At 43.9% G+C, this 72,089-nt stretch overlaps 1 protein-coding gene across 2 annotated transcripts; it reads right to left on the bottom strand.

The window, feature by feature from the left end:
* Positions 1–56,627: 56,627 nt before the first annotated feature.
* LOC145878650 (RNA-binding protein Musashi homolog 2) lies at positions 56,628–71,818 on the bottom strand. 2 transcript variants are annotated; one of them, XM_082974558.1, is made up of 5 exons: positions 71,612–71,818; positions 71,231–71,271; positions 70,873–70,954; positions 70,332–70,416; positions 56,628–59,579 (listed from the first exon to the last, which is right to left on the bottom strand). In XM_082974558.1, exons 1-5 carry the CDS (start codon positions 71,671–71,673, stop codon positions 59,514–59,516), a joined length of 336 nt encoding a protein of 111 aa, XP_082830684.1. In that variant the 5' UTR covers positions 71,674–71,818; the 3' UTR covers positions 56,628–59,513. The 2 variants fall into 2 exon arrangements, with proteins under 2 accessions (XP_082830684.1, XP_082830685.1); XM_082974559.1 differs by lacking the exon at positions 56,628–59,579 and adding an exon at positions 61,625–64,915 and having other exon boundaries at positions 71,612–71,817.
* Positions 71,819–72,089: the final 271 nt, after the last annotated feature.

Here is a 72,089-nt window from a genome sequence, read left to right as displayed (position 1 = left end):
AAACTCTGCAAATGTTCCCGAGCTCATTTAACATCTGTCCCTCAGTGATATCGTCAGAAAGAAAAATAATACATGAATTGAACGCTGAAAAAAGACAAAGTCAAACAGAACGCTCAGTTTTAGCCCTTTAATTAATAAAGTGAGGGAGTCACGTGAATCACTAGGTTTACAGTGTAAACAGCGCATAGCACTGCTGTACTCCGATAACGCTTGTTCAAACCCATTTGGAGTGCGGCTGTAGAGTGAGCCTGCGCCTGCCGCACAGTCTACCACGTCCCTGTGGCATAAACCAACATGGCTAATGGCTGCCATTATAGAACAGCCAGGCTCCTCTCTCCTCTCTCTCAGTCTTGAATTACTGCTCTTTAGAATTATACCTGGGGTGAATACGTTGGAAACGGAGATTTGAAGTGGCACGGGTGCAATATTTGGTTGAATGATTTGAGAATCTTCCAACGTTGTATCCCCCAGTCAGTGGCAGAGAGAGAGCGTGCAGCACGGGCCAACTCATCACACACCCACGGACTGAGGAGAATTACCATACATGTGTACACAAACCCAGATCAGCTCAACCGTCCTGCCGACAGTCAGTCAGACAGTCAGTGTGCCTCGTTAAGGAAGCTCACACAAGGGTGCAGGAGGAAACCAGCTCAGACACGGAGTGCATTCAGTTCAACATGAAAACCAATTTTTTTTCCATGAGCAGATCCTCTTTTGTTCTGCATAAATGCCAATTACCTAATTCTCCCTAGCATGCAAATCAGATTAAATGAGGTCACGGCAGATCGCCCATACAGCCATACAGTGCTGTGCAGTGCTGCCTACCTCCCTCCAGAGCCAAAAGCGTAACTCCCTACTGCCAGCAACATACCACCCTGCATCCCACTGCTGGCTTGCCTCTGAAGCTAAGTAGGGTTGGTCCTGGATGGGAGATCAGATTCAGCTGGAGACCAGATTCTGCTGGAAGTGGTGTTGGAGGGCCAGCAGGACGCACTCTAAAATAAAATATCCCAATTCCCCCTGGGCAGTGATTGGGAACATTGACCTGTGTAAGATGTCGTCTTTCGGATGGGATGTTAAAAGGGTGTCCTGACTCTCTGTGGTCACTAAAGATCCCATGGCACTTATCGTTACAGTAGGGGTGTTAACCCCAATGTCTTGGCTAAATTCCTAATCTGGCCCCTCATACCATCATGGACACTTAATCTCCCCAGCTTCCAATTGGCTCATCCCTTCCCCTTCCTCTCCCCTGTTACTATTCCCAAGGTCGTTGCTGTAAATGAGAATGTGTTCTCAGTCAACTGACCTCGATAAATAAAAAAAACACTAAAACAATTTAATCAGGCTCTTGTTCACCAAACTGATTCCTTTTTTTCTATTCCAAAAATGACAATGATAATCACTTACACTACAAACCTTTTGCCATCCAGTTCACTGACAAGGACTATCTGACATTTATGTCAAGATAATTGTATTTTACCTAATACAATTACATTAATCATGCTTTTCTCTGAGCATGAAACATCCAAATGAGTATTTCTGTAACCCCATAGCCACCTCACATCTGCATTTCTGTAAGCATACATATATTTGCATGACATAATGTCAGAGAGTAATTGCTATTTGTGAGAGGCACTGACATTTGGGAGCCATATCAGAGAGTGAGCGAAGCGGTGACCAATCTTTACCTGAGGGGAGTGGAGACCTGGAGGGGCCAAAACCCACACACTGCACCCTGGCTTCAGTACAGTACACACACTGTACTAGCACTGCCAAAGCCCTTCAGTTAGCTCCAGTTAGGTCGCTGGTTTCCCTCTCTCCTGGAGGGGAGAGACAAGGCTGCTTGCTGATGGAGGAGATCGCTAAAAAGGGCAGGCAGTGCATAAAAGCCAGAACTGCACACATGAGCATCCCTGCCGCAACGCCTCACATCCCTGTCTGCCTCTATTTTCTTCTCTCTCTCTATCTTTCTGCCGGTCTCTCTCTTTCTCTTTCCCTCCCTCCCTCCCTCCCTCCCTCCCTCCCTCCCTCCCTCCCTCCCTCCCTCCCTCCCCATCATACTGAAGAGGGCACTCCAGAAGTTGCCTGACTAGCCCCAGACCATGTCCCAATATGAACCGAGAGAGGGATGGAAAGATACTGAAGGAGGGACGGAGAGAGGCATGGAAAGAGGGGAAAAAGGATGTTGTGACTGCAATGCGTTTCTCTGACACGTTGTCAGGCGGTGTCAGAGCCGACGTGCTCTCAGGGCCCAGGCCGGGCAGCTAACAATAAATATTATATTTTGTATTAATGCATGGGAGTCTGAACCCGCATTCCTTCAGGCTCCTTTTATGTTTAGTATAAAGAGCACACTGTGCCAATGACATTATCAAAGTCAGACTTGAAATTCACTTTCCATCTTTGTAGGCACGGTTCCCAAAATAAATATATTGGTGGAAATAAATAAATATTTCATCAGTGGCTCAGTGGTTATTTAGTATAATTCATCTGGTTTGGCCATTCCAACCAGAAAATAGGGTGGGCACTGAGAAAAATGCGAAAACTTGAGGTGGCCATTTTCATGTTAAGGTTATCTTATGACTTTCTGATGCTTTAACCCTTTCTGCAAAGAAGCAAATTCAGTATTGTATCTCAAAAGGATCTTACTGTATTAGCTGCAGGGGTTGCAGCCCTGTCTGGTGTATCACAGCCAGACACACCCTCTCCTGTCCTACAGCCAACAGGAAGCAGACACACCTGGGCTGTGGGTAGAGAGTAAATATCCTCTATACAGGGGCCTGTACTTCCTCCAGGTCTTACCAGCCTTATCTCGGCTGTGTGTGTGTGCGTGCGCGTTTGTCTGTGTGTATGTATGCTTGCACGTCTGTGTGTCAGTATGTATGACCATGCAGCATTCCACTAGCTGGCAGCACTGCGCTCCAATGTATCTGATACACTCAGTGCGTCCAGGTTCAGTCACGATATTCAGTGATGGGCCATCACACCAGACAAACACTGTGCCCTATCTAGCCCCAGCCAAGCCCCTGGGTTACATTGGGCCCCAGCCAGAGCATGTGAGCGGAGTTGAGCGGTTGGAAATCCTGCGCTCTTGCGCTCCGGTGCTCCATGTCCTTTCCAACCGCTCCGCTAAAAACTGCTCCGTGCTCACAGGAAAAAAAACTGCCTCTCCAAATTCACCCCTAGTGGCCGGGGACTTTAACGCAGGCAAACTTAAATCAGTTTTACCTCATTTCTACCAGCATGTCACACGTGCAGCCAGAGGAAGAAAAACTCTAGACCACCTTTACTCCACACACAGAGATGCATACAAGCTCTCCCTCACCCTCCATTTTGCAAATCTGACCATAATTCTCTCCTTCTGTTTCCTGCTTACAAGCAAAAACTAAAGCAGGAAGTACCAGAGACTCGCTCAATACAGAAGTGGTCGGATGACACAGATGCTACGCTACAGGACTGTTTTGCTAGCACAGACTGGAATATGTTCCGGGACTCCTCCAATGGCATTGAGGAGTATACCACCTCAGTCATCGGCTTCATCAAATCCCGCTATGCCCTCCGACAAACCATCAAACAGGCAAAGCGTCAATACAGGACTGAATTGAATCCTACTACACTCTGACGCTCGTCGGATGTGGCAGGGCTTGCAAACTATTATGGACTACAAAGGGAAACCCAGCCGCGAGCTGACCAATGATGCCAGCCTACCAGATGAGCTAAATGCCTTTCATGCCCGCTTCGAGGCAAGCAACACTGAAGCATGCATGAGAGCACCAGCTGTCCCGGATGACTGTGTGATCACGCTCTCCATAGCCGATGTGAGCAAGACCTTTAAACAGGTCAACATTCACAAGGCCGTCCTGGTACTCCAGACGGATTACCAGGACGTGTACTCAGAGCATGCGGGGACCAACTGGCAAGTGTCTTCACTGACATTTTCAACCTCTCCCTGACCGAGTCTGTAATACCTACATGTTTCAAGCAGACCCCCATAATCCCTGTGCCCAAGAAAGCGAAGGTAACCTGCCTAAATGACTATCACCCCATAGCACTCACATCAGTAGCCATGAAGTGCTTTGAAAGGCTGGTAATGGCTCACATCAACACCATCATCCCAGAAAACCTAGACCCATTCCAACTCGCATACCGCCCCAACAGATCCACAGATGACGCAATCTCAATCGCACTCCACACAGTCCTTTCCCACCTGGGTAAAAGGAACACCTATGTGAGAATGCTGTTCATTGACTACAGCTCAACACCATAGTGCCAACAAAGCTTAGTCCCCTCCTGTACTCCCTGTTCACCCATGACTGCGTGGCCGAGCACGACTCCAACCCCATCATTAAGTTTGTTGACGACACAACAGTGGTAGGCCTGATCACCGACAACGATGAGACAGCAAAGAGGGCACGACAACACCTTTTCCCCCTCAGGAGACTGAAAAGATTTGGTATGGGTCCCCAGATCGTCAAAAAGTTCTACAGCTGCACCATCGAGAGCATCCTGACTGATCGCATCACCGCCTGGTACAATATGGCAACTGCTCTGTATCCGACCATAAGGCGCTACAGAGGGTAGTGCATACTGGGGCTGTACATCACTGGGGCCAGGCTTCCTGCCATCCAGGACCTATATACTAGGCGGTGTCAGAGGAAGGCCCAAAGAATTGTCATAGACTCCAGTCACCCAAGTCATAGGTCCAAAAGGCTCCTTAACAGCTTCTACCCCAAAGCCATAAGACTGTTGAACAATAAATCAAATGGCCACCCGGACAATTTACATTAACCCTTCCCCTTTGTTTTTTTCACTGCTGCTACTCACTGTTTATTATCTATGCATAGTCACTGTACCCCTACCTACATGTACAAATTACCTTGACTAACCTGTACCCCCGAACATTGACTCGGTACCGGTACCCCCTGTATATAGCCTCATTATTGTTATTTTATTGTGTTACTTATTATTACATTTTTTTACTTTAGTTTATTTTGTAAATATTTTCTTAACTCTATTTCTTGAACTACATTGTTGGTTAATGGCTTGTAAGTAAGCATTTCACGGCTTGGCTGTTGTAATCGGCGCATGTGACAAATAAAATTTGATTTGATATGAAAACCAAGTTAACCAACACCCATTTATTCTTGTGACTACCTGGACCTACCATTTGGCTTTGAAGTATTGAAACCAAACAATATGGATATGAATGAAAAGTATTTGAATAAACATGAAAAGTTGAAAGTAAGAAGCGCACATAATTTCAAATAGGCTACATGTCATATTACACAGCATATAAACACTCTAAATAGGCTACATGTCATATTAAACAGCATATAAACACTCTAAATAGGCTACATGTCATATTAAACAGCATATAAACACTCTAAATAGGCTACATGTCATATTAAACAGCATATAAACACTCTAAATATGCTACATGTCATATTAAACAGCATATAAACACTCTAAATAGGTCAGGAGCCAGACAGGGAACCTAAGAAGGAACGAAAATGAATTATTTAGGCTATATTATTTCAATTATTTCAAGGCTGTAGCCTACAAATAAATACATTGTGAAGCATTAGGCTGGTAGGGACATAAAACGCTCAGCATTTAAACAACATTTTGTTGTATTCAATCATTATACTTTATATATTGCGCATATAGGCTCTATGACTTACATAGAATAAAATACAAATGAAATGAAAAATGACTTATTAGTTCCCTTGAATTCATTTTTAGAAACAGTAGTTTGGCCAGTCTGTGGCTTCAGGCTCATGTGATGGTACCTGGAGAGCAGGTCAGCAGCAGAGAACATCCTCTCCTCACTGGCAGGGGATGCTAAACACCCCTTTGGCCACTTTTGCCAGGCTGCGCAGAGATGCAGAGCAGTTTTGTTTTTCTATAGGTAGACCTAAAGATTTTAGGCAAAATAACCTAATCAAAACGGAAAGCTCCTTGAACGTGGGAATATGCCAGGCCTATTGGGCCAAAATCAATTGTGGCCTATTGTATAGATAATAGAAACAAAATGAAAAATATTTTTTGTTTATAAATATTTAGCTACATTGACACACTTAGTTATCTACCCACCTCATTCCTTTCTTTTAGCATGTGCACGTAGTAAGTACAACATCATGCTTTGGGGATACGTGTCTTTTCAGATTCCACAATGATTCTTTAGTTGTGGACACTACATCACTACACTCCCTCTCTTGCTCTTGGTCCTCATCTTTGTAAGTCACCTTGATTTAGCACCTGTGTGTTTTATATCAGTTTCTTTATGAAAATATTTTGTTAACTCTATGACAGTAGCTAAAGCAAGGGGTTATAGCAGTACACAAGTAGACTACAATTGCATGCTGGGCCGGGCATGCCCTGAGCTCCTGAAGTGAGCGCTACTGGAGTGCAACTAGAGCAAAATCGGAGCTTGCAAGAAGGCCGACACTCCAGCCTTTGGGAATCTCACTCTTCGCTGCAGTCAAATTGGGTACGCTCCGCTCCCGCTTTGCTCCAGCTCCACTCACATACTTTGGCCCCAGCCACAGCCAATCCTGTGGCCCCTGGTTCACAGACATACAGCCTACAGCAGGGGTCTCCAACAGGTCAATCATAGCTCGCAGCCCACCTATGAGTAGCTCGCCAAACAACTATGATTTTATATGGTCCCCCTTAAGAGTTGTTTTTATTGACACAAAACATAGTGCACTACTTTCTCTTGCACACTAAGGACATAGTGCACTACTTTCTCTTGTACACTAAGGACCCGGGGAAGAGATACAAGGGAGTGGACAAGAGATGAATGTGCCTGTTTGAAAGTTAGAAAAAAATGAGTAGCTCGTAGATTAAAAAAAAAAAAGTAGCTCTCATGCTAGAAAAGGTTTGAGACCCCTGGCCTACAGGATTATGGCCGTACTGAGGAAGGCCACAGGGCCCGGCGCTCCATGCAGAGCCAGTCATGGTGATCGAGGGCCCATGTAGCCATATCAGAGAATGTTACTCACCCCCCCACCCCCCTCCTCCTCCAGGCCTTTTTGGGCCGGCTGACTGGGAGGAAGCAGACAAGAGCAAGAGCCTGCTGGTGACAGCATGTCTGTGACTGTGGGTGTTCCTCCCACCAGTTCATGGCAAATACTGTACACTAGTCTGAAACCACGCCTAGATCTGCCAGTCCACTGTCCACACAGGAAGTTTATGGTTGGCTTAAGGGATAGTCAATGGATCATTAGGGCAGGGTACAGAGTAGCCTTAATCAAATATTGCTGTTTCTTTACATAATCTAACAGTATTTACTCTTGTCCCTCAGAAGGATACATGCGAAAAACACATCGAGAAATGCCAATACACAATGTACAGGCTTAACAGAAAATAAACTATCCAATGAACAACCAGCAGACTGTAGTATGAGCCAATATGTGCCACATTTTTCATGCAATTCTACATGGAAAATTGGTGCGCACTCGGTTTGAAAATTACGCTCAGAGATGCTAAGTATTCTCGGCCAGGAAACGCTATTGGTGTGTCTGAGCCCTTATACAACTGTCAAAACTAACAAGACATACAGCTGGAATCCCTATGACTCACTCGCCATGTCATACTGGGTTAGTTCTGTGGTGGCCAAAATATTGCCGATCGTATGAAGCCTCAGGTGGTGATTTCATGAGTGTGTTAGAATAGATGTGATTGGTTCAAGACAAGCCTCTAGCTCGGATGGTGAGGCTCTGTCTAACAGAAACAGTTTACATTGGCATATTCCAGGGCCTTGAAGTGTGTTAAAATGTGTAAGAAACAGTGAAAACCGGATGTCTTGATCTCCCTCCTCACAATAAGTCCCTTCGGATACCGTTATCTCTCTCTCATTCATAAGAGCTAATACCCAATCAAGCAGAGCAATCCAGAAACTTTCCAGATGCCACATAACATTTTTTCAAACAATCACTTTACCTTAGGAGAGATAAAAGCTTAAGGATTTGTGTAAGAGGCAAGTTAGGCCAAATGGTGACACAAATAAGAAAGCAGAGAGAGAGAGAGAGAGAACGAGAGAGAGAGAGAGAGAGAGAGGAGTTTAGGGAATGGTAGGATAATGGTCGCGTAAACACAAGTCTTTGTGCCTGGGAAACCCAGAGTGAAGCTCCTTCTCATCTAAGCTGGGTGTGCCCCCGCTGCGAGAGGGACTTCCAACACCTTCGGCTGCAATATAAATGTTAATAGAGTTCAGGAAAAGAAAACGAGGCGTAAACAAACAAATGTGGTATTCCATGCTTTGGGGCGGCGGGAGGGCCCTGCCATTGATCGGGAGTGTGTGTCTGTGTCTGGGGTGTGGAGGGACGAAGATTGTGCTTCTCACACACTCAGTGTGAGCTCTGCTCTATTGGGGTACGCAGCAGAGGACTCTATCCTGACTGTCTCAGAGACCGTCTCTGTCGCAGTATGACTGAAGACGGACAGATCCCTCCCTCCCTTGTAGACTGCACAGCACAGAGCTTTGGGGATGAGAAGATGGGATTCAATGGGACTCAGCTTCCACTGGTGAATGAAACATCTGTTTAAATGACCAACTTATAGTATGTTTTCATGAGGAAACTCAATGCTTGACTTCATTACTTTATGAGCTCATATTGATGTGTTAAACCACTGGAGTGGGTTTGAAAGGGTTTAAATCCACACATCTATTTGTCTTCTATTTTGGTATTTGGTATTTGGTATTTTATTAGGATGCCCATTAGCTGTTGCAAAAGCAACAGCTACTCTTCCTGGGGTCTACATCTTCTACAGTACTATTATAACATGACCTATCCTGTTGTCATGACGTGGCCCTTTCTGGGTGTAGATCGTGGCTTCCCCCTCTCTCACTCTCTCCTACACCTAGGTTCTGTTATCTCAGGTCGTAAATTCCTGGCGGAGATTCTCTCCCCGTTTTCATACAGAGAGAGAGAGACCACAGAGTGAACAAGGGATTTCACTTGGCCAAACTCCTAAATCCCCAAAATGGGAGATTTAAACAATATGTCCACCTTGAGAGTGTGGGAATGGTCCGTGGACACTTAAGGGACAGTTATGTTGAGTGTGTTTCATTTTGTGACCTCATGAAGGACAGGAAACACACGTAACTATATCTCTGAATGTGTACATTTCTCAATTATGGGGTTTGCATCTAATTCTTGTATAAAATGAATGAGTAAAGATTAAACTATTTGTGAAATGATGTAATGTGATGTTAACTTTTAATTTTGAGAGAATTGTATTCCCTGTAAAGTTTAACTAGTCAGTGGCCACGCCCCCATGAGCACAGACATGATCTGGCGTCATGGAACCACCTTTTCTATTGTTACGAATAAAACCTCATCCTGAGGAAATACTCTTCAGACCACGCATACCTGGTCTGAAGACATAACCTAGGTGTAGGAGAGAGTGAGAGAGGGGGAAGCCACAATCTACACCCAGAAAGGGCCACGTCATGACACTGTGCTACACTGTTACAGAATTTTGTTTCCACAATGTGATTCTAGCCAAGCTTTCAGCCCTGAGATAAAGAGGGAGAGGGAGAACGAGAGAGAGGTAGAGAGAGAGAGCTGGGGCAGAAGAGAGAAAAGAAAGAGATAGAGATGCAGAATAAAGACAGCCATCCTCATTCTGAGCACACTGCAGTTTGCAGGAGCTCTCCGTCCTGACTTGTTCAAAGGGTTGGCAACCTTCAGACCAATTACACATCACAGGGCAGCCTGTGCAGCAGCCTCCGCAGTGGCCAGCGCCTCATATAAACAGCTACCCATGCATTTTTTATAAGCTATAATTTAAGGATTTAAATAAAGATCAAATTATTCCGGCTGCACCCAAGAGAGGTGTGTGTGTGTGTGTGCATGTGTGTGGGTGTGTGTGTCAGAGAGAAGGGGGGTCTCTCTCACCACCACAGCTGCCAGCGTTGTGCTGTGAGGCACACAGAGTTCTCTAACCCAGAGAAAGCTGCATCTCCAGCCTAGATGGCTGCTGTGAACATTGAGAGAGATCCGTGGGGATTCATTGACAGGTGTAATTAATGAGGTCATACTTGAGGTTGGCAGTTCCCTGGATATCCGATTCCTGCCAATCGGAGCTGATGCACCTGCAGCTTTCACAGTGGGGTGGGCCGGAAGACACCCCTACATATCAGGAAATGGGGCGGGCAAAAATCGATGGGATATATAATGCCTTTCATAACCACCCATCATCTTGCACCTTCCACCAGGGTTCAATGACCTTCCTCCTAATGATAGAATGATTCTAGAGGTTCTACACTCTTAGAAAATATGGTTATACCTAGAACCAAAAAGGGTTCTTCAAAGGGTTCTCCTATGGGGACAGCCGAAGAACCCTTTTAGGTTCTAGATAGCACCTATTTTTCTAAGAGTGTACATCCCTGTTCCACATCCACAAGAAGTTAGAGAAAATATTACATACGACGCATACGGGCCACACATATCATACATACAGTGTATTTTATGAAAGCGTTATGTAAAAACACTTCACCTAAAGGCGTCCGCATGCTTCCCAGCCGAAACAGTTCAGAACAGTTTGTGAATATATTGTGACAACATTTTGTGAAGTTTTTGTTTGTTTTGGACTTGGGCAAGGATTTTTTCGGCTGTTTGGGCACACCAAAAATGTTCTTGAGGTAAGCCGAAGTCAGTAGCTGAAGTCTACACACCCTCGTCAGAGATTGGTCAACAGTAGGGATCCTTCAATGAAGAGCCTGTTGTCATTCAACGAGAGACCACTTGTCCTCATGCTAATTTTTTCACTTGAGAAATACTGCACCAAACATCCTAGTCAGATACAAAATTGGCGACGAAGATCTCCTCTGCAAAAACGTCAGAATTAATTCTGACTATTTTGAGGAAGTGTATACTGGCTACGGCATCAAAATGGACAAACAATACTATTGCTGCTTTATTCTCATTTTTCAAGTGAAAGTCTTTTAAGGGAGTATGCTAACACACTCATTAGGTTTGGCTAGCCGAGCTTGGCTAGGCGCCAGCCGAACTGAAGCATGCTGACGCCTGAACAGGTAAGTGCAGGCCAGCCCCACTCCCTCTACTCTGTGCTCCTCCTCACTGTCATATAAAGTGCATGGCGGGGCAAGTGTCCTTTTGCGCTTTCTGGATAAAAAAAAAATGGTATAATTTTTTTTCTGGTAAAGGTTAACAGCAAATCTCATCGTTCCATAAAAGCTGTGACTCCGTGGGTTCATGTCACTGCCTGTGATCCCCCGGCCTGATGACTGTCCTCCACTGAGTGCCGCTGATTTGGACGGCCTCCCCCAGCCTCTGACTCAGTCAACTCTGTTTATCCCTCTGAAGCCCTATTGCACTGTCTGCACTGCAGCCCCATTGACAATTCACTGTGCCTAATCTCATCCAACAGCATTGTGGGTGTGAAACTCGGAGCAAAATAACAACATTTCCTGAGATAGATTGAGAGTTACTCCCTGAAATCCCCCTGCCTGTCCTTGTTCCAAACCTCAGGGCTGTATGTGTTTATTACCTGTAAACGTGTGGGAAAACCGCTCTGGTCACACCTCACTGGGCCTCCCTCAGTCATCACTAATATGTGAAGATACTGATGTATTGAGGACAAAGAGTCAAACCAAGTGCCAAACATGCCGAACCTTAATTATGGCCATGGCTCCTCCTCTCGCCTCCCTGTGCTGCTGCTTTGGCTCACCCTAACCCTCACCTCCTCCTGCTCTGCAGACTCAATACTCCTGCACGCCCTCAACTGTACGGGCTGTCACTCTGCCCTGAAAACAAAGGAAGCCTTGGCTGTGCTCTTGCTGTCCATCAACACTGTCAGCCTTGCATAAATAGCTGTTAATTAAAGAGCAGATCAGCTGTGGGTGGAAGAAAAGGACCTGTTCTCTAAGAGCTTTCAGCAGTGCAGCCAACGGGCCGAGGCCACGCCACTCAGTCCTATACCCAGCCTTCCCAGGCCCTCTCTGTTATTCTTCTTGTTTTGCATTTGGGCCTTCTCAGTATAAATCCAGAGGATAAATAATACCCCTGAACACAGAGCACCCCTGTGGGCGAGCACGCACATATACACACACACACACACACACACACACACACACACACACACACACACACACACACACACACACACACACACACACACACACACACACACACACACACACACACACACACACACACACACACACACACACACACACACACACACACAGAGGGCCCTGCACATCTGAATGGGAATAGAATACATCCTAGGCAGTGCCATGAAGATATGAGCTTCAAAGGAGGTGGCTTATCCCTTCATTTCAGAAGGTGACAGATGACTAGTCAGCCGGAGGAAGACCTCGGGCCTCGTGTCCAGAGCAGAGCTGGTTCACTGACGTGCTCTCCTCATGGGTTCATGTTTGGCAGACCCCCCCACCCCCATCTCCCCCCCACATACACCACGGTGCACTCTCTGCTTCAGCAACTAGTTAAATATAACATCCATAACACAGCCAAGCTGCAGCCATTACCCACCACAAGTCACCTCCACCAGCCATTAATCAACAATGCTGTATGTAAGCCTGCCCTCGCTCCCTCTCTAGTCTCTCTTGTCTCTCTCTCTCTCTGTCCCCCCCTCTCTCTCTCCATGATGAAGCACAGCAGTCCAACACGATCACACATTCTAAGTGCTTCCATTTCTTTAACATGGCTTTGGATCGGTGTTCCCGCTCCCAGTAGCTCTATGCTCCGTCAACATCTGAAATGGGCCCACACTATGTTCCCTTGCTGTCACCTGACGTTGCCAGGTGTCAATAGGTGAATACAGAACACTGCTGAGGTCGGTCATATCCAGCCAAACACACTGGTTCAACCACAGGGTTTCAGACCTGACCATCTCAGGCCCCACACACACACACACACACTCACACACACACACACACACACACACACACACACACACACACACACACACACACACACACACACACACACACACACACACACACACACACACACACACACACACACACACACACACACACACACACACACACACACACAGACACACAGAGACACACCTGGTCGAACTAACAAAAGATCAGATGAGCCAAGCCATTTCATATAAATAGGTTATTCTTCCACAGCAGGCATAAGTGAAAACCTTTACGAGAGAGAGAAACCTGCAAGGTTACCATGTCCTTCTGATAGAAGGTTTGGCTAAAATGTTAGGACAACCTCTGTTTCACCTGCATCAGTGCACACTGTAGCTCTCCCTGCAGCTCTCTCTCTCTCTATATCCCTCTCTCCTTCTCTCTATTCCTTTCCTTATATAGACCAATCTCTCCTGCTTGGGTCCTGACCGCCATGTCCCAGTTATTTACAGTGCCTATAGAGAGTCTACACCCCCCTTGGATTTCTTCACATTTTATTGTGTTACAAAGTGCAATTAAAATTGATTTAATTTCCATTTTTTGTTAACTATTTAATCAAAATACTCTGTCACATCAAAGTAGAACATTATATTTTTTTATTAATAAGTAATATACCTTGATTAGATAAGTATTCACCAACTTGAGTCATTGTATGTTAGAAACCCCTTTGGCACCGATTAGAGCTGTGAGTCTTCTTAGGTATGTCTCATAAGAGCTTTGCATGCCTGGATTGTACAATATTTATAAGCTCTGTCAAGGTGTTGGGGGATCTTGGCTAGACATTTTCAAGTCTTGCCATAGATGTTTAAGTAGATTTAAGTCAAAACTTTAACTTGGCCACTCAGAAACATTCACTGTCTTCTGGGTAAGAAACGCCAGTGTAGATTTGGCTTTGTGTTGTAGGTAATTGTCCTGCTGAAAGGTGAATTCCTCTCCCAATGTCTGGTGGAAAACAGACTGAAGCAGGTTTTCCTCTAGGATTTTGCCTTTGCTTAGTCCATCCCATTTCTTTTCATCCTGAAAAGCTCCCCAGTCTTCACCGATGACAAGCATACCTATACCATGATGCAGCCACCACAATGCTTGAACATGAGGTGGCAGTTACTGAGTAATGTGTTCTGTTTGCCCCAGGTCTGGCTTTGTATTTAGGCCAAAAAGTGTTTTCCTTTGCAATGTTACTTCAGTGCCTTGTTACATACATATGCATGTTTTGGAATATATTTTGTGTATTTATATTTTTCTTTTCACTAAGTACAATGTTGTTGATCCATCTTCAGTTTTCTCCATTTACAGCCATGGAACTCTGTAGCTCTTTTAAAGTCATCAATGGCTTCATGGTGATATCCCTGAGCAGTTTCCTTCCTGTCCTGCAGCTCAGTTCAGAAAGACCACTGTATATTTTATGTGTCTGGGTGGTTTAATACAGCTTTGTATACTTAATACAAAGCTGCCATATTTAGAATTAAATAAATAAATCCATATATAAAGAGATAAATAAATATTTAAATAAATCCACACATAATTAAATAAATGAGCAAGGACATACACAAATACGGACTCAAATTAATTTATTTTCTCTACATACTGTATCTGTATGTATTTAATTACTTATGTATTATCTAATTAATACAACTTTAATTCATTTATATATTTATTAATTTGTGTATTTCTTCCCCCAATCAAACGTCTGTGGGTGGTATCTAACACACCATTGGATGATCAATGTCACGGCACGTTGCTCAACTGCTTTTGCCTGCTTCTGTACCACCTGTGTGAAGCTGGCCAAAATAACGACTAGGCACAATAGTAGAATTTGCCGGTCCCCTTTAAAAGTCAAGTCCCGCATTGAAACTGTTTCAAACAGAAACAAATCACCTCACTTTTCAGCATATTGAACATTCATATTGCAATGCACAGCTTTACCTATGTATTTGGGTCCATGAAATGGAGTATCAGTCCAGAAGACAACTGTGAAGAGCTTACACAAATATTGGCGTCATTGCTCTTATTGCAGGACTTTGACCCCACTGTGAAATGAGCCACATTAGCTCACCAGCCAATAGGCTAAATGGTTAGGTGATTTCCCAGCAATAAGAGCTACGACGCAAATATTTGTAAACTCTTTCAGTTGTGTTCTGTGGCTGTCACTGAGTAGGCTGATTCCGCATATAATGGACCCAAGATCCATAGGTGTAAAAAAGGCCTTGCATGTGCATGTGACTTTCCCCATAGTAACCTTCTCTGCAGTCTATCATAGCTTCCTGGTTTCCACCAATCAGAGTACCCGAATACACATTTGGATTCTTACCCCTTCCACTCCAGGTCAGATGCCGCCTTCAAAACAACTGGGAACTCGGACCTGGGAACTCGGAAATCTCAAATTTCTTTAGAGCGTCAAAACAAATTTTTCAGAGTTCCCAGTTGTTTTGAACGTGGCAAGAGTGGCTATTGTTGTCGGCAGATGAAGACACAAGTTGTCTGTGTGATGAGTGTTTTGTGGAGGAAACGGTGGAGCATGTGTTGATATTTTGTGAACTGTAAGAAGGGAGAGATTGTGTGAAAGGGTTAGAGAGACTGGACGGGATTGGGGTTTGGGTGGTGTAGTGGGGGGAGGAACGGGGGGAGGAACGGGAAGGGAAGTGGTGTCTAGGGCTCTATTTCACTTTCTTAGAGGAACAGGACTAATAAAGAGAATTTAATGCATGTAGGTCGTGACTGGCCTCACACTCCAGTACAGCAGGTGGCGGTGTAGGCCTATGCACCTTAAAAGTTGGATGCGATCCGCCCACCCAATCCCATAGAAAATGAAAAAGATGCAAGTTTGGCTGCCGACCAAGTTATCAGCGTGTTTATTTTAGTAAGATTGCGTGTGCATTGAAAAAGTGAGTTGTGGGGTTTATTGTCATTTGTGTTCATACTACATTATGGTGATTGACTACAAGCAATTACCTTAGGCCTAATTACCTTGTTACGTCTGTAGCTGTATAGTACTGCTGCAGCTTATGTATATTTCAGACTTGTAACTCTGTGGCACTAGACACAGATCAGATCAGATCACCATCAGTCCTGAGAGAGAGGGCCATACATCTCGCCAGTCTTAATTAGTTCTCTCTCTCTCTCTCCAGCAAGATGTTTCTACACATACTGCTGTAAATGTGTATGCTGTTATGTCAATATCCCTGTAAAAAATGCTCTGCCATACTTTTCTGTGTAAATATTCTTATTGCATATATGTACTGTAAACTGAAGATTTCTGTGTGAGTGTGAATACTATAGTGTGTGGTGGTGATGAAGAGAATAAAAGTCCTGGACTAAGAAGCATCTGTACTGTTCTTGCTGGACAGCCTGTAGCTAGTCAGAACCAATTATATCACATTAAGTAGACATTTTACAATAGGTAAGGCTATACATTTCAGTATGCATGTCCAATACGCACAGTAGACTGACTGGAATATGAGCTACAATGGTAATATTTGTGTACACTCTTAACAACTGTGTTCTGTGGGTGTCACTGAATAGGCTGATACCCCATTTCATTGATCCACACTCCATAGGTAAGGCTGTACAGTGAAATATATGTATGCCCCCAATGCAATTATGAAATCTAATACATCCACAGTTGAATTTCAGCTGATGCAATTTTTTGTCAAATTAACTTATAAACGCAACATGCAACAATTTCGATGATTTTACTGAGTTGCAGTTCATATAAGGAAATCAGTCAATTGAAATAAATTCATGAAGCCCTGATCAATGGATTTTACATGATTTGGCAGGGGTGCAGCCATGGGTGGACCTGGGAGCCAGGCCCAGCCAATCAGAATACGTTATTCCCCACAAAAGGGCTTTTTTACAGACAGAAAAACTCCTCAGCAACCCCCGTCAGACAATCCCGCAGGCGAAGAAGCCGGATGTGGAGGTCCTGGGCTGGCGTGGTTACACGTGGTCTGCGGTTGAGAGGCCGTTTGAACGTACTGTCAAATTCTCAAAAATGACGTTGGGGGCGGCTTATGGTAGAGAAAATAACATTTAATTCTCTGGAAACAGATCTGCTGGACATTCCTGCAGTCAGAATGCCAATTGCACGCTCCTTCAAAACTTGAGACATTTGTGTCATTGTGTGACAAAACTGCACATTTTAGAGTGGCCTTTTATTGTCCCCAGCACAAGGGGCACCTGTGTAATGATCTTGGTGTTTATTCAGCTTCTTGATGTGCCACACCTGTCCGGTGGTTGGATTATCTTGGCAAAAGAGAAATGCTCACCAACAGGGATGTAAACAAATTTCTGCACAAAATTTGAGAGAAATAAATAAGCTTTTTGTGCATCTGGAACATTTCTGGGATATTTTATTTTAGCTCATGAAACATTTGACCAACACTTTACATGTTCTGTTTATATATTTGTTCAGTGTATATAAAAACATTCCAAACTTGCTAAGCTTTGTTTCCAATCTGTTTCAATGCAGGGCCTTTATTTTGAAGGCGAACCGCAAATTCCACTACTGTGGCTAATCTTTGTTGTGGTTTATTGTGGTTAGCTTCACATACAGTGCTGCTTGTCCATGTGGCGGTAGCTGCTACAAGGGACACAAAGGGACACATAGGTGAACAAATATATTTGCTAGCTATTCATCCGAATGATAAAGTTGATAAAAATGCCATTAACTAGCCAAATATCTTGAAACTGCTGGGGGAAAGCTAGCTAACGTTAGCTTACCCCCACCAACAGAGTTTACCTTAGCTAGCTAGCTCCCACCAACAGTTCACCTTACACTACATGACCAAAAATATGTGGACACCTGCTCGTCGAACATCTCATTCCAAAATCATGGGCATTATTATGGAATGGGTCCCCCCTTTGCTACTATAACTGCCTCCATTCTTCTGGGAAGGCTTTCCACTAGATGTTGGAACATTGCTGTGGGGACTTGCTTCCATTCAGACACAAGAGCATTAGTGAGGTCGGGCACTGATGTTGAGCGATTACGCCTGGCTCGCAGTCGCCGTTCCAATTCATCCCAAAGGTGTTCGATGGGGTTGAGGTCAGGGCTCTGTTCAGGCAAGTCAAGTTCTTCCACACCAATCTCGACAAACCATTTCTGTATGGACCTCGCTTTGTGCACGGGGGCATTGTCATGCTGAAACAGGAAAGGGTCCTCACCAAACTGTTGCCACAAAGTTGGAAGCACAGAACTATCTAGAAAGTAATTGTATACTGTAGCGTTAAGATTTCCCTTCACTGGAAATAAGGGGCCTAGACCAAACCTTGAAAAACAGCCCCAGACCATTATTCCTCCTCCACCAAACTTAACAGTTGGCACTATGCATTTGGGCAGGTAGCCTTCTCCTGGAATCCGCCAAACCCAGATTCGTCCGTTGGACTGCCAGATGGTGAAGCGTGATTTATCACTTCAGAATACACGTTTCCACTGCTCCAGAATCCAATGGCGGCGAGCTTTACCATTCCAACCGACGCTTGACATTGCACATGGTGATGTTAGGCTTGTGTGTGGCTGCTTAGCAATGGAAACCCATTTCATGAAGCTCCCAACAAACAGTTGTTGTGCTGACGTTGCTTCCAGAGGTATTTTGGAACTGGGTAGTGAGTGTTGCACCCGAGGACAGACGATTTTTACGTGCTACGCGCTTCAGCACTCGCCGGTCCCGTTCTGTGAGCTTGTGTGGCCTACCACTTCACAGCTGAGCCGTTGTTGCTCCTAGACATTTTCACTTCACAATAACAGCACTTACAGTTGACCAGGGCAGCTCTAGCAGGGCAGAAATGTGACGAACACACTTGTTGGAAAGGTGGCATCCTATGATGGTGCCACGTTGAAAGTCACTGAGCTCTTCAGTAAGGCCATTCTACTGCCAATGTTTGTCTATGGAGATTGCATGGCGGAAAAACACCCCTCCTAATTGTACTGCAAATAATAGGCTGTGTTGTTTTCATATAATTTGGCTCATTAAGGGGCTTTTACACATTTTTGCACATTTACATTACTGTTTCATTAGCTGGTTAACGAAGTTACTGACTGACTAAGATCATTCTTGTTCATGTTTCTGTTGTTGTTGCATTTCAGGTGGAGTGGCATTGCTGACAGACCAGGGACCATATTCACAAAGAATCTCAGGGTTGTACTGATTTTAGGCAAAGTTTTTCCTTCACACTGAGTACAATTACATTGACAAGTGGGAGGTTATCCTAGATCACTAGCCCTATTCTGAGATGCTTTGTGAATATGGGCCCTGGAAGAAAGCTGTTGCCCAATACCTTGCACAGCAGTCGTTTCACCACAGGATCCTAGAGCATGAGTAGGCAACCCTGTTCCTGGAGTGCCGCAAGGTACTGCAGGATTTAGTTTCCACTAGGCACCACACGTTTGCTAAATTGTGGACCGGTTTGTACCGGACGCCACGTTTTCCCAAAACATTCTTGAACAGACTGAGATACGCTTGCTCCGTTTGGTGGGTGTGGCTTGAAGCAATGAGTGACGTATTTAAAGGGCAGTGGTGCATTTTTAACCCACAACTCTCCACCTTTTTCAACTAGTCGTTCAGTACTACACCGTTTCCGTTCAATTACGTTATGTACTGAACGCAGCCCTGACCAACTGAGCTAATTGATCAGTTCAGTGACTGCCTAAATTTAACACACCTGGTCTTCCAGGTCGGTTAAATCAAAACATGAAGTGCCGGGAGCATTCCAGGATCAGGGTTGCCTACCCCTGCCCTACAGGTACTAGTCAATGTTTATGAACTGAATACTGTATGTGAATTTCCATAAATCAGTGACACTAACAAAAGGGTTGAATTGTTCAGCAACCTGTGCAGTAAATGCTAACATGGCTTTGGTGATGAAAGGTACATAATGCATTTATTGTCATCTCCCTATTAGGCATCTGCATGCTGTGACATCAGCCTGGATGGTGACACATCTTTAAGCTGCCTGACTGAAGACTGAGGCCTTCAGTGGTTCCAGAAGAAAGGGCTTTACCTGGGAGTACAGCAACAGTCTCTCTGTCTCGCAGCCATTCTATCAACATGTATTGTATGTAACCACTCAAATTCATACCAACAGCTACGGACACAAGCACTGACATATTCACTTTGTCTACTTGTCCCATTCTTCAAACTTGTCTGAGATATATATTTTAGTTGACACACCTGTGTGATGTATCTGATATACATTAATTAAAAATACATTCACCCTGGACATGAGACTTGCATTTACTTTAGACCTTTTGAATCAGAAGCTCTAAGGGTTGTCTTTGTGTTTAAGTTACCACAGAAGTTAGTAAAAGTTAGTAACAAACACGCTATGAAAAAATTATTGTTTTGTAATCGAACAATCAAATTGAAATTAGTTTATACAAAACTAAATTACATTTGTTCCCCAAAATGTGGTCTTTAAAAGCCTTGATAGTTGCATCCTTCCTCAGGGACCTGTCTGCAGACAACAGAGTGGCAGGTTGTTTTCATGTGCTACTCTAGAGTTCCACAGCCCAGCAGACTCCTCCGGGGATAGGAGGATGGACGTGTTAGTTTTGATAAAAGTCTGGGAGACTTATACAAGGAGAAGAAGGCATGAGTTTGGTGTGAGTACAGTAAATCCAATCCAGCCAGTGGTTCTGGATAATATGCCACAGTGAAGGAGGTTTACTATTAATGGTGGAGCTTACTGCGCTGGAGAGATCGCAGGTAGTTGGTCAGAAGGCTCTGGAGGTCCTTGGACCATTCTGACTCTTTAGCACCTAGAGAGAGATGGAAAGAAGTAATGAGTGCTAGAAAGAGAGAGAGCCCAGGGCCTCCTGCCTAGTATCATGCAATGTAAAGGAACACAATAATATGACTTACTGACAGAGTGCTCCATGTTCCTGCTGGTAGCAAGCCTCAACCTGGATGCAGAGAAATGTCCTGCCTTGTATTATGGTTGCACCATCTCCACCAGGCTCCAAGAAATCAGATGACAAACCTGCAGAGATTAACAAGAAAATGTTACCTGTATTTAGGATTCATGTATCAGTTTGCCTATTTCACATTCATGTCTGTAAATAACAATCGATCTGATTAAAAGTATGCATATGCCATTTTGTGATAACGCCTATGAAAAATTACATGGCATACATGTGAATTTATATCTAGCTAAGATATTATTTATATTTTATGGTACCATATCTCATCTCACTAACAATTGCTAAGGTGAAGCAGTATATTCCACTATTGTGGCTAATCCGTTTACTTCACATATGTGATTTATTCCATCATGATAACATGCTCCTCTTTACTTGGCTGTAGTTAGCTAGCTGCTAGCTTACTAATTAATTATCCACTCTATTGCTTAATAATTGATCTAGTTAACATGAGCTAGCCAACATGCATTGCTTCTGACATGCCACAATCCTGCTTGCTTTACATTTCACAGATATTTAGCTACCTAGATAATAATGGATTATGATAATTGCAGTTTAGTTATATATCTAGCTATCTAGCTAGCTACCTAAATGTAACACTGAGTCTGGCTGTAAAAAGCAGCTGGCTAGCCAACTCGACTTTATCAGTTGTAGCCAAGCTAGCTAGCTTGATACTCAGTAACGTGACCTTACCATGCTTTTCTGGCCAACTGGACATTCCTCTCACCCATCCCGGTCGACTCCTTCTTGTCTCTTGGTCTTCTTCTAGGTTCAAAACTATATGGCTGTAGTCCGATGCCTTATTGTCAAAAGCAACGCACTCGTAACACAGCCATCTCAGTGCAGGCAGGCAATGGCTCAGTGTTCCAAAACTGTTCACCTGTTTCTACGTCAAGCAACGACAATGTTCCATTTGTTCTTTTCATGTGTTTTTATGGTGCACGTGCAGCACAGAAGCATATAATAGATTTGATCTCAATTTTCCCCCCCAAAAAGTGACATCATATTGATACATAGCTATATGTGCAACATATTATTGTTTGGGGGGGTGCTAATGTGAAACCTGGGCTTTAAACACGTTCTGTCATACTGAACACAGCCCAGGCAAATGAAATCGATCAACGCGCCATGGCATTGATCAACCAATGGTGTGTTAGATATCACCCACATACTTTTGCTTGACACCCCCTCATTATCATATTGGAGGAAGAAATACAGAAATAAATAAATGAAGGAATAATATACATGAATAAAATGAAAGAAAGTGGGATTCATTATTTAAATAATTATTTATCTATTTATATGTGCATTTATTTATTTATATAATTATGGCAGCTTTGGTCCTCCATATAATAGATCATCAACAGCATAATTATTAACTTGACCATGCTTAAAGATATATTCAGTGTCTGATTTGTTACCCATCTAGCAATCACTGCCCTTCTTTATGAGGCTTTTGAAAAGCTCCCTGGTCTTTGTAGTTGAATCTGTGCTTAGAATTCAATACTTGACTGAGGGACCTTACAGATGTTGTACACACAGTGAGTCCATATACACTATATATAGAAACTTAAGTGGACAGCCCTTCAAATGAGTGGATTCAGTTATTTCAGCCACACCCGTTGCTGACAGGTGTCTGAAATTGAGCACACAGCCATGCAATCTCCATAGCCAAACATTGGCAGTAGAATGGCCTGACTGAAGAGCTCAGTAACTTTCAACATGGCACAGTCATAGGATCCCACCTTTCCAACAAGTCAGCATCAAATTTCTGCACTGCTATACCTGCCCCGGTCAACTGCAAGTGCTGTTATTGTGAAGTGAAAACGTCTAGGAGCAACAACGCCTCAGCCGCGAAGTGGTAGGGCACACAAGCTCACAGAACGGGACCGCCGGGTGCTGAAGTGCGTAGCGCGTAAACATAGCCTGTCCTCGGTTGCAACACTCACTACCGAGTTCCAAACTGCCTCTGGAAGCAACGTCAGCACAATCACTGTTCATAGGGAGCTTCATGAAATGGGTTTCCATGGCCGAGCAGCCGCACAAAGCCGAACGAATCTGGGTTGGCCGATGCCAGGAGAATACTACCTGCACGAATGCATAGTGCCAACTGTAAAGTTTGGTGGAGGAGGAATAATGGTTGTGGTTGTTTTTCATGGTTCAGGCTAGGCCCATTAGTTCCAGTGAAGTGAAATCTTAACACTACAGCGTCTAGACGATATTGTCAAATAAAATAAAATAAAATGTTATTTGTCACATGCGCCGAATACAACAGTTGTAGGTAGACCTTACCGTGAAATGCTTACTTACAAGCCCTTAACCAACAATGCAGTTCAAGAAATAGGGTTACTTTTTAAGTAAACAAAATGTTCAAAAAATTACATAACAAAAATTACATAACAATAATGAGTACGGGGGTACCGGTACAGAGTCAATGTGCGGGGGTACAGGTTAGTCGAGGTAATTGTGCTTCTAACAGGCCCTTTCCTGTGTCAGCATGACAATGGTTTGTCGAGATCGGTGTGAAAGGACTTGACTGGCCTGCCCAGAGCCCTGACCTCAACCCCATCAAACACCTTTGGGATGGATTGGGATGGATTGGACTGCAAGCCAGGCCTAATCACCCAACATCAGTGCCCGACCTCACTAATGCTCTTGTGGCTGAATGGAAGCAAGTCCCCGCAGCAATGTTCCAACATGTAGTGGAAAGCTGATATTGCAGCAAAGAGGGGACTAACTCCATAATAATGCCCATGATTTTGGAATGAGATGTTTGACGAGCAGGTGTCCACATACGTTTGGTCATGTAGTGTAACTTATTATGTTTATTTATTAAGCCAAATTTGACTTCTGAACTCATTTAGGGTTGCCTCAACAAAGGGGGTGAATATATATGCAATGACTATATTTTAGTTATTTCAATTTTTATTCTTCTGTAAACATTTGTAGAATTTTCTTTTCACTTTGAGTATTTTGTGTGGCTCAAAAACAAAACATTCCTATTAAATCTATTTCAATCCCATTTTGTAACGCAACAAAATGTGAAACAGTTTAAGAGGTGTAGACTTTCTGTAGGCTGTATGTCCAGAAAGACGAATCATCAAATCAAATCAACGTTTATTTGTCACGTGCGCCGAATACAACAGGTGTAGACCTTACAGTGAAATGCTTACTTACAGGCTCTAACCAATAGTGCAAAAAAAGGTATTAGGTGAACAATAGGTAAGTAAAGAAATAAAACAACAGTAAAAAGACAGGCTATATACAGTAGCGAGGCTATAAAAGTAGTGAGGCTACATACAGACACCGGTTAGTCAGGCTGATTGAGGTAGTATGTACATGTAGATATGGTTAAAGTGACTATTGTCCATAGATGGTGAGGGAAAAAAGGACCATTAACCACCTCCGATCAATGTGACATGACAACCACCCACCCAGCATGACGATTCAACTGAAACTAACACAAAATATAATGTCTGAGCCACCCAGCCCTTAGCTATTGTTACACTGCAGGAGGAACGATCAACCGCAGTAACAAATAGACTATGGTGTGTTGCTCAATATATTGGTTTTGCTAAAGTGTGTCGGAGCCCAAGGGCCAGATATGCACGAGGTCATTGAGGCTGTCTATTGGTCAGTGATGAGGGATGATGCAGAATGCTCCAGTCTACTGAACTGTACTGTGGGTAAGCCTGCCTGTTTGGAGAGGTGGGAGAGGGAAGGCAGCTCAGAGACTAGTGTGATCTAGATTATGGGAAATGGGAGCAGTAAACTAACAGGGAAGAGAAAGAACAACATGGCCAGCCTGGGAGACTCATAAAATTACCCAGAATGATGTTAGTGGAGGAGCCGGCAGCATCCTCAGATTAACCACAGTGGCTCCATCTATGTGTTCTCCTTGTGCAGCTTGAACACAGCTGTGGAACTAGAGGTTGTTGAGGAGGGGAATAATGAGAGCAGTGAAGCAGTGCTGCAGGCATACAGGCAGGCAGGCAGACAGGCAGCCTCAGAGCAGTTCCGATCACGTCCCCACGTCATTTTCTTGCAGGTTCTGCCATGGCTGCTGTGTGTTTATTTGTCTGTGTGATCTCTCATTCAAAGCCAGTCAAGGCAAGGGGTTTTAACATATGAATGCACCTCTTTCAATGGCACAACCAGCAGCAGCATCACCCACAACAGCATTTCTAAATATAGCTATTTTTCCATGGTAGTTGAAGCCAGTGCATGGAGCCATGAGCTGGGAGCAGGAACAAGTCAGGGGAACTGCCTGGGGGAAACTTTCCACCCTGACACATTTCACTAGGACTGGACCTGGGGTCACGTCACAGCACAGCTCTGGACGTCCACCCACCCACTGCCAGACCAAAATAACACTGTCACCAACACACTGTCACCACAACATGCCATAACACAGGCAACACACAGTACTGTGTGCATGTCTGTCCCCACATGCGTACGACACCACCTTTCAAGGCTTAATGAGGAATCCACATTTTCCTGCTAGGCCTTTATTAGATCAAATGACCCAGTGATTGACAGCTGGACATTTTTCAAACCACCATCAAGTTCTTAAGACTGTTGATGCTAAATGGCATCCAGTTACAGTATGAGCACATTTCTAGAAGTACTGCTATAGCCCATCAGTTCAAGACCGTGAACGAGAATCCAAAGATCTTTACAGACTACATTACTATCTCCCCACTTCCCTGGATTTGGGAAATCATTGGAAAAAAAATCTTCTGTCCCTTTTAAAACGTTACATAAGGCCGGTCCGACTGGTCGTTGACCTCTGCTTGGGGAACACGAAGAGTTCAGAGAACTTTCACACGCTAGATGGAGACAGAGCTGTCAATCACTTGTTATTTGATTTAATAAAAATATATTATTTTGTCAATATGTCTCGACATGTCTTCACTGCCTGGAGCAAAGCAAGCAATGAGATCATACAGCCGCCATTACTTGTAGGACGGCTCCTAAGAGCGATTCAGCATATCTTAAAGGAATAGACAGATCACAGCAATGATGTGAAATAGGACTCAGAGGAGACCTTTAATGTGAGAGTTCCACTATTCATAGCTGCACTGAAGAGGGGGGTGTGTTGGGATGGAAGAGAGAGGAGGAAGAGAGATGAAGAGAGATGGGATATAGAACAGCGAGAGAAGAGAGAGATAAATAGGTAGTGGAGAAGAGGGAGAAATTATGTCTGAGAGAGAGAACCAGAAAAAAAGGAGGGAGGGATAAGGAGGAGAGGGCTGCTGGGCTTGTCGTGTCCGTGAGCATCCATCCCCAGATGCAAATAGATGGTAATGATAATGACACTCATCTGTGACACACCCCCACAGCCCCTCTCCACCAATCCCGGTGGGGACGCCGAGGGAAGGCAGAGTGCAGCCCACTAACTGCATCAGTTAAAGGCCCATTCCTTAAATAACAATTAACTGGGCCATTTAAAAACATCATCCTGCCCACACGCTCAATTACCACAGCCCACTTCTTCACTTTTCCCCCCATTGTGTCCCAGAATAGCCTAGCCCGCCACTGTTCAATTGGCTCTCAAGCTGTGTCGGTGACGACAGCCTCACGCAGGTCCTGCGCTATTTTCTCAGCGTTCACACTGTTTGTCTGTGTCTTAAAATAAAAGACAGCTTTAGGGATCACATATCAAATGCATCTCTTTCAGGGGTCTAAATGGATGCAATTACTGGATGCTTTTTTGTTGCAGGACAAGGAGGACTGAACACATCTGTCTCGCAAATGATGCTGCCGCACAGAACACACAAAACGAAGTGCAGAGATGATTGAACAACTGTATGCCAGCAAATCGTTCTCTCTCTTTTTTTGAGAAAAGAAAGTCTAGTGCTGCTGAATGTGTGTGTTGGGTGTTTAAACAGTCCTAGCTATCTGAGGGAGACTGGAATTATTGAACTTCCCACTTGTGTAACAGAGAGATACAAATAAGAACGTGACTCTCTATATTACCGTTTTTTTTAAAAACAACAGAATTCACAGGATGAGAAAAGATCAATGGTAGGGGGAAAACATGAATCATAAATGATGCCCAGTATTCAGAGAGAATCTGTACAAAGCCAACAAACAGAATCTACAACACAACAACAAAAGCAAACGGTTTCAACCAAACTTCATTGAGTCAGAAAGACAAACACAATGGCTGACCTAAAAATAACTCTTTATCTCGCAGCAGTCATTATCATTGGAAACACTTCAGAAAACAGCAGCCCAAAGTTGTGCAGAAATAAACAGAGCAAAGGGAGAGGAAGGAGGAAGGAGAGAGAACATAAAGGCAGAGTTCTGTACAGCAGTATGTGCTGATCTATCAGGAGTGAAAATAAATGGCTGTGTGTTTTTTGTGTGGTGGGACAATGAGCGACTTTGAAGCACTGAGATGACAGACCCAGTAGCAAGGCAGCTCCCTCATACTATACTGACTGGTATTCAGTCAGCCAGAGGTAGAGCAAGCCAAGGCAAGGCGCCATGTTACAGTAGCCTCTAGGGGCATGGTGCTATGATCTTATCTTAATAGCAGTTGGAGTTGGTGGGACGACCAGTGGTCTTGTGATCCTATGTCAGCCCCCGCCCCCGAACACAAACTCACATGCACACGCATGCACACACAAAAATGTGCACGCACATACACCTCTTTAAATAAAAGCTCCTACAGCTTGTTGTGTGCGTACTGAAATCAGTGCATCCAGCACAATCAAAACTCATCAGCATGATTACACTGGTAGATTACAGGCTTGCAACGCAACAACTTCCGAACAAACTTGTTTGCGACCCGCCTACATTCCGACCGTGCATTCAAAATGACTCAAGCGTGCAGGAGATTTGAAATCGGGTACTAATTCTAGATGATTGCTGGGCTTCTCTTGACCCCAATCAGCAGTGTGAGCTGTGGAGCTGAGTCTTAGGGAGCTGTAACCTGACGCCAGGGTATTCATTGGCTGGTTGTGCTGTGTTTAAGGTCTGTCTAAATGACCCAGAGATCCAGTTTCTGGGGCCTGGCAGGCAGCAACAAGGCCTGGCAGCCCCGAGCTCAGCCAAAGACATAGCCCGCAGCCCGCATTATGTCAGACACACACACACAACCATCTTTAATTTCACCGGCAGAAAATGGCTAGTTTCAAAGAGCAAAAAGCCGGTCCCTTCACAGGCAAAGAGATTGAGTTGTTTCCCCAGTGTATTACAGTATAACTAGCTGTCAGTATGACGGTAGTAAAAAGAGCCAGGCAACACTATCGCTGACGGTGGGGTAGTGGGTAGAAAGAGGAGGTGAACTCTAGACCAAAGGTTCAAATAACAAATTCACATCACAGGTGGTGTTCTGCTGCTGTGCTCCCGGCCTGCACTCTGCTGCATGCATAAGGGCATCTGTCATGTAAATGAATCATTTTGGGCAGAGCTAATGAAATGGAATGGGACTACAATACAGTGAAATGCAGGTTCAGACAGCAGCAAGAAGATAAGCTGCTTCAGAGGAGCTGCCGGTGACATGTCACTTCAGAATGCGTTGGAGGGACAGAATGAGGGCTTCCCTAGTTAATGCCACATTTAACACCTAAATCATCTCAGACAAACACACACAAAAGCCTTTGAAATAAAATGTCATCAAATCATTGATAGACTATGCAATGGTAAGCCTCCACAAAACGGGGCATGTGAAGGGCACATGCGCGAGAGGGTGAGAGATGAGCGAGGGGGTACAATCAGTTCTCAGCCTGGTCTCGTCTCTCCCTCCCTCACCGGGGGCTCGGAGCTCACCTCGCTGGCCTGTCACAGGGAACAGCTGGAGCTCTGGACTCGACTAATCAAACCTGATTAATGTGGGCTGGCTTTAATCTTGCTGCCGGGTCCTGATTGAGGGAGAGGATCTGGCAGCGCCGGCTTTGAAGTGGGTTACTTCCATTAGATAGAAGCACTCTGATCGAACACAAGAGGCAGCGAGAAAGCCCTGCTCCTCCTCTCCCCTCAGACAGACAACCCCATCTCCACTAAAATAGAACTTTCAGAAAGGGATCAATAAGAGAAAATAGCTGTACTGAGTTTTGCCTGCCTCCCCCTCCTGGACTGTTCCACCTTAACCCACTTCAAGAGGCTGTCGTCATGACTTTGATCCAGTGGAACACCTAGTGGTTAGGAGCACAACACACACAGAGTCGTGATGACTCCCACACACAACCCAACACAACCCAACACATCACAACCCAACATATCACAACACATCACAACCCAACACAACACACCATATCACAACCCAACACATCACAACCCAACATATCACAACACATCACAACCCAACACAACACACCATATCACAACCCAACACATCACAACCCAACATATCACAACCCAACACATCACAACACAACATATCACAACACATCACAACCAACACAACACACCATATCACAACACAACATATCACAACACAACATATCACAACACAACCCAACCCAACATATCACAACACATCACAACCCAACACAACACAACATATCACAACCCACCATATCACAACACAACCCAACCCACCATATCACAACACAACCCAACCCACCATATCACAACACAACACAACCCAACCCAACATAATCCAACCCACCATATCACAACACAACCCAACCCAACATACCACAACCCACCATATCACAACACAACCCAACCCACCATATCACAATACAACACAACCCAACATACCACAACCCACCATATCACAACACAACCCAACCCAACATACCACAACCCACCATATCACAACACAACCCAACCCACCATATCACAATCCAACACATCACAACCCAACACAACACACCATATCACAACCCACCATATCACATCACAACACAACCCAACCCACCATATCACAACACAACCCAACCCAACATAACCCAACCCACCATATCACAACACAACCCACCATATCACAACACAACCCAACCCAACACAAACCAACACAACATAACCCAATACAACCCAACACGAAGGCCAACATGAGATATACCTCCTTGACTAGGAAAGGGGAGCGATGCATGAAAAACAAATACGTGATCTAACCCCCGACCTGATCATTTCGTTCCTGTTTGTTTTCAAACAACATGAGAAACGGCAGCCAGATAGTCAAGCTCAGTAAACAGAGACTACGGCACATTTTCTCATTACCAGGGAGCGAGAGGGGGCCAAAGCATAGAAATTAGGACGGAAAACTGCAAGGAAAGCAAACTAACCAGGTCATCCACAGTGTTGTCATCCTGCTGAGAGTTGTTGATATTCCCCACATGATTTTAATTTGAATATTACAGCCTCAACAACCAAACAGGATTGGATTAGCCGATTGAACCTGCGACTCGCGGATCCTGATACCCACAGATAGCCGTGGAAGCGAGGCCGGCTTACCTTAGGAGAACGCCTGTCTTTTCTTGTCACGGTTAAAGCCTGGGAGGCGGTGAAGGAGATAATATGTACAATGTTGCTGGGGGTGGTGAGAGGGAGACTGGGACACTGGATAAGGTGACAGGCACGTCAGGCAGGGGAGAAAACAGTTGAATCTCATTCAAATGAGACTGTCTCTCCTCTGTTAGTCTAGCCGGTTTGCAACAAGAGAGGACACAGGACACAAAAAAAACCTATCCCACTGCACTACAAGGGAAGATATCCTGACAAAGGCCCACCTGAATGAATGGATGTTCAGGGTGCTGTTGAACCGGTTGTCCAGTACTCCTCTATCACAGTGCTCTTTCTTCCCTTCCATCACAATCACACCCTTTCACTCAACCTGAGGGGCTGCTCCTGTACAGACCCACCCACTATTTCACAGCGCTCCAGTCTGGTTTCAGTTAATGCAGTTGCCAATTGCCTGCCAAGTCTCCCTACAGAGCTGTATAGTCTATGAGGCTCCTCTACCCCGAGGTTAACCACCGAGAGCTGCACAAGACACAGGAGCCCTCTTCAAAGATCACGCTTAGCGCTAGCTGTGAAAATCCACTTTTCACGGCTCCCAGTTCCAACGCTGCCCCATAGATTATAGCCTATAAATATCAAAGCCAAGACCGCTCCATTGTGAGAATTTGCTTGGGGTCAACTAAATCAACTGGGGTAGCATCCCTGCCTTTTGTGTGAGCTCGCAACTCAGTGAACGGAGCGCATCAAAAGAGCATTTAGTCATCTTGAGAAATACAGAGATAAACTAGAAAGCCGGAGAATACATTTCGCCCAAGATAAATTCAAGCCTTTCAGATTTTCACAAAGCAAACACAAAGCTCCAAGGCCGTGGTACCTATTCTGTATTTTCCAAATATGTCCGCGTCTCTTTAACAATGATCTATTGAAAAAGTTTCAAATCTCTCAGTATCATTTTTCACGGTGTAAACTAGAGAGCTGTCAGAACTACAGTGCTGTTCCAACGGCGTACATCATTTAGCCTCCACATAAACCAGCCATGTACTCACCAAAGGCCTGTGGACTCTATTTACATATTATATCGACAGCGTCACTAACAAAATAACCAACACTCAGTGACTCAGAGTGGACAATGATATGTGACTGGAAGTTGTGTCTCCTGCAGTGACGCACCCTTTGCTTTGCATCAGGCTTCAATGTCTCAGTGTTGTCTATAGTTTAGCCTGCTGAATAATAGCATAATAATATAATGTAGCCCTCTGATGTTATTGAGGATAGTTGACATGTAGGGTGTTTGTCTCTTAATATAAATTCTAATCTGGGGGTCTTGTATCTGTGTGCTGTAAGTCACCTCGGGTGAGGCTGCCTTTGAAGTAGAAAGATAACAATAAGGATAATTTAAGGGTAGTGCTGGTTGCTAGGACTGCATAAAGCCTACTCTTCTCTCTGTTTATCTTACCAGCCTGACTGAATAATGCAGCAGTCTGTCCTGAATTACACACATCCCAAACACTCCCAATACCAACAATCTCTTTTTTAATAAAGCAGAACGGGAAGGGAGAGAGAGAGCGGGAGAGCGAGAGCGATTTCTGACCGGGAAAGACCCGGGGCGCAGGGAGAGGCAGAGGAACTTGTGTACACATAGATCCCTTTAATAGCCCTTTAAACCTCGTCAGTCTCTTCTCACTCTGACCTTTCTGCTCTGTGGAGGAGGGAGACATGTTTGTTCTGCCCTTGTAGCAGTAGAGACTGGCAGGCCTGGAATATGAGGCCCAGCTCAGGCCTCTGTCTCCCTAGCCCCCCTTGTCCCAGAGCCTGCCTACTATCGGAGGGATTTCCAGGGGTCAAGCCTAGTGAAGAAGGAACAACTGGTAGAGTTTAAGTGGATTCAGAGCGGTGCCTCCACAAACCTGACGATCCCAGGCCCAGCAAGACAGGCGAATAGATAGAAAACAGCTGCAGACCAAACCCTCTGGTCATATGAAAGTAGAGGAGCACATGTGTCATGTAGCCTGATACTCCTCTTGCGATCATCTCCTGACTGAGTACTGGGAGCCACAACAAAACAACACCATCAAAGGTAACCTGAAATATGGCTATTGGCTGCAGGGGTTTTTAGAAGAGCACGAGGCTGGAGGGGTCAGCTGTCTGGGGCTTTGGGAGCATGTTGATCAGGGTGGTTTGGGGGGGGGGGGGGGGGGGACCAGGGCCCATAGGTTTGGAGCACAGTGGGGGGCCACGGCTGAGCAGGTCTGTAATCAAGGGCCACCGGAGAGAGGCAGATATTGAGAGAGATAGAGGCAGAAAGGGAGAGAGGGAATGAGAGGGGTAGAGAAAGAGGCAGACAGGCAGAGGTAGATAAGACACAGAGTCTCAGAGAGTCAGAGACGGAGAGCAACAAAGCCTCAGAAAAGCAGCGCAGCACTCAGGGCTGTCTGGAGCAGAGGCTTTGAGCACCTCTTCACATTGCCAGCACTTAACGTCTGATTCGAGTGACAGTGCCACAGAGAGGGAGAGGGAGTGTGACAAAGCGAAGGAGGGGGTAACAGACTGACAGTGCCACAGAGAGGGAGAGAGGACAGAGAGAATGAGAGAGAGAGAAATAGATAGATAGAGGAGACAGGGAGAGAGAGGAGATATATATATATATATATAGAGAGAGAGAGAGAGAGAGAGAGAGAGAGCAGAGAGAGAGAGAGAAAGAGAAAGAGCGGACAGGGAGAGAGAGAGAGAGCAGAGAGAGCAGAGAGGACAGAGAGAAAGACAGAGAGAGAGAGAGAGAAAGAAAGAGAAAGAGGGGACAGGGACAGAGAGGAGAGAGAGAGAGAGAGAGTGAAAGAGCAGAGAGGACAGAGAGAAAGAGAGAGAGTGAGAAAGAGATAGAGGGGACAGGGAGAGAGAGGAAAGAGAGAGAGAGAGAGAGAGAGAGAGAGAGACAGAGTGAGAGCGGAGAGAGACAGAGAGAGAGAGACAGAGAGAGAGAGAGAGAGAGAGAGACAGAGTGAGAGCGGAGAGAGACAGAGAGAGAGAGACAGAGAGAGAGAGAGAGAGAGAGAGAGAGAGAGAGATAGCGGAGAGAGAGAGAGAGAGAGAAAGAGAGAGAGAGAGAGACACAGAGAGAGAGAGAGAGAGAGAGAGAGAGAGAGAGAGAGTGTGGAAGGGAGAGAAGTCCCAGTGGTAGTGGCTGAAGTACATGGACTGATTTGTCCCTCCAGCTGTGAAAGACCAAGTAATCTGAAGTTTGGGGGAGAAGGAAAAAAGTAATTGTCTGAGTAGTTCATATGTGGAAAAGTTTTTAAAAAATCAAACAAATGGAAATGGAAACTTGATTTAAGAGAATTTCTGAAATGATTCAGCATAATGAACAGTTTCTGATTAATCTGTTCTACTGTGAAATACCATCCCACTTTCCCCAACTCTCACTCACTCACTGTCTTCCTCCCCCTGTCTCTCCTCCTCCCTTCCTCCATCTCTCTAAACTTTTTCCCCCTCCCTCTCCGGTACAGTGTGTTTGTTTGAAAGGCTCTTACATAACATGTGTTTGTTTAAGCTGTAGATGACGCTGGAGACGAAGCCTGTCTGTCTCTGTCTCTTTAGGCAGCACAGCTGTAGTCTATAGAGGATGGGAACACCACAGACCTACCTCTCTCTCCCCCTCTCCATCTCTCCCCCTCTCTCTCCCTTCCTCTCTCTTCCTCTCACTCTCTGTCTTTCTCTCCCTCTCTCTACTGTACCTCTCCCTCTTCCCTTCATCTTTCCCCCTCTCTCCCTCTCTCCCTTCCTCCCTCTCTCTAACTGGAGGGGAACAGAACATAGAGTGTTGGTTACAACTCCTACAAGCACAGCGGAGCTCCAAATACTCCCACCGCACCTCTGGCTCGGCCCCCTGGGTAATGTACAGGCAGATAGAGGGGAAAACAGCAGCAGCAGTACACACTCTAACAGAGTGACAAGTAAGGAGCAGGAAATACTTATCCCACAACGACATCCAACAACAGACCAACTGTCACAGGAGTCACAACAATGATTTAGCGATTTGATTTATTAGGATCCCAATGGCGACAGCTAGCCTTACTGGGGTCTGACATAACGGAAAAGACGTTACAGACAAAATACTTTGCGGGTTCTGTGAGATTAATAGTTAGTATTTTCCCTGAGGTAAAAAATAAAGAAGCAGAATGATATAGCGACATTGTACATCAGTAAGCGTTTGAGTTGTATTATCTTAATGTCAGGCAGCTGATTATAAAGGAAATAATAATAATATTTAATAATTGCCATACATAGCCTCTTCAGAAAGAGATGTTTCTGACAGAAAAGCTAGAAATGTGACAGTGACTTGTATGAGAATGGTAATTCTCGGAGGTCTGCATGGCTACTGCATCTGGAGCCTCTGCCAGTTCTAGCACAGCAAATAACACAAACTGCAAACCCATCACCTTTCCCACTCTGAATATGTTATGGATTAAAGTCCTGCTATCAGCATTCTACCTCCTTGTCCACAATGGACCTTTTTATCCCTTCCTTCTGACTGTGGACTAGTGGAAAATAGGAATCACTGTAGACCTACTACTTCTGCTGTGCAGACATATTTTCATAAGGAACTCACAAAAGCGCATAAACATACACACACACACACACACACACACACACACACACACACACACACACACACACACACACACACACACACACACACACACACACACACACACATACAAACATGCACGCACACATGAACACTGAAGCACGTGAATGCTCACACACACAAAAGGGCAAACAATCAAACACACAGTGTGTTTTCTCTGGCCTCCGGGGGAATAGCAGTGAGGACTATGGAAGGGACAAAGGTTAAGTAGATAACATGAGTAATGATGAGGACTGGAGGAGGACAAAGGTTAAGTAGATAACATGAGTAATGATGAGGACTGGAGGAGGACAAAGGTTAAGTAGATAAAATGAGTAATGATGAGGACTGGAGGAGGACAAAGGTTAAGTAGATAACATGAGTAATGATGAGGACTGGAGGAGGACAAAGGTTAAGTAGATAACATGAGTAATGATGAGGACTGGAGGAGGACAAAGGTTAAGTAGATAAAATGAGTAATGATGAGGACTGGAGGAGGACAAAGGTTAAGTAGATAACATGAGTAATGATGAGGACTGGAGGAGGACAAAGGTTAAGTAGATAACATGAGTAATGATGAGGACTGGAGGAGGACAAAGGTTAAGTAGATAACATGAGTAATGATGAGGACTGGAGGAGGACAAAGGTTAAGTAGACAAAATGAGTAATGATGAGGACTGGAGGAGGACAAAGGTTAAGTAGATAACATGAGTAATGATGAGGACTGGAGGAGGACAAAGGTTAAGTAGATAACATGAGTCTTGATGAGGACTGGAGGAGGACAAAGGTTAAGTTCAGGTGATTGTTGCTGCTCACTCTGGCTAGTGGAATGGATGAAACAAACCGTTCACGCCGTGTAATGTCACACACAAAAAGGCACAGAGGTCCTTTCTAGACAGGCATGTGAAATAGAAAGATAGATGCAGGCAACTGTCACTTCCCGGCTGAGCCTCCTAAAACCAAAAGGCACCATCCTCTCTGGGCCCAACTGGTTTTCCCTTTGTTTGGATTTGGATCGTTTAGTGCGAGCCATTGTTATCTTTTGTTACATCATTTGATTAATGAACGCACTCAAGAAAGGGGAAAAACAATCGATTTGCAAGCACTTACTACTGTACTTCATAAATAAGAGATGGAGGAAAGGCTTTGAAAGGAGGACTTCAATAAAAAATAAAAAGAGACCCTCTTCTCTTATTGATTCATCCAATGGCTTTCCCTCCCCTATCTCTCCTGTCTGTCTGTCTCTCCTGTCTGTCTGTCTCTCCTGTCTGTCCGTCTCTCCTGTCTGTCCGTCTCTCCTGTCTGTCCGTCTGTCTATCTCTCCTGTCTGTCTGTCTCTCCTGTCTGTCTGTCTCTCCTGTCTGTCCGTCTCTCCTGTCTGTCCATCTCTCCTGTCTGTCCGTCTGTCTATCTCTCCTGTCTGTACGTCTCTCCTGTCTGTACGTCTCTCCTGTCTGTACGTCTCTCCTGTCTGTCTGTCTCTCCTGTCTGTCTGTCTATCTCTCCTGTCTGTCTGTCTGTCTGTCTGTCTGTCTGTCTGTCTGTCTGTCTGTCTGTCTGTCTGTCTGTCTGTCTGTCTGTCTGTCTGTCTGTCTGTCTGTCTGTCTGTCTGTCTGTCTGTCTGTCTATCTCTCCTGTCTGTACGTCTCTCCTGTCTGTACGTCTCTCCTGTCTGTCTGTCTATCTCTCCTGTCTGTCTGTCTGTTTCTCCGTCTGTCTGTCTGTCTGTCTGTCTGTCTGTCTGTCTGTCTGTCTGTCTGTCTGTCTGTCTGTCTGTCTGTCTGTCTGTCTGTCTCTCTGTCTGTCTGTCTGTCTGTCTGTCTGTCTGTCTGTCTGTCTGTCTGTCTGTCTGTCTGTCTGTCTGTCTGTCTGCCTGCCTGTCTGTCTATCTCTTCTGTCTGTCTGTCTCTCCTGTCTGTCTATCTTTCCTGTCTGTCTATGTTTCCTGTCTGTCTGTCTGTCTGTCTGTCTGTCTGTCTGTCTGTCTGTCTGTCTGTCTGTCTGTCTGTCTGTCTGTCTGTCTGTCTGTCTGTCTGTCTGTCTGTCTGTCTGTCTGTCTGCCCACAGCCCAGTGGGCACCTAGTCTGACTATGGGCACGCAGAAATGCATCCTGGGAGGATGTGGTCACCCTGAGGGCCTCTCCTTCTTAATTGCCTGGTTGGATTTCAGTTTCCAATGCATCATTTGTCAGCCACCTCCTCTGACGGACGAATCCACATTAAAACTCAAGTATTTCATTGCGGGAGGGAGCAGCCCAGCAACATATATTGTGATGAGCTATAGATCAACTTTAATTCATTGCCTTCGCGCGGCAATTAATCTTCGGCGTGTTACCCGGGACCACTTAGGACGGACGCCTTTCTCCAGCCCTGCATTAATAAACAGGCCGTCTCCTTTTAATTTTCCTTATTTTCTCCGGTCATATACATGCCACACACGCATGAATCATGTCAAACCATCCCGTCCAAGACTAGTTTGTTATTCTGTTTTTCCAACCCAATCAGTCACTAAGCTCTGAAGAGCTGACTGAACTAAACTAATATTAGCCTGTGCAACAACACTTTGCTTACGTAATATATCTGTAATATGAACACAGTGTTAGTGTTTATAGGGTGATGCTGAGGTAAAGCTTAGGGATTTATAGGATATCTTCTCTATGCTAGTCTAAGGAAAGCTTTAAAGGCACCTTTGTTTCTGTTTTATGAGAACAGTCATACTTCTGCATTTGTATGTGTGTGTATCAAACTGCTTCCTGTCTCTCACCAGCCCACGACCACCAGCCTAATTAAATGAAGCCTGTCCACATTTGGACTTTCCCCCTCATTACAGATCTAATGGCCTTTTAATAGGCAGAGTGATCAGGGTTCAGAACACAACACATTAACACTCTCCCTGGACTGCTCTCAGAAGAAGGAGAAGAAGACAGCCTTCGCTTTCTGGTCCTGGTCGATCACACTCCATCATGGCTCCACATCCTGCCTCTCTCTCTCTTTATCTATCTATCTATCTATCTCCCTCCCTCCCTCCCTCCCAGAGAAAGAGAGGTCAGCGGGGACAACATGCCACTCTCTCTCTCTCTTTTTCTCTCTCTTTTTCTCTCTCTCTCTCTCTCTCTCTCTCTCTCTCTCTCTCTCTCTCTCTCCCTCCCTCCCTCCCTCCCTCCCTCCCTCCAGCAGCAAGCCACTAAACAGCTGTCTGTGGCAAGACGGGTGACTAAAACAAATAGGTTGTAACAATGGCTGTTTAAATGATGTTGTTGTGTGCATGACCCATTGAAATGTTCTGTTTGGCTCGACTCTCCCGGTCTCATTGTTTCTTCATCAAATTGTTAATCATTCCACTCAATTCCAAAGCACCGCGTTGGTTTCAAGAGCCGAGATTCACTGCAGCATCAAACTAATCTTGCTTTAGTCTACGATTGAAACATGCAATAACACTCCTAAGTGACTGCTCAGACTAATGTAGGAATGTTCGCGAGAGGTCGAGGAGAATGCACAACGAGCTCAATCTAACGCTGCAGTAATGACTACAACAATAGGTCATGTTGATCTGCCTCAAAATATGCATCAATAGCAAAGAATCCCAAAGGTCAGTTCAAGGCCGCAAGAACATAAACACACACGTGCAAGCATACACACACACACACACACACACACACACACACACACACACACACACACACACACACACACACACACACACACACACACACACACCCCTCCTCTCTCTTACACTCTCTTGTTAATCTTCTCTCTCTCTCTACCTCCCTCTCCCTTCACCCTCTCTCTACCTCCCTCTCCCCTTCACCCTCTCTCTACCTCCCTCTCCCTTCACCATCTCTCTACCTCCCTCTCCCTTCACCATCTCTCTACCTCCCTCTCCCCTTCACCCTCTCTCTACCTCCCTCTCCCTTCACCATCTCTCTACCTCCCTCTCCCCTTCACCATCTCTCTACCTCCCTCTCCCCTTCACCCTCTCTCTACCTCCCTCTCCCCTTCACCATCTCTCTACCTCCCTCTCCCTTCACCATCTCTCTTCCTCCCTCTCCCTTCACCATCTCTCTACCTCCCTCTCCCTTCACCCTCTATCTACCTCCCTCTCCCCTTCACCCTCTCTCTACCTCCCTCTCCCCTTCACCCTCTCTCTACCTCCCTCTCCCCTTCACCCTCTCTCTACCTCCCTCTCCCCTTCACCATCTCTCTACCTCCCTCTCCCCTTCACCATCTCTCTACCTCCCTCTCCCCTTCACCATCTCTCTACCTCCCTCTCCCTTCACCATCTCTCTACCTCCCTCTCCCTTCACCCTCTATCTACCTCCCTCTCCCCTTCACCCTCTCTCTACCTCCCTCTCCCCTTCACCCTCTCTCTACCTCCCTCTCCCCTGCACCCTCTCTCTACCTCCCTCTCCCCTTCACCATCTCTTCCTCCCTCTCCCTTCACCATCTCTCTACCTCCCTCTCCCTTCACCATCTCTCTACCTCCCTCTCTCTACCTCCCTCTCCCCTTCACCCTCTCTCTACCTCCCTCTCCCTTCACCATCTCTCTACCTCCCTCTCCCTTCACCATCTCTCTCTCTACCTCCCTCTCCCCTTCACCATCTCTCTACCTCCCTCTCCCTTCACCCTCTCTCTACCTCCCTCTCCCTTCACCATCTCTCTTCCTCCCTCTCCCTTCACCATCTCTCTACCTCCCTCTCTTTCACCCTCTCTCTTTCACCCTCTCCATCGATGCACTCCATCTCTATCATAACAGCTGACTTGAAACAATTGAAATGTTACCTTCATCCATCAACCAAGCAGAATTCCCCCCTCCCTCCCTCCCCTCACCTCCCCTCACCTCCTCCCAAGCGTGTGGGCCATAAAGTTGACACAGTGCTGCTCCCGGTAGAGGAAGAGAGGTCATGGCTCTGTCTTTGTTGGCTGGCCAGTCAAATTACAGCCTGCCTCTTCACCCCACCTCTCTACCTGACTCCCCTAGACCCCCTCTAGAGTGATGAGGGTTCTCAAATACACAAAGCAGGTTTCTGCTGGGTTAGACGCACAGCTACACTACTGGACAGTGAACAGCATAGGACAGACCAGATGCTGAACCATAAGGAGTCTGACCTGTTTCTGAGTATACACTGTAAGTAATGGCCTCCCAACCCCCAACACCCCAGAATCACGTGTCTTCAAAGAGCTTGGAGAAAATACATAATTGGCCGGGGTTTTTTGTTGTCAGGGAGAAGGGCAGTCAGTCAGTGTTTTGTGGTTCTAATTGCTTATTACTTCCTGCTCTGGTTGTGGAAGCAGTTAACAGTTAGAAGCCTCCAGCTCTGTGCTTCCTTGAACCCCAGCTGGGGTCGCTCCACACCACACCCCCGGTCTCCCATGCCGTGACCCTCCTCCTCCACCTCTCCCTCCAACCTATGAGCAGTAGTGGAGGTACCACTCCCCTCTCTGTACTCTAGAGCTCAGCCCTGCCCCTCTGTCAGGCCTCAGTGAGGATACCTGCCTCAACAGGCCACTGAGGCCAGTAACAGTAGCATAGCAACCCAGTCAAAGGCACCGGGCGCTGCCTTCCACAGCACCCTGCGGGGAGCTGACATTTACTGCCCCGGCCCAGCCCGGACCCACCCTGGCTCCGGATGAAGCCCACTGTCTGTCGGTCCCCACCATGCTTTTCTACCTCCCTCCTCCTGCCTCCTTCCTCCTGCTTTACAAAAAGGAGAGTCTCTCACAAAGAGAGAGAGAGACTTCCTTTCCTATTCTGTTGTTGTGTTGAGCTAGCAGCTACCAGCCCAGAGGTGCTGATTACAGCACCACCTGATCGCTGTGAATAAGCTTCCAAACCGGCACATGCTTTCAGAGGGGAAGAAAGAAACCACTGGGTTTCGTTCCCCTGTGATTTAGATAGTCTGTCTAGCTAAATGGAAAAGACAAAAACGGCGCCACCTGTCATGCATTATTCACATTTCTTTAAGAAGTTGAGAAGTGAAATGAGCGAGAGACAGAGAGAGAGAAAGGTGTAGGTTGGACATAATTAGTAGGGAGTATTTCAGTAAAACGCACCGCTGTACATGTTTCTTAAGTCAACTCACAGCCATAAGTTAGAGCGGTAAAGCACACCAGTTATAGGCAAAAGTAATCATTTTCACTGTGGTGAGTGAGGTTAGCAGGAGGCGTTATGGGGATGTACACACACACGCAGACACACACACACACACACACGAAGACACACACACACACACACACACACACACACACACACACACACACACACACACACACACACACACACACACACACACACACGACGCAAACACACACACACACGCAGACACACACAGATACACACACACACACGCAGACACACACACACACGCAGACACACACACACAAAGGCACAGAAACACACACACGCAGACACACAGACACACACGCGAACAGACACACCAGCAGACAGACATACACACACAGATACACACACACATGCAAACACACACACACACGCAGACACACACAGATACACACACACAGATACACACAGACACACACACGCAGACACACACACACACACACACACAAAGGCACAGAAACACACACACGCAGACACACACAGACACACACGCGAACAGACACACCAGCAGACAGACACACACACACAGACACTGTAATCCCTTCTTAAAGCTACTCTTCACATTCATGGTTGTGCAGTTTGCCTGCTCCACAACACTCCTTATCCCTGCTATTGATGCAAGATGAGGACACTTCTCTTCACCCTCTGAGCTGCTTTCTCTACCCCCTGGGGTAGTATCTCTGTACGCACATCCTGTTGCATGTTCAGTACAGGGAAGTTCCACCAAATTACTACCTTTTTGGTACTGTAACTTTGTCAACAAAATGTTTTGTTCTGTCATAAAGAGCACATGTTCAACTTAATAAAAAACATGTTTCACCATCTCATGAAGACTATAGTAAGTACATATTAAGTGCCAAATAAGTAACAGTGTTGCCGATTTTATCTTAAGTCAGACATAAATCTCCCTGTGACAGGGGGAATGGAAGCTTGTTGTCTGCAACAGGAAGGGGCAATTGAATGGCAGGTTCACAATATTTTGAATTGTTAAAACATTTGTAGCCTGTCTATTCTATGGGTAACAGGGTTGACGTGTTATGCTCAACCTGCTTCGTTTTCCACAACGAACACAGAAAATGACCAAAAAGAAAAGAACCAGCTCGCCCGCCTTTACACTCTGTTTAATTATATATAAAAAATTATAGTAATAGTTTCACCATATTAAAATGAGAGTTCAGTTCACGTAAAACAGGGTTAACCATAAAATGACGGACAGACATTTCATGTGATTAAATGAATGACATTCAATAAATAAGAATCCTCAGATGTATTGAATTCTCCATGTGGTCTATATTAAAGTGCACTTCATTTAATATAGCAGACTTTTAAAATGCAATATTGGTTCACAATTTCTACTTTAAATATCAAAGGGAAGCCAAAGGAACTCTTTTTGTGGAATGACCATAACGTGCTCAAACCAGGTGTTCACTTCAGTTAGAAACCTCCTTGGATCTCCAGATAGCGCATGTGATCTCAAAGAGAATTGGGGGGGGGGGACGGACCTGAAGGCTAGGGAGCCAGAGAGGTTTTTCCAGAGTGATGGAGACCGGTGGCCAGCTCATCAATCAAACAGTGTGAATTCTCAGAAGACCGAGTACAAAGAAGCTCAGCCAGACTAATTAATCAGTTGGTCTAACTGATTGTTAATTAAGCTGGCAATTATGCCTGAGCAGCAAACCTCACGCTTGGGGTAAGAGAGAGGAGGGAGAGGCACAACCATTTGCTTAGGGAAGGCAAGAGTTCACACACTGGGCCTTAGAAAATAAACACCCGTGTTCCAGTCCCTTCCAACACAGTCCAATGGAAGGTTAAAACACACAAGGGTTTCCTTCCTCAGGGCCCTCATTGTTTACTTAAAGGTACCTTAAGTGTTGTTGAACCTAGCAGATAATTGCACCATAAATCTTAATGGCCAACTAATTACTCTTTACAACGTCCTTTCTCCTTCCTGAAGTGCGTGGCGTGATGGAGTGGTGGAGCCATTGCGTGCTGCTGCTTCCTGTGAGGAGAAGGAGGGAGGAGAACAGGATGATTCATGTCTCTCCCTTCCTTTAGTCCCCTACATAAACAGAAGGGAGAAGTCAGGATGCTATGGAAGGGGAGACGTTCCACTGTGACTGAGAGGATGTGCAAGAGAGAAAAAGAGAGGAAGGGCAAAGAGGGAGAGGGAGAGAGTGTGCGGGAGAGGGAGAAAGAGAGAGGGAGTGAGACAGGGGAGAAAGAGTGTGATAGAGAGAGAGAGAGAGAGAGAGAGAGAGAGAGAGAGAGAGAGAGAGAGAGAAAGAGAGAGAGAGAGGGAGGGAGAGGGAGGGAGGGAGTATATAAGGTCTGAGGTCATCTGCCTTTGGCCTAAAGAGCAGGAACCAGACTTCATCAAAGAAATTGGAAATACAAACATTGTCATTCAATAAGAAACATGGTATAGAGGAGACGGACCCACTGGTTGCCCTCTAGGTTACAGAGAGCTAGTAGTCCCACCCACCAAACTACTAGGTGTGAAACAGGGAAGAGACTCACAGGGGTATGCTCATTTGGTATAGAGCAGACCTAACCCACTCTATTAAATTAGTCAAAACAGGAACATTTTACATCTGGATAGAAATAAATAAGGAAATGATCTCAAAAGAGACATATGTCCTAATGTGTGCTACCTATATCCTCCCAATAGAATCCCCATACTTTAACGATGACAGCTTCTCCAAGAGGGGGAGATCAACCATTTCCTGGCCCAGGGACATGTACTAGTCTGTGGCGACCTAAATGCCAGAACTGGACAAGAACCTGACACTCTCAGCACACAGGGGGACAAACACCTACCTGGAGTTGACAGTATTCCCTCCCAAATATGCCCCCATAGACACAACTATGACAAAACAACCAAGAAAAATGGGTCACAACTCCTGCAGCTCTGTTGCACGCTGGGTCTGTACACAGTCAATAGTAGGCTTTGAGGAGACTCCTATGTTAGGTACACCTACAGCTCATCCCTTGGCAGTAGTACCATAGATTACTTTATCACTGACCGCAACTCAGAGTCTCTCAGAGCGTTCACAGTTAACATCAGATCACAGCAAAATCACAGTCTACTTGAAAAGAGCAATAATCATGAGTCATCAAAGCCAAAGGAACGCACAATATTAAGAAATGCTATAGAGGGAAGGAAAGTAGTGTAGAAACCTACCTAAAAACAATTAGGCAACAACAAATACAATCCCTTCTAGACAACTTCCTGGACAAAACTTTTCACTGTAATAGTGAAGGTATAAACTTGGCAGTAAAAAGCCTAAAAACTATATTTGACCTTTCAGCTTCCCAAACAAATCAAACAATTTCAAGCAGACAACCTAAGAAAATGACAAATGGTTTGATGAATAATGCAAATATCTAAGAAAGAAATTGAGAAACCTATCCAACCAAAAACATAGAGAGCAAGAAAACCTGAGTCTATGGTGAATCACTAAAACAATACTGAAACACACCATGGAAAAATAAGGAACAGCATGTCAGAAATCCTCTCAATGTAATTGAAGAATCCATGAAATCTAACCACTTCTGGGAAAATTGGAACACAAACAACAACACGATGAGTTATCTACCCAAAATGGAGATGTATGGATAAACCACTTCTCCAATCTTAATTGGCTCTATAACAAAGAACAAACAGCAAAAACGTATATACGATAAATAAAAGACTATTAAAGGCTATTATTAAAGACTTCCAGAACCCACTGGATTCTCCAAATAAATTGAAGGAACTACAGGACAAAATACAAACCCTCCAACCCAAAAAGGCCTGTGGTGTTGATGGTATCCTAAATGAAATGATAAAATATACAGACCACAAATTCCAATTGGCTATACTTAAACTCTATAACATCATCCACAGCTCTGACATCTTCCCCAATATTTGGAACTCGAGGACTGATCACCCCAATCCACAAAAGTGGAGACAAATTTGACCCCAATAACTACCGTGGGATATGCGTCAACAGCAACCTTGGGAAAATCTTCTGCATTATCATTAACAGCAGACTTGCACCTTTCCTCAGTGAAAACAATGTACTTAGCAAATGTCAAATTGGCTTTTTACCAAATTACCATACGACAGACCACGTATTCACCCTGCACACCCTAATTGACAAACAAACAAACCAAGTCAAAGGCAAAGTCTTCTCATGATTTGTTGATTTCAAAAAAGCTTTTGACTCAATTTGGCGTGACAAATTGATGGAAAGCGGTGTTGGTGGAAAAACATACAACATCATAAAATCCATATACACAAAGAACAAGTATGCGGTAAAAAATAAATAAAAACAAAAACATGTATTTCCACTGCTGTGGGGTGAGACAGGGATGCAGCTTGAGCCACACCCTCTTCAACATATATAAATGAAGTGGTGAGGGCCCTAGAACAGTCTGCAGCACCCGGCCTAACCCTATTACATTCTGAAGTCAAATGTCTACTGTTCGTTGATGATCTGGTGCTTCTGTCCCCAACCAAGGAGGGCCTACAACAGCACCTAGATCTTCTGTACAGATTCTGTCAGACCTGGGCCCTGACAGTAAATCTCAGTAAGACAAAAATAATGGTGTTCCAAAAAAGGTCCAGTTACCAGGACCACAAATACAAATTCCATCTTGACACTGTTGCCCTAGAGCACACAAAAACTATACATACCTCAGCCTAAACATCAGCACCACAGGTAACTTCCACAAAGCTGTGAACGATCTGAGAGACAAGGCAAGAAGGGCCTTCTACGCCATCAAAAGGAACATACAATTTGACATCCCAATTAGGATCTGGCTAAAAATACTTGAATCAGTTATAGAACCCATTGCCCTTTATGGTTGTGAGGTCTGGGGTCTGCTCACCAACCAAGAATTCACAAAAAGGGACAAACACCAAATTGAGACTGCATGCAGAATTCTGCAAAAACATCATCCATGTACAACGTAAAACACCAAATAATGCATGCAGAGAAGAATTAGGCCAATACCCACCAATTATCAAAAAACAAAAAAAGTGCAGATAAATTCTACAACCACCTAAAAGGAAGTGATTCCCAGACCTTCCATATCAAAGCCATCACCTACAGAGAGATTAACCTAGAGAAGAGTCCCCTAAGCAAGCTGGTCCTGGGCTCTATTCATAAACACAAACAGACCCTACAGAGCCCCAGGACAGCAACAGCAACACAATTAGACCCAACAAAAAGATAATTACTTCCTTGAGCACGAGCCTGTGCGCCCAAACGAGAGTGCGTGTCGTCCGCCCGGACTGACCCAATATTAAGGAAAGCTTTGACTATGTACAGACTCAGTGAGTATAGCCTTGCTATTGAGAGAGGATGCAGTAAGCAGACCTGGCTCTCAAGAGAAAACAGGCTATGTGCACACTGCCCACAAAATGAGGTGGAAACTGAGCTGCACTTCCTAACCTCCTGCCCAATGTATGACCATATTAGAGACACATATTTACCTCAGATTACACAGATCCACAAAGAATTCCAAAACAAATCAAATGTTGATCAACTCCCATATCTATTGGGTGAAATACCACAGTGAGCCATCACAGCAAGATTTGTGACCTGTTGCCACAAGAAAAGGGCAACCAGTGAAGAACAACAACAATGTAAATACAACCCATATTTATGTTTATTTATTTTCCCTTTTGTACTTGAACTATTTCCAAATTGTTACAACACTGTACATAGCCATAATATGACATTCGAAATGTGTCTATTCCTTTGAAATTTGTGAGTGCAATGTTTACTGTTCATTTTTTGTTGTTTATTTAACTTTTGTTTATTATCTATTTCACTTGCTTTAGCAATGTAAACATATGTTCCCATGCCAATAAAGCCCTTTGAATTGAATTGAATTGCGAGAGAGAGAGAGAGAGAGAGAGAGAGAGAGAGAGAGAGAGAGAGATAGGGAGGGAGAGATAGAGAGAGAGAGAAATAGAGAGAGGGGAGAGAGAGAGAGGAGAGAGAGAAAGACAGGGTGAAAGACAGAGAGGGAGAGAGAGATGACCAAAAGAGAGTGAGCGAGGTCAGTTTTCTACAGTGTGCAGACCATTACCCAGCTGCCAGAGCTGAGATATACAGTATATACAGGGTAAGGGAAACCACTGGAACCATAATGTGCTTTAGTACAAAGATAAGGTCAGTGGTTGTTTAAGCCTCCAACTAAATAAACTGTACAGACAGTGATTTGTTTTACATTAAATTTATGCTGATTCATGAACAGTGATATCCTGTGATTTTTGTACCTAGCTAGATAGCTCAGCAGCATACATACCCTGTGCTGTGTTTCAGAAGCCTTAAAGGAAAACCCCAAAACTATCTTTTGGTATTTGTTTCATTAGTCCATTGTTGATATAGTCCCAAAATGTTTTGCATGTCAGCCATCACGTTTTCAAGATATATAACTTTCAAAATACAGAAATACAGCCAGTATCCATTTTGAAAGTTATTTATTTTAAGACTTAATAGGGCATGAGAACCAAAACACTTATGGGGGTTACAAATTCTTCATGAGAAGCCAGACAGGGAGACAGTGCGGGAGGCGGGAGGGAGCCTGTTTCCTACATGCGTGTTTAGACCCATTCTGAAGGCCTGTCTGTTGTTGTTAGTTCAGCTGCACTGGCCATCACTTTGATCTCCACTCAGTGTGAAGCTCATGCAGTTAGCTCCACGGCTGGGCTGGGTTCTGGCCCGGGTTCTGGCCCTGGATGCCTATCAAGGCCCTTCCATAGGCCTGCCTGAGTCTACAGTGCACACGCACTAACGCACACGCACACACCCTTCCATGTGCCTTATTCACATGAAATCCCCCATGCCCACACACACAACCAATGTTGTTCCACTAGATCCCTCTGTTACTGCAAGCCTCTTTTCTATCGATCTCACAGTAATTGCCTCTAAAACGCTGGTGTACCAAGGTGCTTCCGTTATTGATGCAATGTGGGCGTCCTGGGATTTTCAAATATATCCCAATCAAAGCATGGAGTTCTACCCAGCATTATCAAAACATACTAATGGAGAAGGAGTAAAAGCACTCCAAGCAGAATTAGAGAGTAATTCCACTATTCCATTAGAAACTGGGCCAGACCAGTCTATATAGTCTTATGTAGCACAGCACTACTCAACATAGTGAGTAACTCTATGCAAATAGACAACCAGACTCTAGACAACCAGGATCTAAACAACCATGATCTAGACAACCAGGATCAAGACAACCAGGATCTAGACAACCAGACTCTAGACAACCAGAATCTAGACAACCAGACTCTAGACAACCAGGATCTAGACAACCAGGATCTAGACAACCAGACTCTAGACAACCAGGATCTAGACAACCAGACTCTAGACAACCAGGATCTAGACAACCAGGATCTAGACAACCAGACTCTAGACAACCAGGATCTAGACAACCAGACTCTAGACAACCAGGATCTAGACAACCAGGACCTAGACAACCAGACTCTAGACAACCAGGATCTAGACAACCAGGATCTAGACAACCAGACTCTAGACAACCAGGATCTAGACAACCAGACTCTAGACAACCAGGATCTAGACAACCAGACTCTAGACAACCAGGATCTAGACAACCAGGATCTAGACAACCAGACTCTAGACAACCAGAATCTAGACAACCAGACTCTAGACAACCAGACTCTAGACAACCAGGATCTAAACAACCATGATCTAGACAACCAGGATCAAGACAACCAGGATCTAGACAACCAGGATCTAGACAACCAGACTCTAGACAACCAGACTCTAGACAACCAGACTCTAGACAACCAGACTCTAGACAACCAGGATCTAGACTCTAGACAACCAGACTCTAGACAACCAGACTCTAGACAACCAGACTCTAGACAACCAGGATCTAGACAACCAGGATCTAGACTCTAGACAACCAGACTCTAGACAACCAGGATCTAGACAACCAGGATCTAGACAACCAGGATCTAGACAACCAGGATCAAGACAACCAGGATCTAGACAACCAGACTCTAGACAACCAGACTCTAGACAACCAGACTCTAGACAACCAGGATCTAGACAACCAGGATCTAGACTCTAGACAACCAGACTCTAGACAACCAGGATCTAGACAACCAGGATCTAGACAACCAGGATCTAGACAACCAGGATCAAGACAACCAGGGTCTAGACAACCAGACTCTAGACAACCAAGTCTGCATTTACCTTTGCTTAAACTTCAGGCCGGCAGGATTCTAAGTTCATACCTTCATCTACAAATACTGTCTAATGAAATCCAGTAGCAAGTAGGCAGTAGTCAAACTAACTTACACATTCTGAACTACTGATGTGTAAAGACAGTTTTGTGTGAGGGAAAGAGGCAGGGGCTGGAGTCTCTCTCTCTTACATTCCTGCTGTACTCTCTTCTCTTCTCTCCCTCCCTCCCTCCCTCCCTCTGAGAGCCAGTAATGTATTTTTTGCGGAGAAGAAATGCCTCTAAATTTAGCTTCAGATTTATCAAGCTGATGCAAACAAGGAGAACAGGGGGGTGAGGAAGAGAAAGGAGGAGAGTGAAAGGAAGAGGTGTGTCAGTGAGGAGCTGTCCGTTATGAGTTGTCAAGTTGAGAAAGAGGGGGTGTCACGCCCTGATCTGTTTCACCTGTCCTTGTGATCATCCCCACCCCCTCCAGGTGTCGCTTATTTTCCCCAGTGTATTTATCCCTGTGTTTCCTGTCTCTCTGTGCCAGTTCGTCTTGTATGTTTCCAAGTCAACCAGCGGTTTTCCCGTTCTCCTGCTTTTTGCATTCTCCTTTTTCTAGTCATCCCGGTTTTGACCAATGCCTGTTTCTGGACTTTATACCGCCTGCCTGACCATTCTGCCTGCCTTGACCACGAGCCTGTCTGCCACTCTGTACCTCCTGGACTCTGATCTGGTTTTGACCTTTCTGCCTGTCCATGACCTTTCTCTTGCCTACCCCTTTGGATTAATAAACATTGTAAGACTCCAACCATGTGCCTCCTGTGTCTGCATCTGGGTCTCGCCTTGTGCCTTGATAGGGGGAGAGTGAGAGGAGCATAAGGGGCTAGGGAGGGGAGGGGTGTGTCAGTGAGGAGCTGTCCGTTTATGAGTGACGATTAGACGGAACCAAAAAAAAACATTTCTGCCAGGCCTCAAACATAACACACACACACACAGCAAGCACACACATACTCATCACACAAAAGCCTGCCCCTAGCAAGATGCATGAAGGAGAAAGATATGTGAATTTCAATAAAGGGGAGAAGAAACAAAACTAGCACGAGTAGGCAAGCAGCGTAAGGACAGGGAGGAGAGAGAACGCCAGCCACCCAGGCAGGTAAAAGCTCACACTGGGGGCTGTGAACAGACAGAGCATGCAACACACACACCCACACACCAAAGCACACAGGCTGGTGCGGCTGCAGAACAAGGGCATCTGCTACAAGGGCAAGGGCATTACAGGTCAGGACTACTTCATGGACAAGTCAAACTATCTCTGAAGACCACAACACTACAGAGGGCCTTGAGCTCCCCTACCCTCCTATCCCACCTCCCCCTCGCAGTAGCTATAAAGGACATGTCAACGAGTGGGTTCACTTTATCCCATTCATTTGTTTAGTTTGGCCAATTTGGACCCTCTTGGGAATTGACTGTGTTTTGTTTGAGAGGGGGATTTATATGCAATGCTCTAAAAGAGCTAAGCTTTCCCCCTCCAGCGTTTGTGCTCCTCTGAGCGGCATCACTGGGCTTTAGTCAGGGACTCAGTGGCAGATCAGCTGTTTCAGCAAGCACGGAGCAGAGAGAGAGAGGGGGGAGGGGGGAGAAAGAGCTCTTCCATGTTGTGTAAGCATAAGGCAGACAGCTCTGTTAAATATTACAGCAATAGGCATACCTTAATGTTTCATAAGTTAAAGATTGCTTTGGCTAAAAATGACAGTGGCACAGTAGAACATCCAAACTCTACTTTATGAATATTCATATGTGGATGGGATTAAAATTCATTCTGAATTCATGTTCTACTGAGACAGTCATTTGAAGTTCGAGGTTATTCAACATTTAGAGGTACACATGTCTGTTCAATATTACATGGGAGGATAAATAGTTCCATATGGAGGATTTATCAAAGAATAGAAAGTCAAAACACAACTAGATATGCAATTCAAACAGTCCTCCCATCAAGTAGCCTAACGCATCAATCTACCCAAGTTAGTTGCAGTGAAACAATTTAGTTGGAACAAAATTCTGCTGGTTATAATATTGACAGACATTGGTTGGAAGAAACAGAATGAAGTCTGAAAGGAATCTGAATCAGAAAGGTGAAAGCAGAAGATGGGCAGAGGATGAGTTGCATTGTACAGATGGAAGAGCCACGATAACTTGGATCCTGCAAATAACACTGCAGTCCTAGTTGCCTGCACAGTCTCAGCTACAGTCTCAGCTATTGCCACAGCAGCTTGTTGGAGAGTGAACGCATGGGCAGAGTAAGATAATTGTCCACTCTTCCAAAGGTGCTCTAATAGGCCTGGCAGGCACTCAGTGTTACGTCAGCCAGAAACCAGAAGAAGATCCATCCTGGGTCCTGTATGTTGGTCTCTGACTAACACTACGCCGAAAGGATCAGATGAAAAGTGAAGATGTTCTGTTCTGAAAATAGTTTAGCTGAAGTGCTATGGTGTGGTATTTCTTATTTACATGAGGGGAAGCCCCTTGGAATACAAATTGAAAGAGATAAGAGTCAAGGTCAAACATGAAGGTCACTGCAGAGGCAACATACTAGGCAAAGCATACCGCAAGGCCTTTTAAGATTATTCAAATCTTCTCTAATACATTCTGGGTTAGAAATACATTCATATCATTTATTTTACAACTTTAATGCTGCATTTATTTTAAATGGTTGTGGGGAGCAGTGTTGTGTGTCTGGGTAGGATTGAAGCCGCAGAGATTTCGCTCAACGAAGGACTTAAATCACTTCTCGAGACGAGTGTAGCAGAAAATTGATAATTACTGGCAGCACAGCTGTGCCTAGTCATCAGGTGTGACAAATACCCACCCCCCTCCCAAAAACGATCATAACAAAAGTCGAGCACAGGACAGGGGATGATGACAAATATCTACTTGTTTGTTGCTTCGGCAGGGCTGTTTATTTCTGTGTGTCAGAGGCAGAGAATGTGTGGTCACCCAGGCCACTTAGGCCCTTCCCTGGCTATCCCGTGCCCCAGGCCAGAGGCTCCGTGCCAGGCCAGAGGCTCCCCGCCAGGCCAGGGAGACGCCACAGTGGGGTCAGCCCTCCAGGAATGTGGTGCTCTCTGGCCAGAGACTGACTGGGTGAGCTCTGTTCTGTCTCTGTCCCACTAGGCCCCTCTCCTCACTGCAGAACAGAACGCTGTCTCAGCTCTCAGCTCCCAGATTCCATCTGGCTCTTCCTGTCTGCCTCCGACCCTGGAACTAATCTACCCCCCACTCCGTCTCCCACAATGCCGTGCGAGACTGTGCCGCTGGGGCCTGCTCTGCGTAATTCAGTAGCAACGTGAGTGCAAAACTAAGACACTGCAGAATAGCCAGGCTGTAAATGTGTCAGTACTGTCATAACATGTAAATATGCCTTCATCGGTCAAATAGAAGTGCACAAACAACAAGCTGGACTCTACCAATCAGTGAGAGTTTAAGAATCCTAGGTGAATGGAGATATGGTGGGGTTGGGGGAGGGGCGGCGCCGTCAATGTGTGTGCAGGCGTGCACGTGTGTCATATAAAACAAGGGCTTTGATAGGGCTGTGTTAGTAGCGATGAGGGGGGTTGAGTTGGGTTGAGGGGGGCAGCTAGTCTCAATCCTGGCTGGCCTGGGTCTTCTCATTACTGTCAGTCAGCATCAGGTTTAGCAGGGCCAGGCTCCTGCAGCCCTCTGTCCTGCCTCCCCTCTCTCCTGTCTGCTGCCTGCTGCCATTGATAAGTACACAACACGGCCCTGAACCCCCCCCCCCACCAAACCTAATTACCCTCGACCCACAGCAAAGAGACCAGGCTAGGAAGAGGAGAGGAGGGGAAATGGGCCAACACTCAGGAGCCAGCAGGACACAGAGAACACAGTCATATACTGTACTGCACATACAGGCTAAACACAAAGACAAGCATATAGTTAATTCAGAATAACAACATATGCCCACTCACACACACACAGACATGATACATATTATATAATTACAATGCGTAGAAGAGAAAACAACATCTACCAAACTGAGCAGTGCTTTGACTGATTTAGTCTCTTCTGACTGTCTTTTGGTGATTGTGTCTGACCACCCAACAAACAGTCATTCATATTTTCTTTTTGTATTTTAATTTAACCTTTATTTAACTAGGCAAGTCAGTTAAGAACAAATTATTATTTACAATGACAGCCTAGGAACAGTGGGTTAACTGCCTTGTTCAGGCGCAGAATGACAGATTTTTACCTTGTCAGCTCGGGGATTCGATCTAGCAACCTTTCAGTTACTTGTCCAATGCTCTAACCACTAGGCTACCTGCCTGGGCTTTGGCCTCATTCTTGTCTGGGCCAGTTTCATTGAGGCCATTCAAAGCTGGAACAGTTGAGGGTCAGGGATTTAAACACATCTCCTGGTACCCCACACATCCATTACCGAAGGGAACAAACATCTCTCCATGTAGCCCTCTATCTGGGCGGTGGGGGGATGGGGGGTGGGTGGGGGTTTGTCTCGGCTACAAACCTTTTTCGCCAGGAGGTTAGAGGGAGGTAGCGATAAAGCAATCCCATCAACTGAACACTGATTGATTGACTTTTCCCTTGCCCTGATCCAAGTTAGCTTTGCCAGCTATCGGATTGTTTCTTGTTTTCAGTGACAAGTCAATGCACTTCCCGTCGGTTGTAAAAACCCATTTCAGAAGTGCATTTACGTGGAGGAAAAACATAAATACACATAGTAACAGTGAGGTTGTGTTTCTGTTGGTAGATGATTGTCTCCAGTCTTGGAGGAATGGAAAGATGACCTACTATCATCCAATGTGAAAACATGTACATAGAGATATACATAGAGATATACAAAGAGCTATACATGTACATAGAGATATACATGTACATAGAGATATACATAGAGATATACATGTACATGGAGATATACAGTGAGGGAAAAAACTATTTGATCCCCTGCTGATTTTGTACATTTGCCCACTGACAAAGAAATGATCAGTCTATAATTTTAATGGTAGATTTATTTGAACAGTGACAGACAGAATAACAACAAAATAATCCAGAAATTACCTGTAAGTTACCTGTATAAAAGACACCTGTATAAAAGACCTGTATAAAAGACACCTGTCCACAGAAGCAATCAATCAGATTCCAAACTCTCCACCATGGCCAAGACCAAAGAGCTCTCCAAGGATGTCAGGGACAAGATTGTAGACCTACACAAGGCTGGAATGGGCTACAAGACCATCGCCAAGCAGCTTGGTGAGAAGGTGACAACATTTGGTGCGATTATTCGCAAATAGAAGAAACACAAAAGAACTGTCAATCTCCTTCGGCCTGGGGCTCCATGCAAGATCTCACCTCGTGGAGTTGCAATGATCATGAGAACGGTGAGGAATCAGCCCAGAACTACACGGGAGGATCTTGTCAATGATCTCAAGGCAGCTGGGACCATAGTCACCAAGAAAACAATTGGTAACACACTACGCCATGAAGGACTGAAATCCTGCAGCGCCCGCAAGGTCCCCCTGCTCAAGAAAGCACATATACATGCCCGTCTGAAGTTTGCCAATAAACATCTGCATGATTCAGAGGACAACTGGGTGAAAGTGTTGTGGTCAGATGAGACCAAAATGGAGCTCTTTGGCATCAAATCATCTCACCGTGTTTGGAGGAGGAGGAATGCTGCCTATGACCCCAAGAACACCATCCCCACCGTCAAACATAGAGGTGGAAACATTATGCTTTGGGGGTGTTTTTCTGCTAAGGGGAGAGGACAACTTCACCGCATCAAAGGGACGATGGACGGGGCCATGTACCGTCAAATCTTGGATGAGAACCTCCTTTCCTCAGCCAGGGCATTGAAAATGGGTCGTGGATGGGTATTCCAGCATGACAATGACCCAAAACACACAGCCAAGGCAACAAAGGAGTGGCTCAAGAAGAAGCACATTAAGGTCCTGGAGTGGCCTAGCCAGTCTCCAGACCTTAATCCCATAGAAAATCTGTGGAGGGAGCTGAAGATTCGAGTTGCCAAATGTCAGCCTCGAAACCTTAATGACTTGGAGAAGATCTGCAAAGAGGAGTGGGACAAAATCCCTCCTGAGATGTGTGCAAACCTGGTGGCCAACTACAAGAAACGTCTGACCTCTGTGATTGCCAACAAGGGTTTTGCCACCAAGTACTAAGTCATGTTTTGCAGAGGGGTCAAATACTTATTTCCCCCATCAAAATGCAAATAATTTATAACATTTTTGACATGTGTTTTTCTGGATTTTTTAGTTGTTATCCTGTCTCTCACTGTTCAAATTTACCTACCATTAAAATTATAGACTGATCATTTCTTTGTCAGTGGGCAAACGTACAAAATCAGCAGGGGATCAAATACTTTTTTCCCTCACTGTACATAGAGATATACATGTGCATAGAGATATACATGTACATAGAGATATACATAGAGATATACATGTACATAGAGATCTGGTCCTCTGTAGCTCAGTTGGAAGTGCATGGTGCTTGCAATGCCAGGATAGTGGATTCAACACGTCTATAAGTTGCTTTGGATAAGTGTCTGCTAATGGCATATAAAGATATGCTCAATATGATGTATTCTGTTCTATAAAGTATTCTGTTCTATATAAAGGACTTTTGTCCTTGAATGTTCTTTCAAACTCTGGCAGTGGTGCACGACTGAGTTTGAACAGGGAATCTAGCGCTTTTAATAAACTCATATGGACATTTAGAGTAGCTGGCAGCCATGGTTTCAAATTCCCAGCAGTCAGCTGTGTCAGTTGAAATGAAAATCATTCTGAGATGGAGAAGATTATAATACTAAAATCACCTAAAGAAAAACAACATATCTGAGTGAGGCGTAACAGCGGATTCACCAGGCTTTGTGAGGCTGTCCAGAATGAAAAGAAGAGGAAGAGATGGAGCGAGGGGAGCGAGACAGAGAGGGAGAAACAGAGAAAGAAAGCAAGTAAGAATGGAGAGAATGTAGGAGAGCAGCCCTTGTGCAGGTTTCTTAATTGGCATTGGAGTAGAGAACTGCACTCCTGGGCCTCTCTCCTTTGGCAAGCATTCCCAATAGTGTGTGTGTGTTTCTGTGAGGGAGTGTGTGTGTGTGTGTGTGAAGGAGTGTGTTTCTGTGAAGGAGTGTGTGTGTTTGTGAAGGAGTGTGTGTGTGTTTCTCTGAGGGAGTGTGTGCATGTCTGTCTGTCTGTGTGTGTATCTTACATAATTGTTGTTCTGCAGGCTGTGGGCTGTGTCTTTGGTTGTGTGTGTGTGTGTGTGTGTGTGTGTGTGTGTGTGTGTGTGTGTGTGTGTGTGTGTGTGTGTGTGTGTGTGTGTGTGTGTGTGTGTGTGTGTGTGTGTGTGTGTGTGTGTGTGTGTGTGGTGTGTCTATAAGGGGGGCTCTGTCTGTACTGTACTTCACACAGTGTCACCTTTGGACTTCATTAAAAACTTGGCGAGGAGTTTTCTCTCACAGCAACACGTTTGTCCCTAGCTCCAGCACCACGGGACACCTGGGAGCTTTTCTCCAACTCAGAACATTAAGCACACAACAAGCCCCTCAGAAAGAGGTGGGGGACCAGAACCAGGCAAAAGTTAATCTATTCTAGACCCTCTAGACTCCTCATCCCACTATCACCAGCAGTAGAAGTCCCTCAGCAGTAGCAGAAAGAGAGAGAGGCAGGCAGAGTACACAGCGGACACGCACACAGACAGAAGGGGAAATCTGGGCCACTGCTTTGATGGTATTTATGACTGATAACCTAGATCCATTTCCACTCAGGCCTACTACGGTACGCTTTGTTAGCTGCAGTCAACATTTGAAGGTTACTTCCTCTCCCTGATTAAAATATACATATAATTCAGCACCAAATAAAACTTTGTGATTGTCAACCAAGTAAACAGTATTACTCCTTTAAGTTCCTTTAGAGTCTAGCTCCCACTGTTCAGTACATCCAGAACATATCTATTTGTGTACAGTACAGAGAGGCTTGTCTCATCAGTGCAGTCCAATGACTGCCATTGATGTGGTGACTAGTGGATGCTAGTGAAGCCTAATGAGGCAAACAGCCCCTGGTGAGACGGCCTGGCGGAAAAGAAGGGGTTAAGCTGCGCTGCTCGTCTTCTCTGAGTGGCCCAGCTCCTTCCTTTCATTTCCATAACAAGCCATCAGAGCTCATCTACCAGAGAAGTGGCCAATTAAAATCATGTTGGTACACGCTATGATTGTCTGTGATTCCGCAGTGTGAAAACAACAACAACAGCAGCAGCGCAGCAACAGCAGCAGCGGTATCGGTAACGACATGGACAGCTGAGAAACCAATCTTTAGCGATGTGGGCAGCAACCGTCACCTTGGTTTCTAAACACACACGGCAGTCATCAGCCCCCAGTTTCCATGTTCCTGTGAAAACACAAAGAGAACAGCTCCACAAAGGATGAGAACAGAGAGAGACAGCACCTGTCCATCGCTCTCTCATACCTAACCCCTCCATTCACCTCACACAGACATCACGCTGTGCAGATCTATTGGCTCAAGACAGTAGGAGATCCATGTGTAACCAGGTAGAACAATTCTAACATAATTGGGGCCCCTATATATTCATACACTGTGTTTAATCATATAGGAAACTGGGTGCATTATAATAGCACTAAGGCCAATGTCTGAAGTACCTGGGGAGATACATGTAGATGTAGGCTACTTAACTCTCTCTACAAAATCTACAATCGCTTAAGGTACAGTAACAGTACTGTACACAATATGCAACAGTGCAGGATAGACAGGGGATGGAGTAAAACCAGGAGGAAACCAAAGCCGATTGGTCTCTCAATATTTCTGTTCCCCAAACCAGCGCCATTGAGGCACCTGTAGCCTGCCCTAGCAGCCGGCTCTATAGAAGCCCATCTCTCACTGGGGACAGGCCTGTTAAACAGCAACAAGCAGCCGGCTGGAGAAGAAGGTGGGGGGGAAGAAACGATGACAAATTCAAGACAGAAAGTGCTTTCTAAATGGCAACCTCAGACCCAGACTGCTTATAAAGGCCTTAAATCAATTAAATATGAAGGAGAAAGCCATGAAATGCTAATCTATCTCCCTTAATCCTATTTCTTTGAGATACTTTGAAATCCACATGCTCTTGCATAATACTAAAACAAATAAAAGCCATTTTCTCCTCTAATGAGCTTGCCCCAGAGCCTGCCGTTTTCTAAAACATCTCAACGACAGGTATTTTCTGTACTACTGTAGCAATTCTGTTTAGTAGTCATTGTTTTCTTCCAGTGATGTAACCTACCTTCATAATGACACTGGATGTTTATAAGTGTGTGAGAACAATTCATGTATTTCTGAGCGATTCCGTTCTCTTACATGTTGGTCCCAGCTAAACAGAGCATATTGTTGTAAAAAGTATAAAATAATAAGCACAACAGCTATGTCTTCCAGGGAGGAGCTAGCTTCCCTTTCAACTGAAATCCCAAAATCCAGAGGCAAAACATGTTGGTTGTTTTTGATGTGTTTTATTTGTTTTATGTTCAGGAACAAGCCGAGGAAGAGAGAAGGTTTAAGTGACAAACACGCAAATTAGGGAGAGGAAAAAAATAGCTGGTAGTTTCTCAACCATATGCCCATACCCGTAAGACACCATGTGCTCTGGCTTTGAAAGCTTTCACTGCCAATTCCCCATTTGAAACCAGAACCGCTCAGTAACAACACCTCTCTGTGAGCCGGTGGGAAGGAGAAAAATACATTATTGATCTCCACCCGTTTCAGGTGTAAAAGGTCTGATGTGAGGAGCACTGCATTGGCCTAAAGGAGCTCCCCTCTAACCCAAAGCCAGTCAGAGGGGATAAAGAGCACACGTCTCACCACTGTAGCTACATCACGATCACAAACACCACCTTAACACACTGTGTGTGTGTGTGTGTGTGCGTGTGTGTGTGTGAGTGTGTGTGTGTTGCACACAGAAGACAACCAGTAACCGAGCCAGGATTAAGCCATTATGAAAGATTTGATACTGTCATCATTAATAAGTTACCTACATGTCAAATATCCCCACTATTTTGTTATTGGTTTGTTTTGGTAAAATTGGGATCAGCATAGGGGAAATGACTGCTGACCATGGAAGTGACCTTCCAACTGTGCAGGAAGTGGTCCCAAGCTCATAGCACAAGTGCCTTTGGAATTCTTTTTCCATTATGACACAAGAGTGGGGAAAATCTAAGGAGTCCTGTTGCTAATAAAGAAAATAGATTTAGAGAATGAGGCTAACTGGTCAGTTAATATCACTAATACTAAGTGAGGTGGTTTGCTCTTACCTTAGGTTGAGCGCGTCGGGGAAAGGCAACCTTAGGATCAATCTGTGAATGACAGAAACATTTGGAGTAAGTAAATAAGGAATGACATTGTCAACTGTGCATCAACATTCACATTTTAGCGACAGAGATAAAATGCTAAAGTTCCTCCAAAGTGACAACAACATAATTTTGATGTAGATGCGGAGAGATGTTCACAAAACAGGAACAGTGCCTTTGAAAGTTTGGAGGAAATTATTAATTCAAGATTACAGTGTTGGAAATAGGAGTCTGGAGTTTGTGACTCCAGATATTCCAAAATAAGCAGGAAGGCGCATCAGATCAACCATTTTTTTCCAGTCTTCGCCTTGTCGAGAGAGTTAATTTCATTTTTTTCTTCTGTTTAACTGGTCTCGTGGTGTGCGGTTGCAGCCTTATCAATCTTGCATTCAGAATGAATAGAAACTATTTCATGCACCGATGTCATGCTGCCTTCTCCTGACTTTAATACCAGGCTCTTAAAAGAGAAATTTCAAACAATCTCATCCAAGCAGACCTATTGAAGGGGAAAAACGTAAACAGATCGAAATTGTTCTCTTGCAGAAAATTACTTCTTCGTGTTTAGCAGGGCAAACCCTTTACGTTGCTGCATATTTCTCCATGGGGATTTGAAGGCTTGCCTAGAGGTTGAATGTAATCCACTAGAGCATCATCATAGAGATCCTGTCTCTCTCAGTGGGCCACATGTAGGCCTGAGATGTCTCTCTCAATTTACAAAAGAAGCCAAAAAGAAGGAGTAGGTGGTAATGTGTACGGGAAGAGCATTACAACATGTCACATCAGCTGGACAAAACATTTTCCTCTTGTAAAACCTCTGCATCTCCTTTGACGTAAAAGGCCTCTGAATCGACAACACTGAGATCACGTATTCCTATGAAATAAAGAAAAAACATTCCTAAATAAGGAATGCAATTGACGATTCAGTTGAAAACAAAGACGAAGCTTACCATCTGTGCAGATCAATTCAGCCTACCGAAAGTCCTATTTCACCTGTTGTGTTTTAAGTGAAATGTGAAAGAGCAGCAGGTGAGAACGAAGCAGCAACATCATTTCTCTGTTCTATTTCTATCTGGTGGAGTTATGACTGGTATCGTTCGAAATCAGGTCAATTTGAGAGATGAATTCAATAACACCTGGGTATGGCAACCCTGCTCATAATGAATTTCATGTAATGATTCGTTTTAGCAATTAGCCTCAGGCATAACCAATTCAACCTCAATTACTCAGTGGAGCCGGGCCTAGTCGTGCAAAGACAATACTATATGCTGTGAATAGCAACGCCGTCATACATGGTGCTGTGTCTTACCTTTCCAAACTACACACTAGTCCCTGAAAATCTTGTTTTTGTTTCTCTTATACGGTACATTTTCATTTGCCATAGAGCCTGTTTAAGATGTCAAAATAAATGTTTGCTACAGTTCAACTTATAACAGAACAGCAGTGAAAGTGGTAAAATTTAGCCTTGCAGCATGTCAATCAGATCTACAATGGGTTTGGAGCATGAAGACTTATTCAGCATACAGTCGCTATCAATCCATTTTTTCTCTCGTAATGCAGACATTTAGTTTGTTTATTGAAATGGCCCCATAATGCAGTAATTTGTCCAGATTACCAGTGTAGCTGTGTTAGGTAATGATGACTTAGTGTGGGATCTGTTGAGAAAGCTTGTAGAAACACACCTTTATGTAGGTCACAGCCTAGGAAATGAATGGTTCCTTTGAGACGTTTGCCAAAAGGGGGGAAATTCTAACAATTGTTTTCATTCTGTTGAAGTACTCATGTAAATGGGAAGTTTATGTGGGAATTACATTTAAAGCCTGGGCCCAGTCATATAGGCCACGCATTTCCCATTACAACAGTACACTATAGCATGTCTGGAACTAAGGTTATTCCATTTCCACACTTCCATAGGAATAGCAGTTTGCTTTATGTGGTGTAATTGGTCTCGAGGAGTACTATTTCCCCTCGCCAGTAGGAAATAAATCACAGTGTTGAATGAAGGGATCATTGCTAGATCCATGAAATGATAACAAATCCACCAACAAGATATATGAGCAGTATATTCAATCAATGTTTTAATTCTGGTACAAATTACAATGTATACCGGAGGCTGATCTACAATATGTAATGGATCATATCCCAAAGTTTAAAAATAGCTTTTTCTCAAGCACTACAGCATTTTCAAACTAGGTATCTCAGACTAATAAAAGAGAACAAACCAACACATTTTTTCCCCTTTTATCTTCTGTTACAGCTTTTTACAGCAGGGTCTCAGAGGGCCTCGTCACTGTGCGATTGTGAAAGATCAGGGCAGGAGGCAATAGTTTACATCCTTAGTTCAGATCTTCGAACAGGATTTCATACATTATTCCAGATTCTGGGTAAACTATCTCTCTTAACAGATCTTCCTCTATACTGGCAGTTTAAGATTAAGTTGTTTTTAAAGCAACCACAATTGCTTATCAAAAGGCTTGATTTCTTAATTGTTTTCTTTGTGCTTCGAATGATTTAGGAAGCATTAGTATATAATGATTTATCATCTGCTTCTTTCTGTCAATTTCCCTCTGGTTCTCATACACAAACAAGTATAATCATCGATGTCAAATGCACTGCCAACAAATACCCAAATGAAATCATAATTTCACTTGAGGCCATTAGGCATGCCCTTATCAAAGTAGTATTGTTTGAGAACATGAAATCATTCTAGAGCAATTTATTATCCACATTTGGAAGCCTGCCTTAGCCTGCTGTGTAAGCTACATTATAAAAAATAATTACATGTACAGTGCTTTCAGAAAGTATTCATACCCCTTGACTTATTCCACATTTTGTTGTGTTACAGCCTGAATACAAAATGGATTAAATCATTTTTTTCTCACCCATCTACACACAATACCCCATTGAAAACATGTTTTTAGAAATTTTAGCAAATTTATTGAAAAAGAAATACAGAAATATCTAATTTACTTAAGTATTCACACCCCTGAGTCAAAACTTTGGCAGTGATTACAGCAGAGTCTTTCTGGGTACGTCGCTAAGAGCTTTCCACACCTGGATTGTGCAACCTTTGTTCATTATTATTTTCAAAATTCTTCAAGCTCTGTCAAATGTGTTGTTGATCATTGCTAGACAACCATTTTCAGGTCTTGCCACAGATTTTCAAGTAAATTTAAGTCAAAATTGTAACTCGGCCACTCAGGAACATTCACTGTCTTTTTGGTAAGCAACTCCATTATAGATTTGGACTTGTTTTTTTTAGGTTATTGTCGTGCTGAAAGGTGAATGCATCTCCCAATGTCTGGTGGAAAGCAGACTGAACTAGGTTTTCCTCCAGGATTTTTCCTGTGCTTAGCTCCATTCCGTTTATTTTTTATCCTGAAAAACGTTCCAGTTCTTAATGATTACAAGCATACCCATAACATGATGCAACCACCACTATGCTTGAAAATATGGAGAGTGGTCCTCAGTTGTATTGGATTTGCCCCAAACATAGCACTTTGTATTCAGGGCAAAAAGTGAATTGCTTTGCCAATTTCTTGCAGCATTACTTTAGTGCCTTGTTGCAAACAGGATGCATGTTTTGGAATACTTTTGTTATGTACAGGCTTCCTTCTTTTCACACCGTCAATTAGGTTAGTACTGTCGAGTAACTACAATGTTGTTGAACCATCCTCAGTTTTATCCTATCAAAGTCATTAAACACTGTAACTGTTTTAAAGTCACCGTTGGCCTCATGGTGAAATCCCTGAGTTAGGAAGGATGCGTTTATCTTTATAGTGACTTGGTCATCCAAGCTGTAATAAAAAACTTCACCATGCTCAAAGAAATATTCAATTATAATTTTTTTTCATCTACCAATAGGTGCCCTTTTTGCGAAGCATTGGAAAACCTCCCTGGTCTTTGTGGTTTAATCTGTATTTGAAATTCACTGCTTGACTGAGGGACCTTAGAAATAATTGTATGTATGGGGTACAGAGATTAGGTAGTATTGCACACAGAGTGAGTCCATGCAATTTATTATGTGACTTGTTAAGCAAATCTTTACTCATGAACTTATTTAGGCTTGCCATAACAAAAGGGTTGAATACTTATTGACTCAAGACATTTCAGCTTTTTATTTTTTATTAATTTGTAAACACATTGAAAAACATAATTCCACATTGACATTATGGGGTATTGTGTGTAGACCAGTTACAAAAAAAAATCTACATTTAATCCATTTTAAATTCAGGCTGTAACACAATAAAATGTAGAAAAAAATCAAGAGGTGTGAATACTTTCTGAAGGCACTGTATGTCTGTGTTGATTCAATTCAATTGACGTTTTGTAGTATGCCGCAGGTATTCATTTGCTCAAAATACAATCACTCTAATTATTATAAGTGCAACGAATGATGACAATGAAAAAAGTACTGCATGTTTGGATGCATAATACTGTAAAGAGAAAAGTCTGAGAAGAAGACAAAATCCATCATAGAATCTGTTGGCTCTAAGCCTGGGAAAGGCATGTATATCTTACATGATTAACTGTCGAAGACAAAGCACCTGCTAGACCTGAACCAACAAGGGGCATGGTGGAGGTGAGCTCACATCTGACATTACTTTCAATTTATATCTGACAGAGGAGGCTTAGATTTGTTCAGAGCAGCTGCTCCTATCTGTACCAGCCCTTTCTTCTTTCTCTCTCTCTCTCTCTCTGTTCTTATCCCCCTCACCTCAACCAGCCATTCTGTCATTTCAAACGCTACATCAAAACAGCAAACAGGGGTTGGCCAGAGGTCATTCAATAATGGCTGAAAATATCTGTGGACAAAATAGGCTACCTTTGTCTTGGAAGAAAAAAAGGACTTATTTAGCAGTACAGTACATCTCCTCTGGCAGGAGTCCAGAGTGAATAATCCCGACCTGGACACTGTGACGCAGTAGTCTAACACTACATCTCCTCACATAAAGAAGAATTATAAATCACTTCAAATCACGTTCCTCATCATTTCTTAAACTAACTGTACGTAAAAAGAGAACTTCTACTTTTCCAAATGGGATATTGGATAATATCAAATATAACATTGTAAATATGTTCTGAATTGCTTTGTGTTTTGAAGCCTCAGGCTCTACTTGGCCATATGTCTCCATTCATCCTGGTCTGAAAGCACTCTGTTTTAATAACTGGACAGAAAGCAACCCAGGCAATCAGGGGGGATTGAACAATAGCCGTGGCACATTATGATGGTGTGTGCATTATGAAAGCATACATGTGCTCATTGTCCACGTCTCTCGCTGACATCTTTCTCCGCGGGGTTATCCTGCTTCCACACTGAGGCCATTAGCACTAGAGAACATCCACTACAACAAACAAAGGAGGAATATGTTGTAAAATGTCATACTGTTTGGAACTGGAGTATGCTAACTGTGAGAAATAAATCAAATATTTATAAACACTGTACCATTGAATTAGTTTTTTTAAATCTCAGTTGCAATAGCCCTCGGTTTCTTTCTAAACCTGCAGCCTTGTAGGCTATTGCAAGTAAACTCTTTTACTAAGTCCCTTCAAGGTCACCACTGAGAGAGAAGAATCCATTCAAGCGTCAAAATGCTGTACTTTCAAGCTTCATACCAACCTAACATCTCCACAAAAACACATAAAGAGCAATCGAGGTTCAACATAATGAACATTCTCTAGTGTTGTTGCTGAAATAGCGATGTGGGAGGATGATTAGATCTTGACTCATCTCTACACAGTAAGTGTTCTAAGAAAAAAAATGCCGGTACATAAATTGGTAGATTTCTTGTATTTAGTTTATGAAGGCTAGTCTCACTAAGATCAAATGTCTTTTGCAAGAGAGACCTGGTACGAGACCGCATGGCGCTCTTCAACACTGTAGTTAGTACATACAGTGTAATACATACAGTCGCTAGTGAAAGTCTACACAACCCTTGCACAATCTTCACATTTTGTAAGTGAAATAAAAAAATTCTAGAGCATTTTCCAAATGACTAATAAATACAAAATGAGGACGTATTGATTGTATTGTGGTGGCAGAATCATGTTATGGGTATGCTTGTCATCTGCAGGGATTGGGGAGTTTGTTAGGATCCAAATAATAAAAAAAAAAAAAGCAAAACCCGCCTCAGTCTTCTGAAAATGAAACCCTGGGATAGAGACAATTAGGTTTATGGCAAAGACACACCAGAATTGTTTTACAAGAGGGGTTGAGTGTTCCTAAGCGGTCTAGTCTCACTCCTGCCTTAAATTTGCTTGAATATCTGAGACAATGTTTGAATATTACTGCCCATCAATGATTCCCAACCAAATTTAAAACAATATACATGTTACCCTAATAGTTGTGCAAAGTTGGTAGAATCTTATTCAAAATGATTGACAGCTGTAATGGCTGCCAAAGGTGCTTCCATCAGGTATTACCTCTGGGGTGTGAAGACATAGGCAATCAAGACATATGTATATTTTTTTGTTCTATAACTTTTAAACCTTTTTGAATTTTAGGGCAGCAAAATGTGAAGACTGTGCAAGGGGTTTGTAGACTTTCACTAGGAACTGTACATCCTACATGTGCGCTTCTGCAGAAAGACTGATGGAATGGAATATAAAGCAGAACACTTCTGGTTCAGGTCTATGTGATGTAACAACAGTTGCTTCCTTTGCATGCCGGCAAAGTGCCCTATTTAACCTCAGTGGCACATCAGGAACTATCAAATGTTGATCTCAGCATTGCTTAGTATTAATAGGGCCACACTTTCAGTTAGGTCTTTCAATAACTCAGCTCATACAAAGAACGTAACATCCTCCATCTCTTCAACTGCTAAACCATTGCGCTTTTAGAATCATAACCCAAATGATTTTCACAGGGTATTCTCGCTTGCTTATCAAGATGCCGTCTGTCAATTTTATTAACACAACACACCTTAGTGCAAGGGAAATTTAACTAACAGTAAGTAATACATGTGTAATGTTCTGGAACAACATAAACAAATAAAACATTACAACGTGATTGTATGTTTCAAAAATGTTCTACATAAAATATATCAAGCTATAACCTGCAATTTCCATTATAGCTTACTTCACTCAAATTAAGTCTTATTCATTACACACTGTACAGACAAAATGGAAACCAAATGTCTTTATTAAGGCGAGAGCTTTATTTATATTTTACATTAAAAAATCCAAACAATAAATTCAACGGAACTAATACCAGTGTTTTATTTGACAATATGTCTAATTACAATGTAACTACAGGCAACTCAATTGTTAATAACTATAGTTAGTTTGTCAGGCAAAATTGTTTATCTTTGAGTCGTATTAGTTGTTCGGTTATAGTAAGAAACGTGGCTGAAACAAATACAGATACACGACACACCTCCAAGCAAAGACACCAGATGAGACTTGTCATCTCTATAGAGAAAATAAAGTACATCGGTATGAGTGCTTTGTCAATAACCAACTGTTGTACCACCTGCATTCTATCTACACCACGAGGGGCAAAACGAGTGTTATTCAATTAAGGTTACTAAAGCATATTCATTATCACAAATAAAGAGTTCTTCCCTCCCTAATTTAGATGTATCAAAAGTACTGTACAGTATACTGTACGTACGATATTCAGACATACAGTACCAGTCAAAAGTTTGGACACACCTACTCATTCAAGAGTTTTTCTTACTTTTTTACTATTTTCTACATTGTAGAATAATAGTGAAGACATCAAAACTATGAAATAACACATATGGAATCATGTAGTAACCAAAACAGTGTTAAACAAATCAAAATATATTTTGATTTTAGATTCTTCAAAGTAGCCACTCTTTGCCTTGATGACAGCTTGGCATTCTCTCAACCAGCTTCACCTGGAATGCTTTTCCAACAGTCTTGAAGGAGTTCCCACATATGCTCAGCACCTGTTGGCTGCTTTTCCTTCACTCTGCAGTCCAACTCATCCCAAACCATCTCAATTGGGTTGAGGTCGGGAGATTGTGGAGGCCAGGTCATCTGATGCAGCAATCCATTACTCTCCTTCTTGGTCAAATAACCCATACAACGCCTGGAGGTGTGTTGGGTCATTGTCCTGTTGAAAAACTAATGATAGTCCCACTAAGCGCAAACCAGATGGGATGGCGTGTCGCTGCGGAATACTGTGGTAGCCATGCTGGTTGTGTGCCTTGAATTCTAAATAAATCACTGACAGTGTCACCAGCAAAACACCGCCACATCTTCTCCTCCATACTTCAAGGTGGGAACCACACATGGGGAGATCATCCATTCACCTACTCTGCGTCTCACAAAGACACGGCGGTTGGAACCAGAAATCTCAAATTTGGACTCGTCAGACCAAAGGACAGATTTCCGCCGGTCTAATGTCCATTGCTCATGTTTCTTGGCCCAATCAAGTCTCTTATTATTATTGGTGTCCTTTAGTGGTGGTTTCTGTGCAGTAATTCGACCATGAAGGCCTGATTCACGCAGTCTTCTCTGAACAGTTGATGTTGTGTCTGTTACTTGAACTATTTAATGAACTATAGAACTATCTAATGAACATATCCTCTGCGGCAGAGGTAACTCTGGGTCTTCCTTTCCTGTGGCCGTCCTCACGAGAGCCAGTTTCATCATAGCACTTGATGGTTTTTGCGACTGCACTTGAAGAAACTTTCAAAGTTCTTGGAATTTTCCTAATTGACTGACCTTCATATCTTAAAGTAATGATGGACTGCCGTTTCTCTTTGCTTTTTTGAGCTGTTCTTGCCATAATATGGACTTGGTATTTTACCAAATAGTGCTAGCTTCTGTATACCACCCCTACCTTGTCACAACACAACTGATTGGCTCAAATACATTAAGGAAAGAAATTCCACAAATTAACTTTTAACAAGGCAAACCTGTTAATTGAAATGCATTCCAGGTGACTACCTCATGAAGCGGGTCGAGAGAATGCCAAGAGTGTGCAAAGCTGTCATCAAGGCAAAGGGTGGCTACTTTGAAGAATCTGAAATCTAAAATATATTTTCATTTGTTTAACACTGTTTTGGTTACTACATGATTCCATATGTGTTACTTCATAATTTTGATGTCTTCACTATTATTCTACAATGTAGAAAATAGTCAAATAAAATAAAAACTCTTGAATGAGTAGGTGTGTCCAAACCTTTGACTGGTACTGTACATATTGAACACATGGCTGATCGGCAGTATTTATACTGCATGTGGGTAGGCTATTTATCAATGATTTAAATCCTACATGTACGCCATATATTCTAATATGTCACAGTGCTCTAAGCGATATCATTCTGCCATAGTGTGTGTATCAAATAATCACACATTAAATGAAGCACTCTGTGGCTTTCTCCCCACTATCTGCATTGTACATCCCAATATTATCTGCAACAGCTTACAGGTGCTAGTTTCCTTTTATGACATGCAAAACATGAACCCGCTCCTCTTTCACTTTCAAGTATCAAGATAAAAACGGAAAGCTTTTACAAGCACCCTCCAGTGACTTGCCAGTCAGGTCAGGACAGCCTTACAACAAGTTATAGCACTGCTTTCAGCCAGGCTCCACTGTAATTGTACACTGCTTGCTGAAGTACAATAGGTTTGTCTTTCCAAATATATCTGAAAGACACTCCCCTCTGAACTTGACTTTCACAGAAGGCTGCAAACAAAGCGTTTATTTCTCAGTTTGGACTATTCCATTTCCAGAGCTGTGTGAGCATGACTGGATATCACCACCCACTGAGCAGATATTTCAGACAAATATGATTTCATCTGAACGCTGTCTAATTCACCGCTACACAGATTACTGACATGCTTAATTATTCATCTACTGCCACATTTCAAAAGGGAAGCACAGCACAATAGTTCAAGGCTTGGGGATGGGAATGCCATGTGTGTGTGTGTGTGTGTGTGTGTATGGATGCCTTGGTCTGGTGGAAAAGTACATGAGATAAAGTGATGGGAGAAGCACCAGGTTTGTTGATATTATAAGACAGAAAATAGGTTTTGGTAATTGGGAAGGTGTTGGCATTTTATAGATTTGACAATGCACTGTTCCTTAAACTTAGAAGCAACAGTTCTAATATTTCAAATACACTTATGTATAAGAAGCATCCACTGACGTAAAGAAAGACCAAATCTATGTTGAGATTTACAGGATTAATGGACCCTTTGGACATCAACAATTATTTAATAAAATCACATTTGTAACTTTCCACTTCCAATGATGCGATATACATCAAATTGACTAGAGTGACATGTATGATCTGAAAGGTCATACGCATGGACGTGGGAGGTCTGTGAGAGACATGGGATATGTGCACATGTGGAGCCCTAATGGTAATGGGGAAAGGGGGCATGAGAGCTTAATTCACTCAGAAAAGGGAATTTGAGCAGACATGAGATTCACCTCTGAGTGGTGTTTTACTGTAAGAGTTTGCATGGAGGAGGCAACGCTGTTATCGTGGGCTAATTCCACATCTACAGCTATGATAAAATGTATGGTTTTACCAAAGAGGTCTTTACCAAGAGGGCCAACCCAGTGACCGGTACATGGCATTCTGAGATGCCACCTGCCACACATGGATGTACTGCAGTTGTTGTTGGTTTCAATGTGGTATTATTTTTCTATGTGGAACTTATATTACAGTATTATTACAACTCAAGCATGCCTGTGAAATGAAGGCAATGATGAACATTTAAAATGTGCAACACAGACAGTAAAATATCATTGCAAATGACATCAAAACACAGACATACCGTCTTTGAGTCTAATTCGTGGTGTGGTTGAGCTAAGACTTTATCTACACTGGCAGCATCTGCAAACGTAACGAACCCAAATCCTCTGCAAAACAAAGAAACACAAAGAAACATCAATTAGATCACACATTATTTATGCAAATGAGAACATAGAATATAAAGTCAGCTGTTTCTCTCAGTGCATTAACGTGTATCAGGAATTTCATTAGCTTTCAAAAAATAGAACTGCACACACATGTACTTACACTATCCTAATTAAACACTATTCATTCAGACGATAGAGATACGACTATCCTGAATTATAGATTACTATAGTAATTGCGGGCACTGATATTTAAGTTATATGACGTTATTGCAGTCCCAATTGCCAAAGTCAATGTCAAATTGCATTTGCCCGCAGTTTACTGCGAGCAATACAGCTGCAGCTATCTCTGCGAAACACAACGCGGGACAAACAGCCCGGGTTAAAATGTGGCATGTACACAAGTGTAGGATATAATTTCATCTACTGGAAAGCAAAAGTAAAAACCTTTTATTTTACCTGGAACGTTTTGTCGTGGGGTCTCTCATCACCATACATTCTCTTATTTCTCCGAATTTGCTAAAATAGTCTCTAAGGCTGTCTGTGAATAGAGGAAATATATTGGGTAATTAGTCAAGTACAAATGGTCGTCATACTGTTGTCAGTGTGATTCAAACACGCCCTGCAATGCACATAGGGGTCGAATAGAGGACTTCAGATGATTGGAAATAACAAACAACCTTGCACGCACACAGGCACACACATATCCATATAGTATACTGCACACACGCACACACAGAGAACGCGTGCAAGCACAATCGATCGTTGCAACAAAACAACATGAAACATGGGACATGTAAGGGAATAATTGTCTCACCTGGTGAGGTTTGCCAACTGAGGCCACCGATAAACATTTTACTGTAAGAAGAAAACATAGCAGAAGTGAGTCCAGATGTTAGATCGGCCATTTTGAAGACTAACTACTTATAAAAGCGATCTTAAATAGAGAAGCAAAAAAAAAAAAACATTCGCTCGATAGCAATAATGTATTTTGTTAAAAGGGGGAGGCCACACTTGCTACTGTAATCTACCAAAGCAAAGCAGAAGCCTCGTAGCCATCACTAACTGCATCCGGAAGGAAAGACCAATGGTTATGTGCGCACTGCAAACTGAATCCAGCACGGCATAGTGCTCCTTCCTCTGCCAGATAATCTCACATGAAAAATCCAATAAATAATCGAAAATGTTATAATCTTACCCGGGGTCATGTTGTGAATCATTTGGGCTTCCAGATGTGGCTTGACTCCCGTCTCCTTCCATAGCTAACCAAACTATAGGCAGTAACTACAGTAACAGACACACACACACAGACACGGCAAAAGCTATGCAAAGCCCCGCTATGAGAATATTACTGAGCCGGGAATGGAATCGTCACACGTGGGATCAACTCAGCCTAGCTCCCTCCCTCTCTCTGCATACCCTCCCTTACCCCCTACTGGGCGGGGCGAGGGCTCGTCACCTAACCAATCCAATTGACGTCAATACAGAAACCCGCCTATAAAATTCAGAAAACCACGCCCCATATCGGTCATAACGTTCCTATGACAATGTAACAATTGATTAGTTAAAATGTCGATATACATTTTTTTTACATTCCCTAATGGCAACATTTTATTCAATGCATAATTTCCTTCCAGGGCGCACATGCAATTAGAGAAACGATCAATTATATTTGC

This window comes from Salmo salar, chromosome 04 (assembly GCF_965601325.2).
Source record: "Salmo salar chromosome 04, fSalSal1, whole genome shotgun sequence".
In the NCBI taxonomy this organism is placed as follows: Eukaryota; Metazoa; Chordata; class Actinopteri; order Salmoniformes; family Salmonidae; genus Salmo; species Salmo salar.
The sequence above is the reverse complement of the archived record's forward strand: the minus strand, read 5'-3'. Positions and strand labels throughout refer to the sequence as shown.

Bases quoted from the DNA above. Each gene is read 5' to 3' on its own strand.
- LOC145878650 (XM_082974558.1), bottom strand. From the start codon at position 71,673: ATGGAAGGAGACGGGAGTCAAGCCACATCTGGAAGCCCAAATGATTCA. The intron at 70,955-71,230 runs GTGAGACAATTA...CTCTATTCACAG, and splicing joins CAGTTGGCAAACCTCACCAG to ACAGCCTTAGAGACTATTTT. The intron at 59,580-70,331 runs GTATGTCTGTGT...TGTCATTCACAG, and splicing joins ACGAATTAGACTCAAAGACG to ATTGATCCTAAGGTTGCCTT.